Consider the following 72,089-nt stretch of genomic DNA (forward strand, 5'->3'; position numbering starts at 1 on the left):
AGCTGTTCAGCATTATTCCAGCAATGCAGTGCTGCTACTACTGCTGTTCTGATAAAACAGCAGAGCACTGTCTTTCTTCTAAAGAGCTATTTTATTTTGTATTGGAAACTTCAACCTTCTTAACCCTTTACAACCCACAAAAGAAATCAATAAGCATTGCCAAGCGACAAACAGCATACTGCTATCAATAAGGGAAGTATTCACATTCTGACTGTTGCAGCATCATATTTTCACCTTGTGGCAGAAATTGCAGCTATTATTTTTTCGTCATATTCCATGAGTGCACTGATTAATGGACATACCTACAGTGTATCAGCTTCCTGCGATGTGTACAGCCCACACTGCAGCACTCTAAATGCTGCCAGTTTAATTATAACCAAGCAGTATTAATACTAATAATAAACTTATCAAGGATTATTACTTTTTATGAAGAGGCAGTAAAAAGTTTCCATTTCAGGGCGTTGCTGCAGCAACTCCGGTGTGGATTCATGAGCACAGCCATACAGCCATGGGATTAGTGTTCATGTCTTTCCATTGTGCATAAATGTTAACTTTGGTGACATTATTACCAAATGCATCCAAACAGAACCAATATGCTGTTATTCTTTCCTTGGCTGTTGAAGGACACACAGCGGTAGTTGTCCATCAGAGAATGAAGAAACTGTAGGGGTAGCACGTCCGTCGACAGTCACCACTGTGGACTAGTGCCCCACTTTCTGTGCTGCTGCTTCATGATAACACGCATCTCCATATTGAAAATGTAACACAGAAGTTATACAAGATCAATTGGGAAGCACTTGAGCACCTGCCCTATAGTCCCAATCTCTCCCCATGCGATTATCATGCATTCGGTTCCTTAAAAAGGTCCTTGAAGAGTTGACAGTTGCTGTCAGACAAGGATGTACTGCAAGCAGTTACGTACTTGTTAGAGTTTTATTTCAAGAGGGCGTCTGCTATTAACAAACAAGGTCAGCTACTACCACCCTCAAATTCTTCAATGTAAGCATTCATAACAGAAGTTTTGTTTCCTGCTCTAAAAATTGTATTTCTTGCAAAACAAACTATAGATGAGGAAAATGAAATTTATTATAGATTTTGAGCTAATTTATATTTCACACACACACACACACACACACACACACACACACACACACACACACACACACACACACACACACAAACTAAATATCTCAAAAATGACATGTCATGAAAAAAAAAAGTTCTAGGTGAAATGTCAATATTAGTACAGGAGATAACAGCTTGTGCTACAACTCGCCACATTGCAACAATGCCTCCTGTGTGGGCGGGGTCAACTTCGTATTTTCAAAAGGGAACACCTCTGCTTTATTGCATGTTGGAGTTCTATGCCATAAAAAAATACACGCATGAATACTAGTGCAACACTAGAATGGTGGTTAATTTCCAAACTGCTCTCTTTCTAAGTAGAATTTTCTCTGATGACATCACTTGAATCGCTGAGTTGGAGAAAGTGTCTTGTCCAGACAAACAAGCATATAGTGGACCTGTTCTAGGGGGAAAAACACCCCCACACAGCAAGGTATTAGACAAGGTAAAGAAAGTTCTACAATACATACCGGAATAGCAGAAATCATTTCCTTGCAGTATCTGCCAGTGGCCAGCAAAGGATGGACAAGATAAAGCTATTTTGGGTACATTATGAATAAACCCTTAGCGGGCTCACAGGTGATCATTTTGTGTTCCAAAAATGAACAGCGTAGAGACAGAAGTGATGACACTTTCTGTAGAACCTGACAATCATTTTGCAAGACAATGCTCAAGCACGTACAGTGCAAGCTGTTACTGATTTGTTTGACTGACGGGGCTGCTAAGTTCTGTACCACCTACTGCACTCCCCTGACTAAAACCTCGTGAGTTCAACTCGATTTCTTAACTGAAGGAAACACTACATGGCATTCGCTTCAGAACTGCTACAAATTTGTCGGTCAATAGAACGCGCCGCTCGAACTGTTGATCCAACTGGCATTGCTAAGAGTATCCTATGACTTCTACATTGCTGGCAATGGGTTATTCTGGTACCGCGTGCCGCGGAGTTTGAATCTGCACCAGACGTCATGGACATCGAAGACCCATAGAGGTCGCTGCACCGTAAGTTGTGGCGGCACACGCCTCCTGGCCCACTTTTAGTGTGGGGGTGCCACCAGTGGAACACGTGGTCCCAGCGGCCAATAGCGGTGCCCCCGAGAGAGTACTTAAGCGCCGGCCACTCGCACATCAAGTCAGTCTTTTCTCGCTTATGTCGGTTTGCACCTCGCTTGCGCTAGACTGCTTTCTTCCTGGTACGTGTACGAGTTTGTTTCCTTGTGACTCTGTTGTTCGGTCTTGTCATATTCGGTCTGTCCTACGTTGGTCGTGTCCGTCCTTTTCCGTTGTGTTGTTGTTCGCGGGCCTCTCCGCGGGTCCTGCCGCCCTTCGTCAGTGCTACCCCACGACAGTCCTGGTCGCAGTTACAACAGTTATACACAATACTGGTGACTACTTTGAAGGTCAGTAAAACTTCAAAACATATATCTATTTTGTACGAGCTGTAAATAAATAATTTCCACTATTAAAGTTCCAACCCTCGTATTATACCAGTAGTACCATGGGTCATTTATGACCCATGCACAGTTCAACACAATCTGATATCAGTAACACCTGTTTTTAGATGAGAACTACTTTGTGGGCGTACCTCGACACTATTCATGAGAGGTTGGAGCATATTATGACACTTTAGGCTACAAAGACCGTGAAATATACAAAAAATTTGGTGGTCAGGCGACGCCTTATACCAGCGTGACTTTCGGTTTTCTGTAGATTGGCAACATGCAGACGTATGAAGTTACACTGGGAAGGCACAGAACAATCACACCTCTGAGGCACTGGTAATGGTTCTGTGACGCGACATCATATGTCAGGCGCGTCGCCCTTACAGAAGTTTCCTGTCTGTGTACCTTTGTCTTTGGTCAAGCCGAGTTGGCTGGGGCATTCATGGTGGCAAGAATGTGAGCTTGTGGTTTATTTTTGCAAGTTCGCATCATTGAAGCTACGATGGCAAGACGACGTGGTCTTATGTGCGCCGAGATCGTCTACTATCTGGAGAGGGTTTCACCAATGCAATTGAGTGACGAATCTGTTAGCAAGACATGTGCAGAGTGGAGGGGGAGGGGGGGTTGGGTTGTTTGGGGGAAGAGACCAAACTTCGAGGTCATCGAATTAGGGAAGGACGGGGAAGGAAGTCGGCCGTGCACTTTCAAAGGAACCATCCCGGCATTTGCCTGGAGCAATTTAGGGAAATGACGGAAAACCTAAATCAGGATGGCCGGGTGTGGGATTGAACCGTCGTCCTCCCCACTGCGAATCCAGTGTGCTAATACGCAGAGGAGGATAACGATTTTGTTCCAGTGGAAACTGCTGAGTCAAATGATTCAGTAGCATCAAATGAAAAGCAAACAGAATCTGAAACACCTGGCGATGATTTACCTCTTGCAAAACGTAAGCATGAGCCATTCTACCTCAGTTTTAGAACCAATAAGCACGCAGTCCAATGTATGGCCTTCTTTGTCCTATCCTTTAAGCATTGGATTTATGGATTTTACCTGTGGATGTCCATCCTGATGTGGAGCCAAATATGTGTGCAATGTAGGATGTAGCCTGCGACAAGGACAAAGACAGTGGGGTGGAAGAGTTATTGGTGAGTTGCCAGATGAAATCGGTAAGTCACTGATGAATAAATCTATGCAGTATCACTGATCATCTGACGTAAGCACATAAAGTCTGTTTTCGTCATGGTCGGTCTTCTTCTCTCTTACTAATTACAAAGAATTTTGACAGACAATTCAATCTGCAGGGGACAACGTTGTTCTGGACAACTCGCAAGATGGTGGCAGTGTGGCAGGCATTGAAGTTGACAGAATGGTGAGATCTGGACATAGTCGCAGTACACTGGGTGCCAGTTGTGGTTCAGCAACTTATCCCGGACAAGGAAGAGGAAGTGCTGTGCGGCACCCACGCTCTGGCAAGGAAGTGAAGAGTTCTGATGGCACCAAGTGGACATGGACTGGTTAGTTGGTTCAAAAGGGGGGAAGGGACCAAACTGCTTGGTCATCGATCCCTTGTTCCTGTTAAAACAGCAATAGGTACACCACAACACCGAAAGAAAGGAAAAACCACAAGAATGACAGAAAGACAGCAAACACTACAAGGAACAAAAGAGGACAAGAAAACCACAGAGAGACATAAGAAACAGGTAGAAGAGGTTAAAACAAGAAAGCAGATTACCATAGATGGCTGACCATGAGAATAAAAAGGACTCAGCAGGACAAAGAACATGTGCTAAAACTTAGAGAGACTGATAAAATGCATGCTCAAGGATAAAATGTAAAAGTAAATCAGCTAACGAGGCGTTATCAACTAAAATTAATGGCAACAAGTCTAGTAACTGAAGATTTCGTTGCAGGGCAGCCCAAATAGGACAGCGCAACAGAATATGGGCCACTATCAACCAGGTGCCGCAGCGACACAGAGATGGGTCTTCACGGCTCAGGAGGTAGCCATGGGTGACCCAAGTGTGGCCTATACGGAGCCGGCAGCGAACCAGTCTCCTTAATGACACAGTTTGTTGTGCATACTGTTATGCCACTCCTTCTCCCAAAGATGAAAAACCTTGCAGCATAAGGAACGCAAGTCAGTTACAGGAATGCCGATCTCCATAAGCGGTTTTCGTGTAGCCCGTTTGGCCAGCCTGTCAGCAAGTTCATTGCCTGGGATGCCGATATTTCCCAGGGTCCAGACAAACACCACTGACTGACTGGACCATTCAAGGGCATAGATGGACTCCTGGATCACCGCTATCAAAGAATGGCAAGGTTACCACTGGCTGATAGCTTGTAGGCTGCTCAAGGAGTCAGTATAGAGAAGAAACGTCTCGCCAGGGCATGAGCAGATGTGCTCAAGAGCACGAGATATGGCCGCCAGCTCTGCAGTGAAAACACTGCAGCCATCTGACAAGAAGTGCTGTTCAATATGTCCTCTGTGAACATAGGCAAAGCCATCGAGCCGTCGCTGTAAACCGGTTCAGAGCCCCGGGACATGTCAAGAATCGAAAGGAAGTGACAGCAGACAGCTGCGGGGCTAACTGAGTCCTTAGGGCCATGGGAAAGGTCCAGCTTCGGCCTAGGTTTCCACCATGGAGGTGTATGTGAATGGACCTCAAGCAGAGGTGGTAAGGGGAAGGACTCCATTTCAGACTGAAGGGATCTGATGCAAGCCGCAATCTTAAGCTCTGATCTGGGCCACTGATGCGCGAGATGAACCACTGTGGTTGAGAAAAAGAGATGGCTAATTTGGATGCTCAGGAGTATCTGGTGAGCAGTTGTGCACATCTGATCTGCCATGGAGGGACTACAGCTTCCACCAGTATGCTGGTCAACGGACTCATCCCAAAAGCTCCTGTCGCTAGTCGAACTGTGCAGTGGTGCACTGGGTTGAGTAAATGCAATGCTGAGGGTGCCGCCGAACCACACACCACACTCCCACAGTCAAGGTGGGATTGAACAAGGGCTCTGTAGAGTCGCAGCAGTGTAGAGCAACCACACTCCCACAGTCAAGGTGGGATTGAACAAGGGCTCTGTAGAGTTGCAGCAGTGTAGAGCAATCTGCACCCCAGTTGGTGTTGCTCAGGCAGAGGACGACATTGAGGTGCTGGCAGCACTTCTGCTTAAGCTGACGAAGATGAGGAAGCCAAGTTAATTGAGAGTCGAAAACCAGTCCTAAGAATCAATATGTCTCCACTACCATGAATGTATCATCATTAAGGTAAAGTTCTGGTTATGGATGAATGGTACAATGCCGACAGAAGTGCACGACACGTGACTTTGCGGCTGAAAGCTGGAGGCCATGGGCTACAGCCCATGACTGCGCATTGTGGATGACGTCCTGTACGCGCCACTCAGCAACACCAGTATTGGAGGAGCAGTACGAAATGCAGAAGTCATCTGCATACAGAGAAGGTGAGACTGATGGCCCTACAGCTGCTGCTAGACTGTTAATGGACACTAAAAATAAAGAGGCACTCAATACAGAGTCCTGCAGGACTCCATTCTCCTGGATATGGGGGGGAACTATGGGAAGCACCAACTTGGACACGGAAAGTATGGAGCAACAGGAAGTTTCGGATAAAAATTTGGAATGGGTCCTGGAGATCCCAATCATATAAAGTGGCAAGGATATGATGTCGCCAGGTTGTGTCAAATGCTTTCCATAAATCAAAAAAGACGGCAACCTTGAAAAGGCTGTTCGATGGCAAACTCGAGGGACACAAGATTATCAGTGGTAGAGCGACCCTGGCAGAAACCACCCTGGCATGGAGCCAGTAAGCCCTGTGACTCCAAGAGCAACACAACCGCCGACTTACCATACACTAACAGCTTACAAAGAATGTCGGTAAGGCTGATAGCTATCCACATCAAGCAGGTTTTTACAGAGTTTCAGCACTGGAATGATAGTGCTCTCCCACCACTGCGATGGAAGGCGCCATCACACCAGATCTGGTTGAAGATAACGAGGAGATGTCACTTTTAGTCTGACGAGAGATGTTTAATCACCTGACTGTGGATGCGATCTGGTCCAGGAGCTGTATCGGGGCAACATGCAAGGGTGCTGAGGAGCTCCCACTCTGTAAATGGAGAGTCATATGGTTCACTGTGATGTTCAGTGGACAAGAGTACTTTCCCTTCCATCCACCGTTTGAGGTTGTGAAAGATGGGGGAGGGGTAATTCTTCGACACAGAGGCTTGAGCATAGTACTCAGCTAAGTGCTTGGCAATGGCATTTGCGTCAGCACGTAACATGCCATTGATGTTAATGCCAGGGATACCTGACAGAGTTTGGTACCCAAGAACACGTTTGATCTTCGTCCAGACCTGGGAAGGTGCCGTATGGCACCCAATGGTCGAGATGTACCTCTCCCAACACTTCTGTTTCCATCTTTTTATAAGCTGGTGAACACAGGCACGGAGCCATTTAAAAGCTATTAGGTGCTCCAGTGCTTATGTTGCTGTAGAGCTCACCGATGCTCTTTAATTGCCTCAGCAATTTCCGGCAACCACCAAGGTACCGACTTTCGTTGGGGGTACCCTAAGGAACAAGGGATCGCGTTTTCCGCCACAGAAACGATCGTCCTTGTGACTCACTCAACCACCACATCAATGTTACTGTGTGGGGGAGATGCAAAGGTGACAGCAGAGGTGAAACCTTCTGTCTGCCTTGTTTAAAGCCCATCTGGGTAGGTGTCCATGGGCATGACGCCAGGGGAGTGACAGGAAGATGGGAAAGTGGTCACTACCACACAAGTCATCGTGGGCTCTCCATTGAACAGATGGGAGAAGCCTTGGACTACAGAGGGATAAAACAACGGCTGAGTACGTACCATGAGCCACACTGAAATGTGTGGGGGCCCCAGTATTTAAGAGGCATAGGTCGAGTTGAGACAGTAAATTTTTAACGTATCTCCCTCGGCCAGTGAGCATTGTGCCACCCCATAAGGGGTTATGAGTGTTTAGATCTCCCGAAAGTAGGAAAGGTTTAGGGAGTTGATGAATCAGTTCAGCCAATATTCAGGGGTATTGCACCATCTGGAGGAGACATATACACTGCAGACGGTTATTTCCTGTGTCATCCTTATCCTGACAGCCACAGCTTCAAGAGGAGTTTGAAGGAGCAAAGGTTCACTACATACCAAGTTCAGGACATAGACACAAACTCCACCTGATACTCTATTATAGTCTCTATGGTTCTTGTAATAACCCCTATAGCCACAGAGGGCATGGATCCGCATTGCTGGGAACCACATTTCCTGGAGGGCAATGCAGAAAGCAGGTGTAAAGCTTAACAGTTGCCGTAGCTCAGCCGGGTGGTGGAAAAGACTGCAGCAATTCCAATGGACGATGACGTTATCGTGAGGCTGGGAAGGCATGAAACGTGCAAGGAGGCAGGTTACTCCTCAGGATCACCTGCTGCCACTGATTGAGTATTGGTATCCATTCGTACTATGGATGAGGCATAAGTAAGATCCAGGTCCTCAGTGGACGCTAAGATCTCCACCTCATCCTCATATGCACAATTGGCACAGGGTGGTGGAGTTGGGGCCGCCAGAGTGTCCTGTTTCTTTGCAGTCTTCTTCTTAGATTGCTTGCCCTCTCACTTCTCTTTAGGAGCTTGCTGGGAGGACTTCTTCGAAGCAGCTTCAGGCATGGAGGAAGATCATGACGCTCTTTGTCCAGCAGCTTTTGGCTCCTTTAGCCACCGGCGGGTGTCCGCTGTGGCATTAGTAGAGACCTTGGAAGAGAGGGCCCCTTCCGCATGAGAGGAGCCAGAGGACACTGTTGCTTCTCTGGCTGGGGAGAGGGGACTGATGTCCCTGGCATTTGGGGGAGCATTGCTCCTGAATTAGGTGCTTTGGGAGCAAAGGGATAAGATTTATCCCCTACTGCCAAGGGGGTGGATGTATTCTGGAGGCCAAGAGGGCCCACTGTTTGTGGTACAGTGTGTGGAACTACTGGCATTTGTGATGGCGATACTGAAGTAGCTGCAGCTTGTGTGGACGTCAATGTCGTTCAAATTTACGCTTAGCCTCTTGGTAAGTCAACCGGTCCAGGATCTTTTACTCCACGATTTTCCACTCCTTTTGGAGTACTGTGCAGTCTGGCGAGTAGGGGGAGTGGTGCTCTACACAGTTGATGCAAGTGGGAGGAGGCGCACATAGAGTATCTGGATGCACTCGACATTTGCAGTCTCGACACGTGGTGCTCAAGTGCAGCGGGAAGACATGTGCCCGAATTTCCAGCACTTAAAGCACTGCATAGGGGGAGGGACGTATGGTTTGATGTCACAGTGGTAAACCATCACCTTGACCTTTTCAGGCAATGAATCACCCTCAAAGGCCAAGATAAAGGCACCAGTAGCAATCTTGTTTTCTTCAGGTCCCCTGTAAACGTGCCGGATGAAATGGACACCCAGCAATTCTAAATTGGCGTGGAGCTCGTTGTAAGATTGCAAGAGGTGGTCACGATGAAAAATAATCCCCTGGACCTTGTTGAAGCTTTTATAAGGAGTGACGGAAACAGTAATATCACCCAGCTGGACACAGGTGAGTAATGCCCGGGATTGGGCTGGGGGTGCTGTCTGAATCAAGACTGCATCGTTTCTCATCTTGGACAGTGCTGTCACTTCCACAAACTTATGCTCGAGATGTTCAACAAAAAATTGAGGCTGTCGATGAGCAGCTGTAACCTTGCAAGTGCAGGTGACCATTCATACAGTACAAACCTGATAAATATAGCATAAAATACTGCTTTTTGTGTGATGCTGACAAGTGCTACATCCTAAATAGATTCTCTTACTGTGGGAAACCTAAAACTTATGATCCAAGCAAGAGTCTTGGTCACCATGTCATTATGAAGCTGGAACAGCCATTCCTCAACTGTGGTCGTAACATAATGACTGACAACTTCTTCACTTCCGTGAAACTGGCGAATGAGCTGGAACAAAAAAGAACATGTTTAGTTGACACACTTCAGAGATCACTCAAAGAGGCCCCTCCTGTGGCACGAAGTGGAGAATGTATTGTATGCAACACACTAACACACTTGTATAAGTTAGGTGACGATCTTCTCACAGTATACCAAGGGAAAAAAAAGTCCTTATTCTGAGTACAATGCATGATGAATGTCAGGTCAATGACAATATGGAGAAGAAACTTCCAGAAACTATGAAGTTTTATAATGAAATCAAGGGTGGAGTCAATGTTGTTGACCAAATGGCAAGACATTACAGTGTCCGAGGTGGCATCCACTGACTGCCTGTACATGTCTTTTACAACATTCTTGACCTTGCAATGATAAATGCTTATACAATTTTCAAGTTGTGTACCTCTAAGAAGATTTCATGGTGGGAACTTATTCTCAAGAGTAGCAGTCGAGCTTGCTGCCCCCTACAAATTACAAAGTGGAGCCAGACTTCCCTCTCAAGCACTTGGCACAAGTGCTGGCCAATATAGAAATAGAAGACGTCAAATTCAGGTTTCCGGCAAGCAACAAAAGGTGAATAAAACATCAAACATGTGCTGTGTTTCAAGTGCAACAAGTACATGTGGAAAAGCTGCGAAGCCAAAACTCTTGTCCAATGTCTGAACTATGAGCCCATCCCAGCTTAGACAATACTGTCAACTATTTGTTCCTAAATATTTCCAAACATTTACAAGTATAGACTGAAATAGTTTGTTCTTAATGTTTTTGTCCCTTGATGTCAACAAGCAACAACACTTGTTGCATTTTAGACTCCTTTAAAATACTCCATACTTACTTTCTATGTCTGTAAAAGTAAAATTTCTCTGAATAATCATATAAACTGTGTGTTTTGGGTCTGTTTCAATTTTTTTATAAAAGTAAACATTGCAAAATTCTTTTATTTGTTTTAACAAACTTCTATGTAAAACAGTGGAATTCCTTCTGTAAAATTTAAAATTAAAATAAAATTTATTCACAAAAACTTGCTTTTGATGATGTATTATTTATTATAGAGAATAAATAATAAGTTTTTTGCACGTTAGAGTCTTCTTGAATGTAATGTCAACATGGCAAAGCCCAAAATACCATCCAAAAACCAATAAAATTGTGGTTTCTTACTGTGGGTAAAAAATGACCCACATGGTACTACTAGGGGTACGGAAAAGTCTGGTACTTCTAGAATTAAAACTTATTCCTAGATATTAAAGTTTATGACGATGCTCTATATGCAACAGTCTGCTACAACGTCTGGTCAATATCCCGAACTATTACTTCCTTCTCCCACCATCTCAGTAAGCCTTTTCTTCTTAATTCTGCTTAATTATTCTAGTCAAATTTTTTGTTCTTGCTCTTGAGCACATTAACACTCAATAGTTACATTACATTTAGAGAGACTGTTTAAATGCTCAGACAATCTTCACATAACTTCATTAGGAAGAAGGGAGACGCAATTGTACATTTACGGTTGTAGATGACCTTTTCAGCTTCTGATGCAAATGGGTGAAGTGGAGACCTCTCACTTACCTACATCTCTTACCTTTTTATTACATCCAATAGCTAAAACATTTTCAGCCTTGCTGTGTGTTTTATTCACTGAAGTGCACTCCGAATTTTGCTGTAAGACAAGATCTTCATACTCGGGCAACTGGCAAATGCAAACTGGTGGTGAGGGATAGGGATATATTGAAACAATACAGTGATTTCAATTATCAACTATGTCTTTTGTCTCAGATCTTCAGAAGATTTATTTCCTGCATCAAATGGCCACTACATTTGCCACAATACATTATGTTAGTATCTGAAGTGAGTAGTAAGGTGCTGGTTCTGTTTCTTACTCTCATTTTATTGACATGAGAGATGTGAAAACAGAGGCCATCCACTAATGATCTGGCATCCTATTGCAAGAAATATATCATTGTTCTCAGTCTTAACAGTAAAGGATGTAGGTTCTCAACTGCAATATCTGTCACTAACATGCTGAGGGCAAGTCACGGGAAGAGAATTTATCACAGAAAGACACCCATTAGCTTAATTACAGCAGTCAGGGCCACCAACAATAATGCATCCCATGCACTTAGTTCTCTTGTAGGGACTGCATTTGCTCAATCCCAAATCAAATACAACACTGAACACTTGTGTTTCATTCTCACCAGGTGGACTGATTTGAGTTTATTGTTTCACACTACATTATGATGGCTCTGACGACTGAAAGAAAATAACATCATCAGCCACAACAGCTGTGGTTGTTCTTGTGTTTCCCTCTCCATCTTTCACTTCTCCATATGTTAATCGGCCAGTGATGTACACCCTTTGTCCCTTTTTGAGGTAGTTGTAGACCACTTCTCTCAATGAGGGCTTGAAAACGCAGATTCTGTGCCAATCAGTTCGTTGCACAAACTCACCTGGAACAATAAATGAAATCAAATATTCGTAATGTTACAAGAGTTGTTATGTGTCATAAAAGCATTTTTGTAGTTGGATACAAATTACAAAAAATGCTTTTAGAACAACATAAAAAAATCAATTTTTGACAATATAACATAATTGAATAGATAAAAAAAAATCTACTCATCAAGTTGTGGCAGGGGGAACACATTTATAAAAAAAGGTTCTCCTGCTTCTGCTTGGTGAATAATTTTTTTATCTATCCAATTACATTATATTGTCAAAAATTGATTTTTTTAGGCTGTTCTCAAAGCATTTTTTGTAATTTTATTTCAACAAAGGCATTAGGGAACAGTGAAAACATCAGATTCCATAGGAAGGTGTGAAAGGCACAGATATGCCTCTCTTTAAGAACCTGCTACCTTATTCATTTTAATTACTTAGGAGAGCAACAAAAACATTAAATATGAATGGTCTTTCTGGGAATTTGATCCCAACTCTTACCAAATAAAAGTACACTAAATGACAGCATGACTTTACACAGTACACGCTGTCTGCTATTGACACTGAAGTCCTAGTGTAGTGCTATTTCATCATGTGGCTGTAGTGCACCAATAATGCAGAAAAAAATATACATCATGAAGAGCTTCTTATATTTCCCTGTTACGGAAGTTATTTACTAACTCACTCCACCCATCCATATTCCTGTCAGTGTTGCATTTGGTAACTCTCAGGCAGACTATTAGACAGAATAGTGGCAAGAGAAAATTTAGTACATGTTGTAATGGCAGCAGCACATTTACATGCACAGTGCTTGTCTCATTACTAGGGAGCATCCTGCTGAGGATTATTCAATGACAAGCACCCAAACTCCAGGCAGTACTTCATGGTGACAAGAAAAAAGTACATGTCAAAACAGTCAAACGAGGGGCTGAAGAATATTCATTAGAAATCATAAAAGGTTACTAACATACATCTGTAGCACATAACTACATTCTATTCCACTAAGTTCAAACTAATGGTAGACCTCCACACCAATGACATGTACAAGTCATTGACAATAAAGTTCTGCTGTTTTGTTATTCACATCAGTAAAAGTGCTACTACCTGCTCTCTCACAGTAAATCTGTCTGCTACACAATCACATGTAATTTAATTATGGAAGCAAGCCACGTAACTGTAAAGACAATGTACATGTTATGTCTCTCATATTAAGAGAACATCCTACTGGAATAGTTGTCGATACGGAAAAAGATTATTTGCAGTAAGAGAAAATTTGATAAACAGTTGTACAAATACTGAAAATTATTTTCCGTACAGACGCCATTCAAAATGTTCTATTATTATGTAATCATAGCTTGATACAATAAGGACTTGACCAAGTAAGTGCTATTCTTAATCCTTCTGAGAATCTCTGTCAACATTCTTGAAAACCCTTAGATAAGACTTAGCTAGTGACAAAATAATCTATTTAGTGCATTTTGCTAATCCTCTAAGATTCATTTGTACACAGATTTTTGAAAATATTTTGATCCACGAAGCAACAGTAAAAGCACAAACTTCACTGAATATACAGTGGTGTTGCCACATTCAAGTAACGATTGGAAAACCATCTTATTAGGTAGCATCATATTCATCAACAAAATGTGGAAAAATATGTTTGGTTTCTGGAATCAGATTCCTGGCAAATTACAAATGATGGCTGAATAAAGCAACACATCTAAAATTTGGTCCAGATTGTTAAGCTAATAATAATAATAATAATAATAATAATAATAGATGCTAATGCATAAGTGTGGTGCAACTACCATTATATGTATGTATTCAGCTATTCTTCCCCATAAGTAGGTGAGGATGAGTAATTTGTGTGCAGCAGTAACAGATCAATACTGGTGAGCATTATTAATTTTTTTTAATAAGTTTCTCTTTAATGCCCTTAGAAATTCATGATGTATAAAGTAACTACACCTGGAGAGCATAGTGCCAGCAATGGCCAACTGAGCACCAGCAAATACATGGCAGATCAGTGCCTGTTGCTAGAGCATAGCAAACCTTCCAAGAATTGTCATGCTGAGAGCCTAGGCAAAATTTGCCAATACCAGTGCTTTCTTATTATTTAGTGAACACTGTTACAGTCCAGAAAGTGACGTTAAGACTGTCACAGTGGCCATTTAGAACTGATCTCAGCAGATGTTTATACTCTGGTATATGAACAAAGTTTGTGTAAGTGTATCACTGCCACCTTTTTTTCCATTTTTAACTGTGGCAGTGAATGGACTGGAAGCACTTTTTGTTGGCGAAGAAAATAGTTTATGTTTGGTGTGCACAGAATTGATAAAAAATTTTGCATAATTGTGGGAACATATTAACCAGAGCCAGTGCTAGAAGTAGGACTTTTTTGTGTAGCCAAAATGTAATATGGAGTGCAGTAGCAAAGCAGTCCTCGAGATATTTGTTTTATTTCTGTTTGGAATTTCAACACAGCTAGTTCTTACAGCATGATCATACAGAATTGATCACAAATGAGCAGGAACACCAAGTAAAACATATTGGGTTGTACAACTTTGCCTAACACGAATTAAAAAGAAGCTGTTTATTGTCTTCAAAAGGAAGGATTACAACATCCTGTACTAAAACAGTTCACCACCATAGTTAAGGGATGAGCATACATGGCTGTCATATGGATGACCCAGGTTCGATTCCTCGAAATGACAACGATTTTTCGTTGGTGGGCGGACTGGTACAGGGTGCACTCAGCCTTCCAAAGCCAACTGAGAAGCTACTTGGGCAAACAGCAGTGGCTCCATGGTCTGAGAAGGATCAAAACGTCCGTGAGAGCAGTGTGCTGACCAAATGCTCCTCCTCACCACATTCGCATGATACCGCATGACAGAGGATGACATGGTGACCGGTAGACATTCCTTGAGCCTTCACAGCTTGGTAAGGTGCTTTTACTAAAATAGATCCCTTTAACTTTGTAGCTGTTAAAGTCACTGTTATTGGTAACTAACACCTAAACTAATAAACACAGGAAGCTGTCAAAGTAAGCAGTGACTTCTTTTAATTCTCACAGTTGCTAAATCACAACACTGTATTTAAAGTCAATGTTAGTATTTGAGAAAAAGACATGTTCAGCCGAAATAATACTAGTGAGTGGAGCTTATAGGTGCTCGACGCTGGAGTTACCAGCGCTTTTACACATATTAAACAAAACAAATGTGGATAAAATGATTAAAATTGTTGTCACACAGTGAGAAAGAAACCTATAAAATGACACTCATTCACTCACTCCCACCTGCTTGCACTGACCTACACAAACACTATCTCACAGGCCTTAATACAACAGAGAATGGTGAAAGGTGCTAAACATGAGATTACAACAGAAATAAAACTACAGAACAGCTAAAACAAAGGCACAGGGGAACTGTGACTGGCTAACCACTTACAAAAAAAAGCAAATGTGAGACAGTCACACTTTTAACACATTAAGAAAATCACACGACCTTAGAACTCTAACCACATTCCTTTCAATGTCACTTAAAATAGAGGGCAGAGCTGTCGGCAAATCTGGTCTGAAAATAAAACACAGTCTATTAAAATGTGACACACATTATTTGTACACAACAAGCACCACTAGATGCAGCCACTGGTCTTCCACTGATGTAAGACTCTGTACGTCAACAATGAGTACATCATCCAGGGGAATAGCACACTAACAATTGAGGGTTGCTACACACCTTCTTGGATGCTATATCTAACCTTTCATTGCCTGGTACCCAGCACAAAGACATCTCCTTCCCTAGTCACTGTAGTTGAAGGAGGGCATCCTGGATATTGTGGAATACTGTATCTGCTTGGTTGTGTTGTAAGTGAAGGGCACTCAGAGAATTGGAATAATAAAGGACTTTAGCACATAAGCATGCCCAGTCTGCTACAGTTCCTGCAAGATCACATTCAGTTCTGCATTGAAGACAACAAAGTCTTGAGGCAATCAAACCTTGAGGACACAATGAGCAAAAACAACAAAGCAACCACTGGAATCCCCGTTTTGCCCAAGCCATAAAGACAACTGAACAGTTGTGGTGTTCAGTTAAAATGGAAGAAAATAAAGCAATAAAAACATATGCAAGAGTGCAATCTCTCCTGTACTGCACTAAATCTAAAATTACCAATCATGGTGGCAGGTGGTTAAAACACTGGATTTGAGGTCATATGTTTTCCACACCAAGTGAATCCAGCACATGCTGCATGCAGATACCAAATGGCACTGCTGCTCATGGACAATTGGAGAAAGGTGTTCAAGAGGTGGATGAGCAACAGTATGCTGGTCAGGTGAATTTGGAGCTGCGAGGAACTTACACACCTGATGCACCATGAGGAGCTTCTGCTGGAAGGTGAGTGGCAGTTCCCAAGCCTCAGCACAGGGACTGGGTACGGGGCCGGTCCTACAGGTGCCTGTGGCCAGCCTAATCCCCTCCTGGTGGATAGCATCAATAACCTTCAGGTAAAAAGGTCTCACTGACCTGTACACTGTATATCCATAGTCTAGCTGTGAATGCACAAAAGCCCTATAAACTACAGCAGGTGCATCTTCTCTACTCCCCACGACCTGTAGCTAAGGCACTTTACGATACTCAATGCCTTCTGGGTTTCAGGTCTCTCAGATGTGTTAACCACGACAGTGTGGAGTAAAAAATGAGGCCCAGAAATCTTACAGTGTTTTTAAAATGCAGAATGAATCCAGCATATGCAAGTCATGTAAATTACAGATACGACGAGAACAATCAAAATGCGCACACGCAGCTATTGCTACAAATGCTAACAGTAATAAAATCAATGTAGCTTTTTACAAACTGCACTTCAGAAACTTTCAACATCCTTTAATAGCAATATAACCAGCACACTTCTTATTGTCTAACATTTTGAATGTTACAATTCCTGGGTAAGAATATCAAGCACACACAATTAGGAGCAGCTGAAAATTTTAACCATAACTTAAATAGACGAACTTACCCCAATCAATGAAACAAATCAAGTTATCAGATTATCCATTGTAATAATTTTATATCGCTTGCAATTTCACCTTAGTCATATATTTATGATTCATTGCATTACTCACCCGATTCATATTTGTAGTTAGTGTGTGTAGCAAGTGAAAATATGACAACTGGATGTTCTTCAGTACCCCTCCTTTGTGGCTCAGCTCCAACACGGCCTAGGAGTTTGACTTCATTTATTGCTGAAAAAGCAAAGATATGATATAGTATTTCTAGTGCCCTGAATTCATCTGAGCTACATACAAGGCATATGGCTCCTAACTCTAAAAATTGATGTAGTTTTAGTAGTTTGCAATATGCTAGATATACATGGCCAGTCACATTAATGTGACCAATGCCTATGTTTGACATCAAAGTGCAATAACCATTCACAGATGGCAGGTGGCAGCACTAGCAGTAAAGAGTATATAAAGCATGTTGGGAGGCGAAGAAAATAGTGCAGTCATTGTTATAACATGGAAATGGAACAATTTTGGGCCAGGAGTGGAAGCATTTCCAAAACTGCTATGTTTGTAAACTACTCATGTGCTTGGTATACTGTGGTTCAAGTATACCATGCATGGCAAAATGGCACTATCAAAAATCGGCGCTGAAACAACTGTGGTGCTGTAATAGAACATTATGACTATTAATCCACAGTCTCCCAAGATATGAGATTATGTAGAAATTATATTCTCTGTGTAACATTGGTGTTGTGTTTCTGTTTTTAAAAACAACTGTCAGGTCTAGCTCACTTCTTCCTGTACCATTTACTTTTTGGTGCCTTTTCTGTCTGCATGGAAAAGTAGAAGGTGATTTTGTTCTACAACTTACATTAATTGCATTTGATTCAAAGCTGTATTACCTAATGAATTTTGTCTTTACTAAAACAATGACACTATTCATCAGCTGCCATTGCTGCTGCCTTAAATGCAAATTGCACAATCAATAAAAGAACTTGCGTTTAATCAAAATTTGTTTCACAAAGTCCGATCCTTTTAAAAGGAGCATGAAATACTTATGTTTCCTTCCACACACACACACTTCATTAGTAATGGACCATCTATCACTGATTGTGTCAATTTTACTGCCACTCCCGTCTCTAAGATAATTCCACTCTCTCTTCTTGTTAATCACATCATCCCACCTAAACTTAATTATTCACCAAAGAGGAGGAGGAATAATAGTACAACACAGGCCAAAGATGACAGGTGTGAGTGACAGCTGCAGAGATGTGCATGGGCAAACAGACACGCAATTGTTGAGCAACTGACTGCACAGATTAACCTAGGGACTACCAACAGTGTCTCTCAATGACCGTTCAGCAAACATTGCTCTGTATGGGCTTCCACAGTGGGTGCCTGGCTCATGCACCCCTGCTGACTTCAGCAGTGAAGGCTGAAATCTGCAATGCCAACATTGCAACTGGACATCCACTGAGTGGCGACAAGCAACCTTCTTCAATGACTCACGTTTTATGCTCTATTGGACAGATGGCGATTGGACTGTACAACGTGAAATGTCTGAAAGCAAACACCACACAACTATCATTGGAGGAGTCCAGTCCAGAAGAGGGAGTGATATAGTCTGAAGAATGTTTTTTTGAAATTCCCTGGGTGATCTCCTCTTTCTGGAAGGCAGAATGAATAAACTCAAGTACCCATCTATCCTTGTGGATCATGTCCACCCCAAACATTGTTTACTTTTCTTCGGCACAATGGCATCTACCAGCAGGACAATGCAACATGAAGCACAGCTCACAGTGGACGCTTGTGGCTCATCGGGTACCAGGATGAGTATACAATATACCCCAGACCATCATACTCCCCAGATTTAAGCCCAACCGAGAATCTGTGGGACTACCTCAATGAGGCTGTTCGTGCCATGGATCCCCAACCGAGAAACCTAGCACAGGTGGCCACGGCACTGAAGTCAACATGATTCCACATCCCTGTTGGTATCTTCCAGAACTTCATATACCCTATTCCTGCATGTCTCACACTGCAAAATGTGGTTATTCAGACTTTTGACAAGTGGTTACATTGATGTTAGTGAACAATGTAGATCTGATTGCCATACTTTTGACTTTAAGGCAAGACCACATGCCTTACCTTGGACACACGAAGGATCACGTGTTTCCATTCTACACAGCTTTTACACAATTACAGTTACGATGTTGCAGCTTTCTCTCCCACAGTCACGTGATACCTTATGTGTGATTAATTTCCCCCACCCTTGTCAGGCATCTTACCAAGCTTTGAGAAAATATTTCCAAGTAAAAACATTATCTTATTTCTACAATTTAGCAAATGTCCCTCAATAACCCTTAGCCATTTTGAGCTTAAGAATTTCATAATCTTAAGACTTCTTACAATACAAGGAGATTGTGTTCCAGCTCTCTGCCCCTCTCCATTTACATGTTCACAATACTTTAAATTAGCACTGTAACTATGTGATGACAGTTCACATTAAAGGGAGTACCAAGCTTTTTCTGTGTGTCCCCTCAAGATTCAATTTATGAATGAATTCATCATATCTGATGCACCATCACATATTATTTTAATTATGGAACACCCAAGACATGAGGAGCCACGGGAATTCATGTAGCGGCTCAATATCAATGCCCACAGAGAAGTAAGTTAATAATATCCTGGGCCCCTTTTCTTCAACAAAAGTTGGGAAGAGGTGTTAGTCTGCGAGGGAACTGTAGTAAAAACTAGTATTAATTCCGTGAAGGAGGAGGGATGGAGGAAACTAAGCATTTCTTACAAAATAAAACTGAAAATGATTAAAAATGTGTTTATTAATTACCAAACATACTAATGCTATCACTTCAGAGTAAGTGCCAACTAGGGATAATGTACTGAACTGCCAAGAGTATAGTTCTTATGAGAATTCTGTACATTTTTTTGCTCTCAGGTAGGTTAGTAGTTTATGACACTGGCTGTAATAAGATCATGAATACGAAGTGCAATGCTAGAGAACCCATAGTCATCTGGCACTTTCAGTTACACACAGTGAAGAGAAAAAATTCTGGGTGTACTTGTTGCTAGTTAATACCCATTATACATTTTGACTTTCTTCAAACTGATGCAGGATTCATACATCTGACTGTGGGGTAATGCGGAACACAAGTTTGGTTTGTGAAGACTATTTTGTGTGCATGTGCGGGGGAGGGTGTGGGAGGGGAGGCTGTGAGTGAGGGCAGGTTATCCTCCCTGGGTACATCCTTGCCTGAAGGGGTACACTGTGACTCAACTGTCTCATCATGCACAGTGTCCACAACGTACAGGCAGACAGTAATGCAGTAACATGGGAGTGAATTGTTGGAGCTAAGAAACAATGAATTGCTGATGAGGAAATCAGTGGCTTGGTTGTTCTGTTCCCCAAAATGTGTGTGAGATACCCACATAAACATCCCCAATTAAACTGTTGAAGGCCGCTGTTGTTCCAAGTACTGCCACGGCTTCCCCAAGATGGGAGAAGACACCTATCAAATATTGTATGAAGGCGTAGCCTATAGCAAAACTGTTTCCAGCAGTATCACCTATCGAGAATCCTTGAAGTCAAAAAAGGAGGAGAAATAAGCTGTTGACCATTCTAGAAAATGACGCTGCCATTGGTGACACAGCATTAATCTGTTTGGTCTTTTGGTGCATTTTAGACAAGGATCAAAGCAGTCTTGGACCACATTTAATTTAATTATTTATTTATGAATCATCTTACAATGATACAGGATTTGTCATTGTAATACAATGAAAATAAATAGCTCAAACATACTAATATGGCAGTAAAGTGCTATGACATCCAGATTTAATAAAATGATAAGTATTATTCATCAGTTGACTTTGAGGATGGAGGGGGGGGGGAGGGGGGAGGGCAGGTGGAGGCAATTGAAACAGCATTACAATGTAAGATTACGGTATAGAGCCAAATTCTGCACCTCTGATAGTGGAAAATTCAGAGTTCATATGATGATAGGAGCATTAAACACTTGAGGGTTAGTTGAACTGAAGTCGTGACGGCCCCTCTACATAGCAGATCATCTGTGGAGGGAAGCTGCATCATTGTTGCCTTGATACTGCCTATGAAATACCAGTGAGTGCGCATGTTATTTCATTAAATGGTGTTGTGAGACTCCAGCATTAATATTACAGATACCAATGATTTAGAGCTTCTGCCATAAATAATCTTAATTGGGTTCCACATTTTCAGGAAACAGTTGGGCAGCTCCTCCACAGATGGTCTGCACTTTTTTGAGCTGATGCAGTGCTACTGCGCTTTTGTATAGATGTCACTTCAAAATAATCACTAGAGTGTTAGTAGCTACTGAGTTTCGATGGGACATCAAAGAATAATGAGTAGCCAACAGTGAAGACACTAGACAGGCAATAAAGAAAGATCAACTGTGAACTTTCAGCATTCCCTCCAAAGTATTTGAGGAAATTACAAAAATAAACCTAAATCACCACTGTCAGATGGAAATTTAAACCACACTCCTCTAAAGTGTGGGTCCAGTGTCTTAGCCACTGTGTCTCTCGCTTCACCTGGTACATAAGTCTCAGTGGTATGGTAAGGACAACCAACATATTACAGATGCTGTTTTTGTATTCAAACACAGCTCAACTTGATGGATGCTGTTTTTGTATTCAAACAGCTCAACTTTATGGATGCTGTTTTTGTATTCAAACAGCTCAACTTTATGGATGCTGTTTTTGTATTCAAACAGCTCAACTTTATGGATGCTGTTTTTGTATTCAAACAGCTCAACTTGATGGATGCTGTTTTTGTATTCAAACAGCTCAACTTGATGGCAGTTTACTGGTTGGTTGATTTGGGCAGAGGGGCCAAACGGCGAGGTCATCAAACCCAGCAGATTAGGGAAGGAAGTCTGTCGTGCCGTTTCAATGAAACCATCCCAACATTTGCTTGAAGCAATTTTGGGAAATCGCAGAAAACCTAAATCAGGATGGCCAGATTTTCATCCACTTCCTATCCAACAGTATCAACAAGGAGAAGAGTAGTGAAAAATATTAATCACGTAGAACCGTTATATGAGACTACCTTGGTGCTTAACATGTGCTGCTCTAAAATGCACATACTACCTGGCGAAGCAAACTGAAGACCCATCAGGCTGGCAGTACCATTGTGTTTACACCTGAGAAACTGGTTAAATAGGCAGTAATAGCATACACATCAGTATTGCTACAAATTGGGCACTGCCACACACTACACATCTACACGCTATGTCACGTCCCACATAGCACAAAGATTCAATGTAGATCAGAACTTAGGTTTGACAACACTCCTAGGACATTATCAATTTTCCAGCATTTATTCACTGTTGTTATATGCATGAATCCAATTTTAATCTAAATAGGCCGCTAGCTGCTTCAATTCTGGCACTTTTTTTTATGAAACAATATCACCTCGTTTATTTTTATTATTCTCCTTTTAGAAATCTCTGCTTGATAAAACATTTATGTATATCATCAACAGAATATGTACTGCATTAACTTCACTGTTTCTTCTCTGGGATAGACACTGCATTTCCACTCATCTCAGTATCATGACTGTTCTGCTGCAATTTGCACAGTGCAGACTTACTCAGTTTTAATATTCTGGTTACACATTCCATCAGCTTTTCCTATACAATTGTAATTTCTTTCTTCTCCTCACTATCAATACACTTAACGATGTTAACAGCAAGCACACACTGCTCCCAAAGACACTTTCCAAGCTTCCCCATGGCAGCAATGCACACCACTCTGGACTGGAATTTGGCTCACTTAGTCATGTGCTCAAGTCATTTCTACTACCTGCAGACCTATGGTTTGGTTTTTTGGGTAATACATTCTGCAATTGATGTGACCCACCAACTCAGTCATTTGGGCAGACTGCTAATGCGCTTCAAAGCATAGTAAGCAAGTTCTGAAGTCCAAAAAAATGACAAAAGGTCGGGTAGATTATTAATATATCCTTTGATTTGTTCATATGTCACTAAGTTCATTTAGTAGTTGGAAAAAGCTTCATATACTCCCCTTGGATGAGGCACCTAATACACAAGAACCTCAAGAAATTGTAGAAAATACACACAAGCGAGGATGGGTATATATGATTTACAAATACGGCTATCCCACAGTTACTCCTATTATCTCTGATGCCATCCTTTCAATGATGATTTACATGGGCCAACCACATGGTGTGGTACCACCCCATCTCCTTTGACCCATGATATAACTGTGTTACGTTGTGCGACATTATTGGCATCTTTGAAATGGATTGTTTTTGCAGAGAGCATGTTGGAGTAAGTGTTGGTGCACTCTAGCATGAAATGTTTATGTTTCTAAATTGTTTGTGAGTGATGTTAATGTGGCGTTATACTTAGTGCTGTGTGGTACTCGGTGTTTTGGGAATTTGTATTTTTTAGCTTGTCAATGACTTCTTTCAATGTTGTTAGTTATTGGTCAACGTGCTTCCCCCCCCCCCCTTCTTCTTCTTCTTCTTCTTCTTCTTCTTCAGTTTTGGAATTGTTGGTTTATTGTATTGTTAATGGTTAGAAATTTAATTTTGTTTGTATGTTGTTTTATGCTAGGTGTGGATCCTAAAACTAAAATTATTAGTTGTTCATTAGTTGCTGCTATGGGTGAGGACATCGCTGCTAGGATTAAATTTTTCTAGTTATATGGCCTCTTGGCAGCGTCTGTGAGGTGTCAGCAGTCCAAGGAATTTGTGAAATTAACCAAAGTCACTGTTTCTTAAACCAGGGACGAGTACACGTAGAGTACGGGATTCGCAGTATTTGGAGGGTATTAGGAAGGGTTTCTGGTTTGAGATCTCTATTATGGTTGTAAAAGACACTGTTTGGCTAACTTTTTATTGGTGTTATCATTTGTCAATTCAGTTTTGTTTCCCTGACATGTCTAGTTTAGATTGGTTTTCTTTTTGTCATGAGGTTTAGTGGGTTTCTGGGGCGTGCAGGGGTAGTTGTTGAAATTGACGAGTCTGCATTTGGGAAGTATGGAAGAGGCAGTGGTGCTTTGGATACCTGGGTGTGGGGGCTGTTGTTCCAGGTGCTGAGTTTTGATGTGGCTTTTTAAAGATTATGCAACAGGGGCTTACACCCATACTACAGAGGATGTATTGAGAGGCTGTGAAGTTTTTACAGGGAGAACAAAAGGGTGCTCTTCTACCCTACAGTCTCATCTTGATGGGTATTTTTAGAGGAAGAGTTGGCCTGACATTTATTGTCTCGTCCAAAGGTTGTTAGTTACATTTGTGGGCGGGGGAGAATTGTCTAACATCTTTCAGAGTATTGCGTTAGGGAAGGGTGCAGGAAATTAGGCTTGTGTTAGTGCGTTTTGTTTGTGTTGGATTTTATTTACTTTCCAAAGTTGTGAATGATATTCATATTTTTTTGTATAGGTATTGTGTTGGGGAAGGGAATTAGCTGGTTATTTTAGATTTTTAAGTGTATACACGTGTACATGCGTGTGCGCGTGTTTTTCTTTTACTTTTTGAATCAACCTATACAATCTGTCAGCTGACTTTGGCGATAAGAAAATTGTTATGGTTTTTTGTTCGATTGTACGAAATGTAATGTGTTTGTTAACATACATAATTTTCTTTGAGGTGTGCATATCTAAATTGATGTTGAAGCAGGTTTTTCATGATTTTATAGTTTGGCTTGGTAGCTGAAATTCATATTTAATAGTTTATAGTGTTGAGAATCATGAAGCATGTTGTGGTTATTTTCGTCTTGTTATGTTTCAAGAATAGTCAGTTCTGCTAGTTGTGGTTTCTTGGTATTGTGTGCTTTGTTTCGAGCTGTTTAGTTCAAGTGAAAGTACTGGTACTGGGTTTTTGGAGTTATGTGTGGATTTGTGGTTTCGTGGACTCTGAGCTATATATATTATAGAGGGAAACATTCCACGTGGGAAAAATATATCTAAAAACAAAGATGCTGTAACTTACCAAACGAAAGCGTTGGTATGTTGATAGGAGATGATAAAAAACACACACACACAAATTTCAAGCTCTCGCAACCCACAGTTGCTTCATCAGGAAAAAGGGAAGGAGAGGGAAAGACAAAAGGATGTGGGTTTTAAGGGAGAGGGTAAGGAGTCATCCCAATCCTGGGAGCGGAAAGACTTACCTTAGGGGGAAAAGGGACAGGTATACACTTGTGCGCGCGCGCCCGCCCACACACACACACACACACACACACACACACACACACACACACACACACACACACACACACATCCATCGCACATTTCTCAGGTTTTTTGTTAATTACAGTTTAGTCTATTGCTGAGGTCTTTTTTCGTAGATTTCTGCATTAGTATTTGTCTTGTTATTTCTTTATTATTAGGATTGTCATATTTTTAGTTTGTCCCCAAAACAAAGCCCCCTAATGCCTCTACTTATCCTATTAGTTTCACATTATCTCTACAATTAAATAGTTGTCATATTTTTCATGTGTCTTCTTGCATGTAATGTGTGATGTCACTGTCTACACTCTACACTTTAAACAGTGGTATCCAAAACCCAACAATCAAAAACACATTGAACAGTAGTGGTTGGGTTGGGTTGTTTGGGGATGGAGACCAGACAGCGAGGTCATAGGTCTCATCAGATTAGGGAAGGATGGGGAAGGATGTCGGCCGTGCCCTTTCAAAGGAACCATCCCGGCATTTGTCTGGAGCGATTTAGGGAAATCAAGGAAAGCCTAAATCAGGATGGCCGGACGCGGGATTGAAACAGTAGTGGTAAAGTGACCTCACAGAAAATGGTATTGCCCCACAGCCAACTACATAGCTTCCAGACAGACAGAAAATCAATAAACATAACTTCTTACACAAGAACTCAACAGGAAGGAACTTGAAACTAAAAGAACACTGACACAAGGATGAAAACATGTGCAAAGTGAAACACGGACAAAGTTTTGGGAAGATAAAAAGAAAAAGAAAGCCAGGTTCCATGTGCTTCTTAGAGGGCAAAATGCATATATAGCGGAATCTGCCATGTTGATAACATCATGGGTCAAAACTGACGTGTGGTACTGTAGTCTTTGGTAGGGTGGTCATTGGGATTCAAATGCATACACTAGACTCTTGCTAATCTGGCCAATCCTGGTACATATGGGTGCTGGATTAGCAGAAGTGCTGGATTATTGAGAGTCTGAAATCTATTTTATTCATTTATTTTGAAAACATAGGGGATATAGTACTGTACCTTATTAAACCGAAGGATACCATTTTAAAACAGAGGATATACTTTATTACATACAAAAATACATTAATTTCCAAAGAAAACTTAGTCCTTGACTGTATACTGTACATAATTATACAGTTGTATTACTCACTATGAAACATGTCCCTAATTTTTAACTGTCACAATGATGATACGCGATGGTGGCATGCTCTATCATGCAACTGCTTTACAACCATTACAAAGGTACTGCATGTATCTGGTTGTCGCATAATGTATTCCAGGAGGAACTCGGTAGCTTCAGCACCAGCAGTGTGAGAAATCTGCTTGCTCTCTCCTCCTGTGTCCTCTTCTCCATCACTTTCATCATTACTTTCTTGCACACTTTTGATTATTTCTTTATCTGTCAAAGTTTGGTCCGTGTTACAGTTTTCCTCATTCAGCCACTTAGTATCATATCATCATCAATTTCTTCTCCTCCTGGAAGGTTGTGGAACATTTCAGTGTACAAAGTAATTGATAATTCTGAACTGACTGGCTAATCGCTGTCACTCACTACTGGATCCAACTCGGCATTAATGGATGGCCACAGTTTTCTACAGCTCTTTATTATGGTAGCACTCTCCACTTAATCCCATGCTTCAGCTGCTTGGAAAACAATATCATGTATGTTAATTGCTTTCCACACCTTCAGCATAGTCTCGATAGTCATTTTCACTTTCGTTCAGCAAGGAGACGAGAAGTAAATGTTGATAATGACATTTAATTGATTCTCAAATTCCCTGGTCCGTGGGCTGAATTAGGGCTATCACACTGGGTGGGAAAAAGAGTGCTTGTATACCATCAGACTCTAGAGAAACATCTGAAGGATGACTGGGAGCATTGTCAATTATAAGGATAGCTTTCAGTGGAAGCTTTTTCTTCTTTAGCTCTTTTCTCACCGCTGGTACAAACATTTCATGGAACCACCGAGAGAATATCTGTCTGTCCATCCACACTTTCTTCTGCGCGCAATACTGTAATGGTAGAGTACAGTCAGTGTGTTGAAAACAACATGGATGTTGGGATTTTCCAATAACCATAAGCAGTAGTTTATGACTCCCATTTGCATTACAACATGCCATTAATGTTATGTGCTGTTTCTGTTGCTTGTAACCACAAGCTTCCTTCTCTTTCTTGGCAGCCAATGTTTTTGAAGTAAGCGTCTTGTAAAAGAGTCCTGTTTCATCAGCATTATACAAGGCATCAGCAGTTAAATCTTCTTCCTCTATTACCTTCCGTATCTTGCTTACAAATACATCAGCTTCCCTATTGTTAGCTGAGTGACTTTCTCTAGTGATTGTCAGCTGGCGAATGACATGTCGTTTTTTCCAGTTTGATAGCCAACTTTCGCTTGCTGCAAACAAGTTATTACCGCCAAGTTGTTTGTTAAATGCAGCTGCTTTTTCGTTTATAATCAGGCCACTCTCAGGAATTCCTTTACTGCGTTGTTGTATGAACCATCTATAAACAGCTATGTCCAATTCTTCATTCTCACTCTTTCGCATAACCTTCCGTTTTCCCAACTCACTATCCATTCGTGTTGAGTACTGTCGAATATCATCATCTTCCTTTTTGATGTCATAAATTGCTTGAGGTATAGTGTAACATGTTTCCTTTTAGAAGACATGATTCCAAACTGTAAAGAAAGCTACAATTTCAAATACACTATATGAAGCATTGTTTACTTAAGCGTTGTTACGCACAATAGTTCATTGTTCATGTATTTTTGGATGTGCACTGGATTACTGAGAGCTGTATTAGCGAGAGTCTAGTGTAGTTGCATTTTCAACAGCTAACAGATTCAGTTGTGCACACATTTAAGTATGTTTACCTGTACACGGGCACCTTAAATGGAAGTTTCTTATACTTTATGTACAGTTTTTTCCACTGCGTGTTTGCCTTTTGTAGGTGCGGTGGAGAAATACAGCTCACGATGCAGGCTTTAAGAAATCTGTTGGCATGGAGAGATGATGGACTGCTTTATATGGTGCAATTTTGTAAGTGAACTTGCCTGCCTCTCTGTCAAGGTGTATTTTCAACAGTTTACGCAAACAACATTAACAGAAAGGTGATGATTGAGGGGATTTGGAGATTGCAGTTGGTCGTCAAACTTCACTCCACAATATTTCAACTGGACACCTTCAGACGAGCCATCGAAGATTGACAAAGATGTTCTCCACACCGCCTTATATAGTGTGCTGATAGTATTGCCACACATGCATCAGTCATGGTGGCAGAAGGCCCACACCGCCCGGCGGCAGCGCCCTCCCTGGTGGAACTGCAAGGATCAGCTGTCTTTGGCATTGCCACTTGAGCAGTCATCCAAGTATTCTGGCGTCTTTGGAGAAGACAGGGTTCCATGCATTATCCAACTGGTAGCCACTGTCACGATTCATTAGATTTTCTGCGATGCATATTTCAATGGACTCTTTTATAACTGAGTCCCAAAAAGATATTACTGTGGCCAAAACTAGTGTCTTGTCATACTCCATTGAATGTTCCTTGGAGATACAATGTTCACAATTGCAGACTTGCTGGGTTGCAGAAGACGAGTGCAACCTTTACATTCAGTGTGACATTCTTCCACTGTGCATATTGTTTGTCCTATATAGGACATACCACACTGGTAAGGTATTTTGTAAATTCTTACCTTCCACAATAACAAGTTATCCATCACTTATCCCTGCAGGTCCAAAATCTTAGCCGGCCGGTGTGGCCGTGCGGTTAAAGGCGCTTCAGTCTGGAACTGCGTGACCGCTACGGTCGCAGGTTCGAATCCTGCTTTGGGCATGGATGTGTGTGACGTCCTTAGGTTAGTTAGGTTTAAGTAGTTCTAAGTTCTAGGGGACTGATGACCACAGAAGTTAAGTCCCATAGTGCTCAGAGCCAGCCAAAATCTTAGATTGGTGTGTGGAAAAGTACTTTCACTTGGAAATTACTACAGATCCTTGCTATTTTGAAGGAAATAGTTCCAACAAAGGAAAGAAAAGCTAGGGACTTTGCTGGTGTGAGGACTGTATTCTCTGAATGTCTCCCCCCTCAGTGTATGAGCTTTGTTTAAACACCTAAACTATTTTTACTCCTTTACAAAATAATGTGGCACTGAAACTTCCTGGCAGATAACAACTGCATACCGGACCGGGACTTGAACCTATAATCTTCCTTTCCCAGGTAAGTGCTCTACAGCTGAGCTACTCAAGTATGACTCACACCCTGTCCTCACAGCTTTACTTACCTCATCTACTACCTTCCAAACTTTCCTGAGGTCCCCCTCAAAACTTGCAGGACTAGCACTCCTGTAAGAAAGAATATTGTGGAGACATGGCTTATCCACAGCTTGGGAGACAGTTTCCGAACGAATTTTTCACGCTGCGGTGGAGTGTACACTGATATGAAACTTCCTGGAAGATTAAAACTATAAGCTGGGCTGGAACTGAAACATGTGATCTTTGCCTTATCTGGGTAAGTGCTCTTCTGGCTAAGCTACCCAAGCATGACTCATAATCCATCCTCGCAGCCTTACTCCCACCAGCACTTCATCTCTCTTCTTCCAGGAGTGCCAGTCCTGCAAGTTTTACAAGAGACCTTCAGTCAAGTTTGGGAGGTAGGAGATAAGGGACTGGCGGAAGCGGAGCTGTGAGGACAGGTAATGAATCGTACCTTGATAGGTCAGTCAGTAGAGCCCAGGTTTGGGCCTCGATCCAGTGCACAGTTTTAATCTGCCAGAAAGTTTCATATCAGCTCACACTCTGCTGCAAAGTGAAAAATTCATTCTGAAAATGTGACACTTTCACACTAAATTAGGTGTTTGGAAGAACATTTCATGCAAACTTCTGGGGAATAATATTTTATCCTCATTTACTAACATGGCAAGACTACAATGTTGCATTTGGGAAGACATCCACAATTTGATAGGACTGGATCTAATGAAGACTAACATTCCCTTAATTTATTCTGGAAATACTGCTGTGTTTAAAAATCAATGAAAAAGCTGTTGTTCGCTACACACACACATTCCTCCCATCAGTGAACAAACCCTTCTTAAACTGTCAGTTCCAGAAAACAATATCTTTGCCTGCAAAACTTACACCATGTTTTACAACTCTGCCATAATCTGACATCAGTATAAGTGTTTCATTTGAAAACAAGATCATTTATTGGAAAGCAACACATGGTGCTTGGTACTGCTTCAGTTGGAAACAATGCATACTACACTGCTGAATGAAGAGTATTCTCATTTTTACTTCCCAACACCATGGGATTTATGAAACAACACAAATTCACCCAGCAGAAGATCTCATTAGTAGATATAAATCATTTAGGAGTAAAGAAGACCACTACTGGTGCACATATTGTGACCAAAATCAGACAAAACTGGGAAAGACTCGAGAACCCATGGAGACTGGCCATAACATCAATAATCAGCCACCAAAGAGTAACAGGTAGACAACAAGAGAGAAAGTCAGACAATGGAGATGGCACAGCAGAATAACAAGTCCAGTGAGTAAACCAAGGTCAAAAACCAAGACAATGATGCGTAGTGAAAGCAATACTGCACAGAAATCAGAGTTGACTGTCAAGTTCCTGCTCCGCTGGCTTTAAAGGGAAGCTGTGACCGTCAACAGGCTTTCACATCATGTGTGTCTCTGTGGCGGGTGCTCATGGTGGAAACAGCAGCACCTGCAGATGCAGCTTAGCGGCTGTCATTGATTCCAAATCATCCAACAACCTTCAAATATGCCGTGTCAGGATACCAGATCCCCCTGAAAAGGGCTTGTAGAGCAGGAAACACCCTAGCTGAGGCTGGGGAGGGCAAACAGGTGGCACAGGGCGAGGTCCAGGAAAATACTGGGGGACCCCCCAACATGCTGAGAGACTGGCTGACTGGCCCAGAGCGTCAACAGTGAGCCACCAGGAAGCAACAGGTGGACAACAAAAGAGAAAGACAGACAACGAACATTGCATGACATAATAACAAGTCCAGCAGGCAAATCCAAGTCAAATATTAAGGCATAGTGAATTCAGAACAAAGACAAAGATGTGTAGTGAGATCAATATTGCAGTGCAGAGAAATCATAACTGACTGCTGAGCCACTGCTCTGCTGGCTTTTAAAGGGAAGATGCAAACATCAATAGGTCGGCACAGTGGCCACACTCTGCAGTGGTACTAGCAGTGCCAGCAGCCACAGCGGTGTGGCTAGCACCTGTCATTGATTTCCATACTAATCTGCAAGCCTTCAAACACACTGGGCTGGGATACCAGCCTTATGCATGGTGCTGGATGGATGCTCATCATCAGGATTGCAGTTTAGGAGGTGGCTTGGGATGGGGTAGGGATTTAGATATTTTGGTTTCCAATTCCGTGCATCCTGTATTCTATTACTTTCAGCCACTAGACTCCAACAGCATAAATGAATTTGAAATTTGTCAAGCCCAGGAAGTGTTCTTATAGATTTCAACAATTTTCAACAAGATCCTTCAGTAACACCAAACACCTGATCCCTGCAAAGATTAGATTTATACTTACTGCCATTTGCTGTGATTGTCTACCATGGTGTAGTGTTCATGACTGCTGACCAGCAACATTTCAGTCACCAGTCTGGTTCATATCTACAACAGTTATTTATCATTTAACATTTGTGATTCTGGGAATTAACGTACTTACGGAGTATTGTACTTTCTAGAACACACTATGTATGTATAAACAGGAGAACTTTGGCACAGAGAGGCAGTTCAACTTCATGTGTACCTGCCTCTGCACTCCATAAATGTTCTTTCAGTGAGAACTGTTAGTTGCTGTTGATGACCCTTCTCTCGTAATTGGTACCAGATTGTTGATTGTAAATGACAGTTTATTAGAGATGCATTAACGTGACTTCAATAAGGCTTGCAAAAGTCATCATCTCTATTGGCAGAACCCTAGTACAAACAACACCTCCCTAATATGGTCTGTATAGTTGAAGTACCAATGAATACAAAGTCACTGGTTGGCCAGAAGCACAGAATCTACAATTTTTTTGAGACATTGGCTAGCGTGTGCATATCAGTGTGTGTGTGTGTGTGTGTGGGTGTGGGTGTGTGTGTGTGTGTGTGTGTGTGGGGGGGGGGGGGGGGTGCACACACACGCGTGCACAGACATTGGTTGGTTGATTTGGGGGAGGGGACTAAGCAGCAAATCATTGGTCCCATCTGATTAGGGCAGTATGTGGAAGGAAGTTGGCCATGGCCTTTCAAAGGAACCATCCTGGAAATTGCCTAAAGCGATTTAGGGAAATCACAGAAAACCTAAATCAGGATGGCTGGATGCAGATTTGAACCGATGTCCTGGCGAATGCGAGTCAAGTGTGCTAACCACTGTGCCCCCTCACTCACGGTGGACCTGTGCTCAAGCACATGCAGGCGCGCGCACACGCCCCCCCCCCCCCCCCCCCCCCCCACACACACACACACACACACACACACACACACACACACACACACACACACACACACACACAGAGAGAGAGAGAGAGAGAGAGAGAGAGAGAGAGAGAGAGAGAGATATGTCTATGTTCCTACACTACAGACAAATGGCATGCTCACAAACCCATAAAGACCTTCAGGATTAGAAAAAAAAGTAGTCACTACACGTTTTCCTTTTTTTTTTATAACTACAAAGAAATTGAGCCTTAAGGCTTTATAGAGGCAATTCTTTGGTTGCCTTGGGCAACACTGCTGAAACAGATCTTTTTTAACACATGAGAAAGTGAGTAACATTTTCTTTCTTTGTAAAACTTTATACTGGTACATTTTTTTGAAATATAATCTGCTTATCATGACACTGGTTTGGGGTCGGATGATCAAAAATATTGTAATATGCATATGAAATGTGTCTAGGCTTTGAGGCATACTTGTTTTATACAGTTAGGCTACTTCAGTACTGATAGAAAAGAAATATGGGGGCAATCTGCAGTGTAATAAACTCTGAAGAAAAATTTCAAAATGCAAGAATCTCTAGTAAAGCATTCATTTCAATAACTGGTTTCGGTAAGACTATGTTATGACCTTTGGATCTACAACGGATGGAACCAAATTGGCAGTGTAATAGGTTTACCATGTTGAGTACAATAATGTACAAAGTTAAATGTCCATAAACTTAGAAAGTAACAGCTCAGCAAATTCACATTATCTCCTCTGCCTGTGCTATGTACCGTGTCACATCAAGAATAAGCACGTGAAGATCAAGAAAGATCGTTGGATATCAACATGTCAAATTTAAAGTAAATAAAGAATAGTGTACTGTGACAAGAAGGTGAGCATTGGTTGAAAGGTAAAGTGTACAAGTCGGTGGTAAGGCCTGCTATGACATACGGGGCAGACACATGGCCAATCCCAGCAGCCCAGGAAAGGAAGATGGGAAGTGGCAGAAACGAGGATGCTAAGGTGGATGTGTGGGGTAACAATGAAGGACAGGATTAGAAATGAATTTGTTAGAGGAGCTGTAAAAGTGGGACCCATGGGGAAAAAGATACAAGAGAGCAGACTAAGGTGGTATGGACACTAACATAGAAAAGGGGAGAGTATATCGGAAACAGAGTTGAAGATATAAAGATTGAAGAGCGTGAAGGAGAGGAAGATCGAAGATGAGGTGGAAGGATAAGATATCCGGGGACCTAAGGGAGAAAGGATGGAAGAAGGAAGAGGCAATGGATAGAATACTATGGAGGAGAAGGATCCAGAAGAGCAACGCCGACCCTACGTGATGCGGGACAAGGCGACGATAAAGAAGAAAGAATAGTGTACTGCATATAAGTGCTCATGCTCACATAATAAAAGAAACCAAGCATTGAACTATTTCTTGAATCCAGAAATCCTGTAACATTCCGAAACATTGACTTGTGGGAAATTTTAGGTGGCAATTATAATCTTATTAGTGCCAATGGTAAAGTTAGTTAGTTGGTTGCGTGTTCCATTGATCAATCGCACGGTATGGTAACCGTTATGATGTGGAACGTGTCAATATATATAATTTTTCCCACGTGGAATGTTTCCTTCTATTATATATATATAAAACAGAAAGAAACATTCCACATGGGAAAAATATATATTAAAAAAGATGCTGTGACTTACCAAATGGGAAACCGCTGATTAATATTTCTATTATTTACCCAATTCCCTTAAATGGCACAAAATGCATATAGGCCTACTATATTTATAGATTTATTTATTCCTAGTCAAGAATTCATCTATGGTATAGAAGGAGTTGTCAAGGAGATGTGATTTCCAATTTATTTTTGAAGCTATTACTGCTGTCTGTCAGACATTTTATTTCATCTGGTAGTTTGTCGAAAAATTTTTATAGCAGGATATTTTACCCCTTTCTGTCCCAAAGGTAGGTTGAGTAAAGGATAGTGAAAGTCTTTCTTTTTTCTGGTATTATAATCATGAATGTCACTATTGTTTCTAAACTGAACCATGTTGTTGAGAATAAATTTCATTAGTGAGTAAATGTACTGTGAGGCTGTTGTAAGAATTCCCAATCTTTTAAAAAGATGCCTACAAGATGTGCGACTATGAACCCCACACATTATTCTAACTACCTTCTTTTGAGTAGTGAATACTTTTTGCCTAAATGTTGAGTTATCCCAAATTATTATTCCATATGACATCAGAGAGTGAAAGTATGCAAAGTATGTTCGTGTTCTAATTTCTATATCCTCAAAATTGGCAATTATTCTGATTGCAAAAGTTGCTAAACCTTGTCGCTTTACAAGATCCAATATATGAATTGTCCAATTAAGATTCTCATCTATATGTACACCCAAAAACTTAGTATGCTCTACCCTGTCTACTGACTTCTGTTGATGTGTTATATTTATTGAAGGAACTGTACTTTTTGCAGCAGAAAATTGGATGTACTGCTTTTTTTCAAAATTTAGAGCAAGCCCATTTGCAGAAAAACAACTAATGACTTTCCCAAAGACCTTATTTGTATCATTTTCAATTGGAGTTCCTTTTACTGGATTAATAATGATGCTTGTATCATCAGCAAACAGTGTCAGTTCAGCTTCCTGTTTCAGATAGTAAGGGAGGCCGTTCACTTGTATCAAGAACAGTAGGGGACCCATGATTGACCCTGTGGAACACTTAATTAATTTCATCCCAGTTAGATGAAGTGGCAAAGTTATTTAAATCATTTGACCCATATAAGGAAACTTTTTGCTTCCTTTTCTGTAGGTATGACTTAAACCACTCATATGCTATTCCATTTATATCATAGAATTGTAATATCTATAACATAATGTCATGGCTCACGCAATCAAATGCTTTGGACAAGTCACAGAAAATTCCTATTGGTGACATTTTACTATTTAAAGACTATTATGTGGACAGTGAAATAGTATATTGCTGTCTCAGTGGAACAGTATTTTTGAAATATGAACAGTGACTTACTAAGTATCCCATTACTGTTGAGATGCCTAAGCACTCGAGTACATTACTTTCTCGAAGATTTCTGAAAATGCTGTAAGCAAGGATACTGCCCGATAATTATTGACATCTGTGGTGTCCCCCCTTTTGTAGAGAGGCCTAACAATGGCATATTTTACCCTGTCTGGGAAAATACCTTGAGTTAGTGATGCATTACATATGTGACTCAGAACATCAGCTGTAATTGTTCCACATTGTTTTAATGTCTTATTAGAGATGTCATCTACTCCAACAGAACATTTATTTTTCAAAGATTTAATAATTTTACTTATTTCACAAGAGGTTGTCCAATGAAAGTTAATCTGACTAAAATTTTTCAAAACAGGCTCTTCCATGTACCGCCTGGCTTTTTCTTTTGAACTGTTCTCACAAATTTTTTCTCCTACACGTAAGAAATGGTTGTTAAATACAATAGCTACTTTTGTACTGTTGGTTAGGATGGTCTCATTCTCTTTAATAGTAAAACTACCTACCCCAGTCGTTACTTTTCCTGTCTCCCTCCTAACAAAATTCCATACTGATTGTGTTTTTATTGGCGGAGTTGTTAATTTCTTCTCAAACATACACATTTATTGACTTCCTTACAACTTTTCTCAGTATGTTAGAATAATTTTTATAGTGTAAAACTACTTCTGGATCTTTACTAGTTCTTGCTGTCTCATACAGCTTTTGTTTCCTTTCTGAACACACTTTAATACCTGGTAGTAATCCTAGGTTTATTTAGGAAATAATGTTCAAAAAGGGATATAAACATCCTTTCGTCTTTCCCTCTCCTTCCCTCTTTCCTGATGAGGCAACAGTTTGTTGCGAAAGCTTGAATTTTGTGGTATGTTTGTGTTTGTTTGTGTGTCTGTCGACCTGCCAGCACTTTCATTTGGTAAGTCACATCATCTTTGTTTTTAGATATATATTTCCTACGTGGAATGTTTCCCTCTATTATATATATATATATATATATATATATATATATATGCATGCTTGTGTCTGTATGTGTGGATGGATATGTGTGTGTGTGTGTGTGTGTGTGTGTGTGTGTGTGTGTGTGTGTACCTGTCCTTTTTCCCCCTAAGGTAAGTCTTTCCGCTCCCGGGATTGGAATGACTCCTTACCCTCTCCCTTAAAACCCACTTCCTTTCGTCTTTCCCTCTCCTTCCCTCTTTCCTGATGAGGCAACAGTTTGTTGCGAAAGCTTGAATTTTGTGTGTATGTTTGTGTTTGTTTGTGTGTCTATCGACCTGCCAGCGCTTTCGTTCGGTAAGTCACCTCATCTTTGTTTATATATATATACATATATATATATATATATATATACATACGACACAAGCAGACATATGTCTGCTTGTGTCTGTATGTGTGGATGGATATGTGCGTGTGTGCGAGTGTATACCTGTCCTTTTTTCCCCCTAAGGTAAGTCTTTCCGCTCCTGGGATTGGAATGACTCCTTACCCTCTCCCTTAAAACCCACTTCCTTTCGTCTTCCCCTCTCCTTCCCTCTTTCCTGATGAGGCAACAGTTTGTTGCGAAAGCTTGAATTTTGTGTGTATGTTTGTGTTTGTTTGTGTGTCTATCGACCTGCCAGCGCTTTTGTTCGGTAAGTCACCTCATCTTTGTTTTTATATATAATTTTTCCCACGTGGAATGTTTCCTTCCATTATATATATATATATATATATATATATATATATATATGATTCAATTTTTTAATTCTCCAAACTTCTCTCATTCTTTCCCCATGAATTCTCTTTCTTTCCTCTGTCCATTTTGTCCCCTGTCTCTTTCAAACTTCATTCTTGGGTTGTACTTTCCAACTATTGATTTTTTGCCTGTATACATTTCTGTTTATAACTTCTGAAGAATTTATTTGTGCATTTGCTAGATCTGTTTTGGTTTCTTGTATCCAGGGTATGGTTTTCAATTTTTCAATGTATATTAAAATTTTGTGGGAGAGTCTGGGTGTTGGGAGTCTGTGGATATGACCGTAAAATTTTAGTCTTCTTTTCCGGATGTCTGCAGCGAGGTTAGATAATTTTTCTGTAGTTTTCCGAGACTGTAACCTGTATCCATCTTCCGTTCTTTTTGGGCCATGAATCTTTCTGATAATTTTGTGTTCCTCTTTCAGGATGCCTTCCAGGTCGCCTTTTCTATGGAGTGTGAGTGTTTCGCTGGCATATAGTGCTTCGGGCTTAATTACTGTATTGTAGTGTCGTATTTTTGAGTGAATGGAGAGACACTTTTTATTGTAGATGTTGTGGGTTTTCCAGTATGCTCTTTTCAGTTTTTGCAGTCGAACTTTTTGTGCAGTTTTCTCTCCCCCTGTGGGTTCTAGGACCTCGCCTAAGTATTTAAAGAATGGAACTCTCTCAATTTGTCCATATTTTGTAGTCAGTTTTTGAGTTTCAAATTTTGAGCAGATGAATTTGGTTTTTTGGAAGGAAATTTGTAGCCCAACTTTTTCGGCGCATTCTTTGAGAATGTCTATCTGTTTAATTGCTGTGGTCTCGTTTTCTGCTAGAATGACCACGTCATCTGCAAATGCCAAGCATGAAATTTTAATACCATCTTTAGATCTTCCTAGTTGTATAGGCTTCCAGTAATTTTGATTCTTCAGTTCTTTTTCCCATTCTCGGATGACTTTGTCTAAGACAAGGTTGAAGAGGAATGGAGACAAGCCGTCACCTTGTCTGACGCCGGTTTTGATCAGGAAGGGCTCTGATATTTCACCCAGGAATTTTATCTTAGAAGTTGTGTTTGTGAGCGTTTCTTTGATAAGGTTTAGGGTTTTTGGATCGAGTCCTAGCTCCTCAAGGATAATAAAGCGAGATTGCCTATCGATTGAATCATAAGCCTTTGCGAAATCAACAAAGGAACAAATGATCGGACTGTTTCTGACTGCTTTGTATTTTAGTGTTGTCTTCAAATTGAAAATTTGTTCTGCACAGGATCGGTGAGGGCGAAAGCCAGCTTGGTATTCACCAATACTGTGTTCGAGTTGTTCTTGTGTTCGTTGAAGAAGACAAGCTGAGAGGATTTTATAAGTGACTTGGAGAAGGGAGATTCCTCGATAGTTGTTTATATCTGCCATGTCTCCCTTTTTATGCAGTGGATGAATTAGGGCGCATTTCCAATCTTCTGGTAGTTTTTCTGTCTGCCAAATGTCTGTGATAATTTGAGTGAGTTCTTTGAGGGAATTTGGTCCAAGATTTTTAAGTAGTTCTGCAGTGATATTATCTTCTCCGGATGCCTTGTTGTTTTTCAGTCTATGAATATGTCTTTGGATCTCCTCTAGTGTAGGTGGTGGGGATTCTGGATTTGTGTAGATAGCAGTTTCTTGAGGGAATCTTGAAGAAGGTTCAGGGCAATTGAGGAGTCCGGAAAAGTATCTTGCGAGCTCCTCACAATTTTCCCGATTTGTGAGCGCTAGTTTTCCATCTGGTTTTCTGAAACATAGATTTCGTGAGCCGTATCCATTGATTCTCCCAGCAAAGGTCTTATAGAAGTCTCGTACATTATAGTTACGGAAATTTTCTTCAATAGACTCACACTGTTCCTTGAGGTACTTCCTCTTGACTTGTCTGATTGTTTTTGCCACTTGTCTTCTGGTGTTGTGGAAGTGATCTAGATTTTCTGGGGATTTTTTACTGTTATACTTCAGAAAGGCTTTCTTTCTTTCTTCCAGCGCTTTTTCACATCCAGAGTCCCACCAGGGGTGTTTTGTGTTCTTTTTCAATGGGATCAGTTCTTTTGCCTTCTTTGTAATTTTTGTTCGAAATTTTTCCCAAGAGTCAGCTGGTTCCTTTTCCCACTCCTCCTTCAGATTGGTTTCTTTGATTGTTCGTGTGTCAAATTTCATCATGTGTGTTTTCTTCGGATAGAATTTTTTTGGGGTGAATTTGACTTTAATGCGTGTTAAGTAGTGGTCTGAGTCAATGTTCACCCCTCTGCGGACTTGGACATCATGGATCTCTTTCTGTACGAAATAGGAGATGGCAATGTGGTCAATCTGATATTCGCCGATCTCTTGTATGGGGGGCCTCCAGGTCTTTTGTTTTCTAGGTTTTTCTCTCAAAGATGTAGACATTATTTTTAGATTATTTTGTTGGCATAGTTCAATAAATCTCAGTCCGTTTCTGTTGGTGAATCTGTGTGCTGGATATTTTCCTACAGTTTTTTGGTGTTCTTTCTCTCTGCCAATTTGTGCATTGAAATCTCCCATTAAGACTTTGATATCATCCCGGGGAATTTTGGCCATGACATCTTCAAGTTTAGTCCAGAATTTTTCAGTTTGTAGTTGGCGTTTTTTGTTGTCTATGTTTGTGGGTGCATGAACATTTATCAATGTGTATTTCTTGTTGGCGCACTGGATACGCATGGTCATGAGGCGATTATTTATGGAAGAGACCTCTCTAATTGAGCCTAATATATTTCTGTGCACCGCAAATGCCATGCCCAGGAGTGGCGTACCATTGGCAATTCGTTTGTCAGTCTTGCTCTTGAAGATGCGATAGTTTCCATAGTCTATTGTATTTTCATCCGTGAATCTAGTTTCTTGTAACGCTAAGATCTTAATTTTTTTGTTGGTCTAGCTCTGTTACTAAGTTGTGTAATTTTCCAGGTTGAATTAGGGTCTGAATGTTAAAGGTACCAATGTACATGGGAACCTTGGGACGAAGTTTGCTTGAGAACTCTGATCGTGATGGCCCGGGTTCCCCAGAATCCGAAAACCCAGTTGTCGTCTGTCGACGAGTGGATTGGTTACCACCTGGGGTAATTCTGTCATTACTCTCACGAATCATGATAGCTTGTAAGTTTTGGTCCAGTGTTTCCACCGGGTGTTTAGAACCAGGGATTGTCAGTTCCTGGAGCATATAATACAGCCGCACCTACTAGATGGACAGACGCTGACCTCGCTGCCGCTCGACTCGAGTACAGACGCATTGAGGATTTGGAATGTGAGATTTTTTTTCAAGGTTTTCTCCTATAGATCCGCCGTGTTCTGCGTTAACAGGGTCACCTCGTGTAGGATGTGGCTCTTCACCACGCACGGACGGTCTTGGACGTAGCTTCCTCAGAGGCAAAGGTCTTGCATACCTCCTCAGCTCATCCCTGGGGTGGTGAGTGTGTATATATATATATATATATATATATATATATATATATATATACACACACACACACACACACACACACACACACACACACACACACACACATTCCACGTGGGAAAAATATATCTAAAAACAAAGATGATGTGACTTACCAAACGAAAGCGCTGGCACGTCGATAGACACACAAACAAACACACAACCAACGGTTGCTTCATCAGGAAAGAGAGGGAAAGACGAAAGGATGTGGGGTCATTCCATGTCAAGTCACCCAGGCCTTGACACCAACCATGTCAGATTTTGATGAAACTTGGTACAATTACTTCTTTTATCATCCTGAAAGCACTTGTAAAATTTTTTTGCTCTTTCTCTGATAGTTTTTTTTAATAAATTTTTAAAGTTTTTAGATTTGGCGTTGTTTCAGCAGTCGGAAATCTTAACTTAAACGTGTCCTCACAACTAAAAAAATTTGTATATGAAAGGATACTCAAGATATCAGTATGAAATTTTGGAATAAGTTTGTGTATTATATCTAAATGTTAAAAAAAATTGCCAGAAAGATATATTAAAACCTTTCAAATGAATAAAAATTTACAAGTTTTTTTTTTTTTAGCTAACGGATGTTCAGTTTTACAAAAACTGCAATATCTAGAGTCTCAGACCTGATAGAAAGCTCAAATTTGTTTTAAAATACTCTTAATTGTATAGGCTATTAGATAAAAGAAAAATTATGTTGGCTTTTTAACCTGTTTAATAGTTATCTAATTTTTAAAATAATATTAATTATATTTTAAAAATAAAAAGTACCAAGTGACTTAGACACCGAAAATAAGTTTTTGTCTTCTTCAAGTAACAATGTACGCTTGGATTTTGTTTTGTTACTCCTGTGTTTTGAAGTAAAAAATTATTACAGTGTTAAATAGTGCTTGGATAATATTTTATTAAGTTTATTCGAACTTTCAGTAAGTACTGTTACTTAGTTTACAGAGATTCTTTTCCAATATCCTATAAAAGTAACCAGAACAGTAATCAGACCAAAAGTGAAATCAGTATGTCAAATATTCAAACCTGTAGCGTAGGGTTATTTAAAAAATCTGACTGTTTCCAAACAACCTACACACCTTCAAAAAAGTTACAGCCGGTATCTGAATTGAGCGAGGAAGAAAAAGATTTGATCCACTTACGATCTGGAATTAATCTGTGTGAATTTAAGAATATATGTTCATACCACAGCTACTACTTTTTAAACGTTTTTGAAAAGTATCAAACAACATGTGTAGACCCACTAAAAAAACACAAAAAGCCCATCAAAAAATCATTGAGAAGTGTAGGCTTGGATCTTTCTAAACAATTACTGACAAAAAATATTAGCATAAAACCTGGACAAAAGTTTTGCTCAACATGCCGTAACTTTTGTGAAGAAAAATAAAGAGTTGAAGTCAATGAAAGTGAAACAGATGATGAAGTCATGGTTGAATTAGAATCACAGGAATCCAGAAATGAATCCCTCGTACAAACAAACATTGCTCTTGATAATTTAGGTTTAATACCGATAGAGCTTCATGGCTTGTCAGAACAAAGTAAAGGGTCTTATTTTAAAAGGAAGGTTAGCAGTATTGAAAAGACTGCAAAAAAGGCGGTATCAAAAGCATTAAAATATGATGCACCAAGTTCTGATGATGACGAAGAAGATACAAGTGTGGTTGAGAAAGCAAAGGATTTTGATGTAATGATTTCTCTTATGAAAGAGAAGATTTCATCTGTTGGGAGGTCTAGAAAAATCCAGATTCTGACCTTGGCTCCAGATTCTCGGAGTCAAAATAAAGTGATGAAAGAATTTAATGTAAGTGAGTACATGGTGCGACAAGCTAGAAAGCTAAAATTTGAAAATGGTATTTTGGAAACTCCTGGTCCAAAAAAAGGTAAAACTCTTTCTGAAAATACAGTAAGACTTGTAACAGATTTTTATTAAAAGGATGAAAGTTCCAGAGTGCTACCTGGAACAAAAGACAAAGTAAGTGTTCAAAAAAATGTGTACATGCAAAAAAGACTCATTTTGTGTAACTTGAGAGAACTCTATTATTCTTTCTAATGGGAGAATCCCGAGGTAGAAGTAGGATTTTCAAAATTTTGTTTCTTGAGGCCTAAATGGTGTATCCTTGCTGGTGCTGCAGGCACACACACTGTATGTGTATGCAGTATCCACCAGAATGTTAAACTATTACTGGATGCTGTGAAAATTGAAGAATCTTATAAAGACCTAATTAAGATGCTTGTGTGCAACACGGAAAACCAAAACTGCATGCTATGTCATTGCGACAGCTGTACTGCAAATACTGCACTAACTGAGTACTTATCTGAAAAACTAAGTGAAGATTATGATTTAGAAGAAGAAATTGTAATCAGTCAGTGGGTTAACACAGACAGGGCAGAAATGATCAAACAGTCTATCAGTGTTGAAGACTACATTTCTTTATTGGTTAGGTCATTGGAAAAGCTCACCCCGCACTCGTTTATAGCAAAATCCCAATCAGCAGCCTTTAAAAGATTGAAAGAAGACCCACCACCCAAAACAGCAATTATTGTGATGGGTTTCAGTGAAAATTATTCCTTTGTTATACAAAATGAGATCCAAAGCTACCACTGGAATAGAGGTGGTTGTACTCTACATCCAGTTGGAGTTTTTCTAAGAAATGAGGAAAACAATGTTTTTGTTTCCAACCAATGTTTTATTAGTCATGATCAAGAACGCGATACTGGTTTTGTTAACTTTGTACAAAAAGAAATTACAAAGTGGCTCTCATCACATCATACTGACATTGACTCAGTTCACTACTTTACAGATGGTTGTGGTGGGCAGTACAAAAATAGAAACAGTTTTAAAAATTTGACTGAACACTTGAGAGACTTTAATTTGAAGGCCCAACACTCTTTTTTTGCAACAAGTCATGGGAAGTCAATTTGTGATGGCCTAGGAGGAACTATTAAAAGAATTTTAAGGAAAGCTAGTCTACAGCTTTCAGACAAAGAACAAATAATGAGAGTAATCGATGTGTGTTCATTTTCACTTTATTGACAAAAAAGAAGCCGATTTGCTACGGTTAAAACTAGAAAACCGCTTTTCAGCAACCCGAACCATTCCTGGAACAACAAGTTTTCATAACTTCAAACCACTTCCAACAAAAAACCTTGAAATTAGGACTGCAGATAGTGTAAAACCCTCCTTACTCTTTCCTTTCCATTCATCTTCTGATTGGGTTCGTGTTGAACCATCCATAAATAGCTATGTGGCTGTAAATTATGATGGTAACTGGTACTTTGGACTGGTAAAAACAATATTCAATGATGAAGAAGATGCAGAAATTCTATTTCTACATCTTTCAGGATCAGCTGCATCATTTTATTGGCCTGAAAGAGAAGATTCTTGCATAGTGCCTTTGGAGCACATAGTCTGTGTAGTAGACACACCTCAATCAAGCGGCACTGGAAGAATGTATTACTTCAATAAAGACTGTATCAAAAGAACTGAAAGCTCTTGGATGAAGTGGAAAAACAAGTTGAATCAGCATTAATGTTTATTAAAAAGACAAAATTACTAAAAAAATTCAATGTTTCAAGCAATCAGTTGGGTTATACATATGTGTCTTAAGTACACTATCTTTGTACATAATTCTAATGTAATCTACTATAATTAATAAACATGTTAAAAGGCCATCATTATTTTTGTTTTATCAAGTAGCCTATATGTTTAAGAGTAAATTAAAACAAATTTGAGCATTCTATCAGGTCTGAGACTCTAGATATTGCAATTCTTATAAAACAAAACACCCGTTAAAAAAAGAAAAGAAAAAAATACATAGGGTGAAGGCTCTAGTTTTGGCCACTACCCCACTTATGGCCACCTTGATGTCAAAGGTTAATTTTTAAGCTTCTCTGGAATACCAGCCAGTTCTACTATAGATTATTATAAACTTTGTGAAAGGCTCTCTTCATTTGTCTACATAATCATTCTTTTGTCTGTTTTTGTTTGGAGACACCATTTTGTGAAATGATCAGTGTTGCAGAAGCTGGGTTTTGCAGAAGTTTTCTTTAAGCAACACATGATCTGTTTTTTTGTATTTTACATGTTTAAATAAAACATCAGAAGAAACTTAATCTGTTCAGAGGTAAGATAAGACATTATATTTTCATTTCCTTAAAGTTTTATATCGCTCAGCCTAAAAACATGTTATCAAAAGTATGTGGCCATTAACAGATCCATATTTATCCCTGGTTCTGTGTTATGGCCATTTATGTGGCCATAAGTGGAGACATATATGTATCCTGTTTTGGCCACTTCTAAAAACTGATACAAAAACATCAATATTAATGTTCTGTCCTACATTACACTAGGCTAATTTTATTTAAATAGGCTTATTAAAATATTTTTGGTATTTTTAAATCAATGTATACCTCATTGTTAGTATTGTCTTGGCATATCATACTAATTTACCTATGCTTGTAAGATACAAAATATGCAATAGGCACTATTCAAATATGCAACATTCTTTAACTAAATCTTTGTGCATTATTTATAGAAAAAATGAGTCAACCAAAGAATAAGAAGTTTCAGTATTCTCCCAGCAATGTTAAAGATGCTCTAAAGGCTATTGATGAGGGAATGAAGGTTGCTACTGCAAACAAGTTGTACAAAGTTCCAAGGACAACATTAAGAAACAAAATTTCTGGTGTATCTCCAAAAGAATCTACAGGGCACTGTGGTCCACTTTCTGTCTTAGGAGAACAAACTGAAAAAAAATTGGTGGACTGGGTTTTGGACTGTTCTAGCATGGGATTTCCAGTTACTAAAGAAAATCTCTGTGCATCTGTGCACAAACTTATTGAGAATGCAGATATGGAAAGTTGTAAGGCTACATTTGCTAACAATCGACCTGGAAAAAAGTGGTATTATGGATTTCTTAAGAGGCACAAGGTTCTGTCACAAAACATGCAGAATATGTCAATAGGTCTAGAGGTTCTGTTACAGAAGAGAAAATAAGAAACTGGTTTCAGAAGTATCCATCACTTTAAATGATATGGATGTGTTAAATGACCCAAATAGAATTTTTAATATGGATGAAACTTCTTTTTTTCTGGCTCCTAAAGGAGAATTAATCATAGGTCCTCGTGGCCATCATGTTTATGAAGAGTCGTGTAACTCTGACAAAGATAACGTTACTACAATGTTTGCAGTGAATGCTGCTGGAAAAATTGCTCCTCCCTTAACACTGTTCAAATATGCAAGGATTCCAGCATCATTGGTGAAAGCAGCTCCTCCAAACTGGGGCATTGGAAAAACAGAAAATAGGTGGATGACAGGTGAAAGTTTTTTTGAGTATATAACAAATGTATTTGATCCGTTCTTGAAAGAAGCTGAAATTCCCCGGCCTGTAGTAATATTTTTAGATGGGCACTGCTCTCATTTGACACTTCATTTGAGCAGATATTGTAGGGAAAATCAGATCATTCTAGTTGCTCTCCATCCCAATTCTACACACATCTTGCAACCATTAGATGTAGCTGTCTTTGGACCTGTGAAAAAAATGTGGAAGAAGATTGTTTAGAAATGGCATTTTGAAAATAATGGCACTGAAATTTCAAAATCTGATGTACCTTCTGTTCTGTCACAAATTATTACAGAACCTAAAATGGTGGCAAATATTCGTGCTGGTTTCAGGGCCACAGGTCTGTTTCCATTTAATGTGAACAATGTAGATTACTGCAAGATAGTTGTTCGTAGTATACCAGCCTCAACCACAGTTCAGACAAATGAGGAACTTCCGAGACATTTCTCATACATAGAAAAGCAAATTGATCCTGTCCTTCTAGATGAGTTCAGAGCAACCAAGAGAAGCAATCATGAGTGGGAAGGAAATCAAGAAGCATTATTACTTTTCAAGTTCTGGAGAAAAATAGCTGATTAGGTTGAAATGCATGGTGCTAGTGGTAACACTGATGACATTCTGACAGATAGCATAGCGCCTCCCTCTGAAGATAATCAAACAGAGAATGTTTCACAAAACGCAGACAGATTTAATCAAAATGTTGATAATATTGACATATTTTCAACACGCAATTCAGATATTCCTTCAACACCCACCAACAGTCTTATTCCTGCAGATATATCAACAACCCCCAACAGTATTTCACTTAATTCAGGTACTCCAATATCCAACCATAGTCCATCTTCAGTGTGTATCCAAGTGACACCACCAAAATCATTAGCAACAGTTTTTGAAAGTGTTATCACTTGGCCAGAACCTAAACAACGAGGCACAAAGAGAAAGAAAGAACATACACCCACTGTTGTGACTAGTGACAAGTGGGTAGAATATCATGAACTGAAGGAAAAAGAGAAGCAGGAGAAGGAGCAGGAAAAAAGGAAGAGAGAAGCTATGAAGGAATTAAAGTCCACTTGTTTTCCCCCTTTTTACTCACGTAAAAAGGGGGAAAACAAGAAACAGACAAGAGTTAAGTGATAGGCCAACAAGGTCTTCCGAGGAACGAGAATGGACGGACAATGGAAGCAGTTTCGATGACTATGTAGAAGGAGATGAAGATGAAATACCAGAAAATGTGAAACTATCTTCGAGTGAGAATTTGAAAGTAGGGGACTTTATTTTGGTAAAATTTAGTTTAACAGGAAATAGAAGAACAAGACCTGCAATTTTTAAGTATGTATCCGTAATTTTGAAAGTGCTTTCTGACTCTGAATATGAAATTCAGTGCCTAAAAGTTCTAATGTTCAGAAAACTTGTTTCGAATACATTGAAAATGATGTTTCGACTATAACGGGTGAAGATATTTTAGGGAAACTGCCAGATCCAGTCTTGATGCAAGAAGGACGTTCATTAAAAACAAAGTACCCTGGTTCCATTGATACTCGTGAGAAATAAACTTGTGTGGAAATTGATTTAAGTAATTACTGGGACAATTCTTTGCCTAACGAATTTTTTTTTCTGTTCATTCAGTTTCTGTACCTTTTACCTATTTGATGTATGTTTGTTGTCTGTTGTCTTATATACTTGTATAAAGCACAAATTACTTTCTGGCACATGGATTGACAATTATTTTAGCCATAGTTTTATTATAATATGAAGTGGCCATAAGTGGGGAAACAACTGGCCATAGGTAGGGTTAACATGGCCAAAACTGGGGAAATGCGCCATTTATTTTTCAATATTTTTTTCTGCTTTTGTTAAATAACTTAGAATATTTGTTTCTACATGGTTGTAATGTGTAGACTTTGAAGCAATAGATACGATTTTTTTAAGTAATTTGTATACTTTCTTCTTATACTAAAAATGTGGTGTATCTCGAATTGCCCTTAATGTGGCCATAACTGGGGCCTCGACCCTATATATATTTTTTTCATGGAAAATATCAATATATTTTAATAGTACCATTTTTATCTTCAAATATGTATAATAAATAAACTTGCTGCAAAAATTCATGATTTTATCTAGAAGAGTTTTTAAGATAAGCAATTTTAAAGTTTTGAATACAAATTAAATTTACCATTTCGGAAGGTTCGGAAAACGCAAAACATAAAAACTTAAAAAAACTATTAAAAAAACTATAAGAGATTCAGCAAAAAAATTTTGCAGGTGTTGTCAGGATAGTATTAGAACCATTTGAGCCAAATTTCATGAAAATCTAAGGAGGTGGGTGTAAAATTTATTTTTTATTGGGTGATTTGATGTGGAATGACCCTGTGGGTTTTAAGGGAGAGGGTAAGGAGTCATTCCAATCCCGGGAGCGGAAAGACTTACCTTAAGGGGAAAAAAGGACAGGTATATATAAGCTATTTACTGTCTTCAATCCACAAATTAAAAAAACTGTCTCAACTGGAGTAACGAATGTAATTATGTTTAGAGGGGAAAAAGTACCTGCAACTGTTCGCAAGTGTAGCTGATAAGTGAACATTTAATTCCCTCAGTTTCGATGTGTCACTTCATATGTCTTCTCCATTTGTCTATGAAGCTCGCCAAACTTAATTATATGATCAGTTAACTGATGTAACTGTTAACCATGAATTCATTACGAAATCAGAATTTGTTCTGCTTGTCAACTGTCTTCAGGAGAAGTGAAATGGATCCAGTGCCTATCCTTAGGAATACCCGCGAAGAATACGCAGGCCTACAAGTTCTTGCTGTAGATCAAATACGCTACCTGCTCGACCACATACAGTGCATGAAACAAAAGAGGCACAGTAGTTCTTATACTCACTTTTCTCGATGTTCGATGTTTCAAGTTTCTCGGCGAACTGTCTGTTACATCGTAAAACCGAGGAGTACAGCTGCTGACTCAGGAGCCCTGAAAACTGCCATGCGGCCGCATAATTCGTCAGACGACTGCTAAAATAAACAGCGCTGTAGATGCTGATGGCGTAAAAATTACCTTTCTGCAAAACATGATAAACTCGCTTCCAACAAATAAATTATTATTTTCGTCTCCTTCTACTCTCCCTCCCAATATTTTGAAAACATACCCACGTCCCAAAGTTAACATCTGCAAAGTGCTTTCAGTTCAAGATTTATTTTTTCGATCGAACAAGTATAATCGACATGGCCGAATTTAAGAACAAAATTTAAAATGGGAGTACACAATTGTATCAATCAGTCCTTGTTCAGTATTTTAGAAAGATACCAAGTACGATATTTCAACTAGGCACCTGCCAGAAATTGATGTGAACTCTTGAAAACTGTCTCAACGGCACCTGAAGATGTCTGGCAAGCGCGTAGGTGCGACTGGCTCTAATCCCAAACCAAGAGGGAAAATTTCCAAGATTTGTAAAACTGAACACAATCACGCCCTTTGATCCACGGGCTATGACACAATTCGGTTTGCTAGGTATCAAGCGTTCATTTGCGAATGATATGTTAACATTACATAAAAAGAAGCTTTCCATCTTGTGGAGTTCCAGCATGTACAGCTTACTTAGCCATGTCGTCTACTTTCTAATTTACATTAAATCCACAATGAGCTTTAGTACATATAAATATAATTCGCTTTTGTATCCTTAGCCATTCATAATACATAGGTCAAACTTTCAGTATATGTTGTCAATGTTATCCGAGAATTTAATCCGTGATAGAGCTTGTAGCGGATCCTTGTAGTCTGACAGAATTACAAAGGATGAGTACTTCAGACTCATGCTACTCTATATCGCTTTTAAGACTGTGTTAGTTTCAGCCATATAATTCGACATGTTTGTGGGTAAGTGAAATTTTTGTGAAACTGAAGATTCAATATTGAACATCCTATTTTATTTTCGTCGTCAGTCTTTAAGCCGTCTGTATACATGTGAATTGCTTGTTTTTATGTTCTTTCACTTTTGTTTCCCATGTTTTGTTTATACCTAGAAAGCCAGCCTTTCCATATGTCGTGTGGAATGGGATGTAATCTCTGAGAATGAAGTAGTCATATGAGAAAACAAGCTACTGTGTGTGTGTGGATGTGTGTGTTTGTGTGTCTTAGCAATTTCGCAGTTCAGAACTGCAAGTTCATTGTATGCTAAAATAAAATTATTTGTTGTTTTGCCCCAATTATTTGGAGGTTTGTGGCAATATCAGAGTATTTGATGTATTGGGCGACGTTTACAGTATAGTTTCTCCACTAGGAACCGCCCCTTAAGAATTTTATTCCTTATATGAAGGTCTGTCTCACGTTCTCCAATCAATAGTGCAGTGGCTGGAATACTTTCCACTGCTCCCACTTAACTGCGTATGCGGCAGAATCGGAACATCGCTACTTTCTCTAATAGCTACTTTTTAAACATTTGCAGAGTACGCATATGTAATACAATCTGGATTGAATGATAGAATGATACAGAAGTAGCAACATAGATAGATGTGCCCCCCCCCCTTCCCCTCCCATAAATCATGTAGTAGACAGAAATGTAATAATATCAAGAATCTGCTCACTAACTTCAAATCTGATGCTGATATGCACCGCCCAGATTGTTTATTGTCCAGCACTATTAATGGGAAATGAATATGTGTCTTCACATTTATAACATTACATGCATGTAGCACAATATTTTAGATAATACTTTGGTATGTCACCATTCTAAATAAATATTACTACTGAAGATTTCACTAGCGCCATCATCATATCACTGCCGAAAAGCCTGTGGCTCAAGTTAGTTATTGATGAGGTGAGTTTGTTTAGCATCCTGTAATATTTTGTGGGTAGTGGAAAAGACGTATGCAGTCAGCAAACCGAATAATACCAACTGACTAAGTTACAACTCTTCCCATATTGTATTTGTAGACTCCAATAGGAGAGGGCTGAAAGCAGTTCGATAGGCTATGCTATTGTGCAGTATATGGTGACACTTGAAGTCATTTTCCACTCTGATATATATGGTTTGCTCACTGATTAGAGTTGTCATACATTTCACAAATTAATATGGTGCTCCTAACTGTTGTAACCCACCTAGTAGGACGCTTGTCTGTACATTATAGTAGATCGTCAAGATATCCTAGAACAGGGCAGCTGTTCATTTACGATTGCTGAAGCCAGGTGCTATGGAAGAGACTAACATAGACATGTTGTCCATACAAATTGTAGTTCTCTGAAATCCAAATTGAGAGTGAGCTAGTAGGGATAAGCATCCTAGCCATCATTCCAAGAACCTTCTAATCAATTTTTTTTCAGTTTTTACTGATGCAAGATGATAATGCCATTGGTTTGTGGGCTGTAACTAAAGATGGAACTTTAATCTGAGTCTTCCAGCCTTAGACCTGTTCTTGTCGCATATATATTAGCTTTATATTTGGAGAAGCTGTTCTAAAGCGTTCCAAGGCGTCATTTATATCATTTAGAAGGGATCTGATCCAGTTCTGGCATGGATTTGGACAGTCTTTGATGACTGATATCAACTGGCCTATGTCAAATGATGCAGTTAAAATATGTTGGGTGTACTTTCCTTTGCATGAAGAGTGTAGACCCTTGCTGAAGCAACAAGGTCGCTGAATTCTTCTATCCATTCTCATGATTGCAAGAGACTGGATGTAGGGGCGATGTTTCTGAATCTGTTGATCTTGAACGATATCTCCAATAGTGGTATTAGACAGGATGTTGTAATATTTAATCCAGCTGTTCCTCTTGGTTGTCTTAAGTACCTTCTTCGTTCTAGCTGCAATTTGATTATAAATCAAGAAGGTGTTCGTTTTAAGCTGCTGAACGTGCCTCATTTTGTTAATGCTCTTCTTCTGTCCTGTAGTGATTTGTTGCATTCTTCATTCCGCCACGGATTACCAAGTCTTCTTGCTTTTGGTATTAGGACACATCCAACATAAGCGACAGAAGTGCCGAACAGCACACAACAGCTACAGATGACAAACCACAACCACAGGTTGTTGTTGTTGTTGTGGTTTTCAGTCCAGAGACTGGTTTGATGCAGCATCCCATGCAACTCTATCCTGTGCAAGCTTCTTCATCTCCCAGTAACTACTGCAACCTACATCCTTCTAAATCTGCTTAGTGTATTCATCTCTTGGTCTCCCTCTACGATTTTTACCCTCCATGCTACCCCCAATACTAAATTGGTGATCCCTTGATGCCTCAGAACATGTCCTATCAACCGATCCCTTCTTCTAGTCAAGTTGTGCCACAAACTGCTCTTCTCCCCATTCTATTCAATACCTCCTCATTAGTTATGTGATGTACCCATCTAATCCTCAGCATTCTTCTGTAGCACCACATTTCGAAAGCTTCTATTCTCTTCTTGTTCAAACTATTTATCGTCCATGTTTCACTTCCATATATGGCTACATTCCATACAAATACTTTCAGAAACGACTTCCTGACACTTAAATCTATACTCGATGTTAACAAATTTCTATTCTTCAGAAACGATTTCCTTGCCATTGCCAGTCTACATTTTATATCCTCTCTACTTCGACCATCATCAGTCATTTTGCTCCCCAAATAGCAAAACTCATTTACTACTTTAAGCACCTCATTTCCTAATCTAATTCCCGCAGCATCACCCAACTTAATTCGACTACATTCCATTATCCTCATTTTGCTTTTGTTGATGTTCATCTTATATCCTCCTTTCAAGACGCTATCCATTCCATTCAGCTCCTCTTCCAGGTCCTGACAGAATTACAATGTCATTGGCGAACCTCAAAGTTTTTATTTCTTCTCCATGGATTTCTGTACAAATTGTAAATAGCCTTTCGCTCCCTGTATTTTACCCCTACTACCTTCAGAATTTGAAAGAGAGTATTCCAGTCAACATTGTCAAAAGCTTTCTCTAAGTCTACAAATGCTAGAAACTTAAGTTTGCCTTTCCATAATCTATCTTCTAAGATGAGTCATAGGGTCAGTATTACCTCACGTGTTTCAATATTTCTATGGAATCCAAACTGATTCTCCCTGACGTCGGCTTCTACCAGTTTTTCCATTCGTCTGTAAAGAAATCGCGTTAGTATTTTACAGCCATGACTTAATAAACTGATAGTTCGGTAATTTTCACAGCTGTCAACACCTGCTTTCTTTGGTATCGGAATTATTATATTCTTCTTGAAGTCTGAGGGTACTTCGCCTGTATCATACATTTTTCTCACCAGATGGTAGAGTTTTGTCATGACTGGCTCTCCCAAGGCTGTTACTAGTTCTATTGGAATGTTGTCTACTCCTGGGGCCTTGTTTCGACTCAGGTCTTTCAGTGCTATGTCCAACCCTTCACACAGTGCCATATCTCCCATTTCATCTTCTACATCCTCTTCCATTTCCATAATATTGTCCTCAAGTACATCGCCCTTGTGTAGACCCTCTATGTACTCATTCCACCTATTCGCTTTCCCTTCTTTGCTTAGAACTGGGTTTCCATCTGAGCTCTTGATATTCATACAAGTGGTTCTCTTTTCTCCAAAGGTCTCTCTAATTTTCCTGTATGCAGTATCTATCTTACCCCTAGTGGAATAAGCCTCTACATCTTTACATTTGTCCTCTAGCCATCCCTGCTTAGCCATTTTGCACTTCCTGTCGATCTCATTTTTGAGACGTCTGTATTCCTTTTTGCCTGCTTCATTTACTGCATTTTTATATTGTCTCTTTTCATCAATTAAATTCAATATTTCTTCTGTTACCCAAGGATTTCTATTAGCCCTCGTCTTTTTACCTACTTGATCCTCTGCTGGCTTCACTATTTCATCCCTCAAAGCTACCCATTCTTATTCTACTGTATTTCTTTCCCCCATTCCTGTCAATTGTTCCCTTATGCTCTCCCTGAAACTCTGTACAACCTCTGGTTCTTTCAGTTTATCCAGGTCCCATCTCCTTAATTTCCCACCTTTTTGCAGTATCTTCAATTTTAATCTACAATTCATAACCAATAGATTGTGGTCAGAGTCCACATCTGCCTCTGGAAATGACTTACAATTTAAAACCTGGTTCCTAAATCTCTGTCTTACCATTATATAATCTATCTGATACCTTCTAGTATCTTCAGGCTTTTTCCATGTATACAACCTTCTTTCACGATTCTTGAACCAAGTGCTAGCTATGATTATGTTATGCTCTGTGCAAAATACCACTATGTGGCTTCCTGTTTCCTTTCCTTCCCTCAATCCATATTCACCTATTATGTTTCCTTCTCTCCCTTTTCCTACTACAGTATCGAATTCCAGTCGCCCAAGACTATTAAATTTTCGTCTCCCTTCACTACCTGAATAATCTCTTTTATGTCATCATACATTTCATCAATTTCTTTGTCATCTGCAGAGCTAGTTGGCATATAAGCTTGTACTACTGTAGTAGGCATGGGCTTTGTGTCTATCTTGGCCACAATAATGCATTCACTATGCTGTTTGTAGTAGCTTACCCGTACTCCTATTTTTTTATTCATTATTAAACCTACTCCTGCATTACCCCTATTTAATTTTGTATTTATAACCCTGTATTCACCTGACCAAAACTCTTGCTCCTCCTGCCACCGAACTTCACTAATTCCCACAGGTACAGTTACTGAAGTGTGCAAGGAGAGCGATGTGTGGGGTGCTGCTTGTCCTCCACTACAACTTGCGATGTTTGATATCTTGTTGTGCACCATGTGTGAAATTGAGAGGGACAGCTACAAGTCTTCTTTGCAAAGCTCTGGAGCTAATGCACCAGCTACTATGAAATATTTATTATCCGATTTTAAGAAAACTATTTCATATCTTCACTTGATAAACGAATAAATTTCTTTTCGTTATTCATCATCGTTACTGTGCAGCATGAATCTAAGTAAATGACTGAACGAAATTTTTGAGAGCTTGCACAGTTAAAAACACACTGTATAGACTTTCCTCATAGTTCATTTTAGGTCATACATATCCGCATGTGAAATGTAGCTGAGTTATCGGAATTTTATTTAAAGTTGAGAACAGAATGATATCTCTCCTACTTCTCACGATTTTGGACAGTATATGTGGTGGATGGGTCGCGCACAGAGCACTTAATCGCACCCCTATGCATCATGCATCATATGGTAGTAAAAATCGTCATATTTCATAAACAGTTGAAGATAACGAAACGAGTTTTCTTGCAAATGACTGCACAAAAAGACGACATATTTTGCAGTGTGATTGTCACTCAAAACGTTTTAGTTAGCTGTTTGGAAGTCTGGTTTTGAAATAAATATTCAATTGCTTGAAAGTAACCAGGGTAATTAAGGAAAACTCCAGGGATAATTGAAATATTTCATGAACAGCGGCTGCTAGCTATGTAAATGATGTTTCAAAAAGTTCATCTCTTCAAGCTTTAACTATTTTGTGCATAAAATTACATTGGTATGATATTTAACTGTCAAAAATGCTTTCTTCGAATTAAGAATTAAATTTAGGGCATTTTTGGGAACAGGAGTCGCTAGGAAGACGAATGAAGTGTCAATAAGATCATGCTTTTTGAATATAACTTCAAAATAGAAAAATTGTGAAAGAAATTGATCAAAAAATTTGTGAAATGATTTGTCTAAAAGAAATAAAATACATTAGAGAAATATTAGACATGCCTCTGAATGATTCTCAAAATCACTTGTAGCTAATGAGGTGCATCAAATATGTCTCTAATATACTCATAATTTTAGAAAAATCTTTTCACAAACGATTGAACTTTTTTAAAAATTTGTATTTATGTTTTTGTGCTTACTATTTTGATTAATTGAAGCTTTTGGTATTAATATTGACTTGTGATGAATTACATTTCAATAGTTAGTTATCAGTAAAATTTCACAGTTGTTCATTATGATTTGTTAGGAATTAAACGTGAGTGATTACTGGAATTGGTGTGTATACACTTGAAGATCACTTGGGCAAGACATTAAAAAATCTACTTTGAGATGCAATGTAAACAATACAGATAAAACTTGATACACAGAACATGGGACCGATTGTAGTTGAGTTAGTTAAAATATAAATACATTAGTAAAAACCTTTGCTAAAGATGTAAACATTCTTTATTTTTAAAAATGGAAGCACTTTCTTTTTAGTAATAAATAGTTTTTACTGCTTTAGCAGCACCTTCCTTTGTAGAAATAAATAATTTTTGCAACTGCAGCGGATTTTATCATTGATAATGAATATCAACAGTTGTGGGTGTCCCATCAAGAAAAACGTGTGTGAAGAATAAAAAGTAGCTGGGGACAAACCTGGGACCCACAACAATTCAGATTACAAGCGAAATACGCTCCCATGACCCCAAGAACATCTTGTCATAATAACCTGCTATTTTTCATATTTACATGAATTCATCATTCTTACACTCTTACTGATTGTTGAAAGTTCTTGATCACATACGAAACACTTGTCTTTGATTCATTGATGAGGTAGTTGGATGTATCCCTGCTCAACAGCTTACATTTGGAGAATTAGTTTGGTAGTCTTTATAGTTGACGACATAAATTATGAAATTTTCCATGAGGTTCCTCCTTTTGTAAATTTCATGCACAGCGCTCTTTTATCGCCTTATTATCCCAAGCAAAGCTAATTTTGCAGCTTTACTCTCCAGTGACAACGTTTATTTATGGTGCCGTTTTATAGAAATAATTGGTCAGCCCCAGTAACCATCTAGTAGCAAGAGTTTGTCACTCACATACAGAACACCAGTAATATCACCGAACTCTGCTGGTTGTAGTTGGAAGGGTATCCGGATGTCACGCACTGTTACTCACTTTTGTGCAATGGCCACAATGGTTTTGTTGAACATCTACAGCTACATGACTACTCTGTAATTCACACTTAAGTGTCTGACAGAGAGTTCATTGCACCCCTCTTTTCTACCATTTCCCTACCATTCTACTCTCAAACAGCACCAGGTAAAAACACATACCTAAATCTTTCTGTGGATGCACTGATTTCTCTTATTTGTTTCGTCGATCATTTCTCCCTATGTAGTTTATATTAGGTCGTCAACAAAATATTTTCACGTTCAGAGGAGGAAGTTAGTAATTGAAATTTCGTGAAAAGGCCTCGCCACAATGAAAAACGCCTTTGTTTTAATGGTTGTCACTCTCATTGCATGTCATGTCCTTGGCAATTTCTCCCCTATTTCGTGATAGTACAAAACGATCTGCCCTTCTTTGAACTTTTTCTGTCTTCCATCAATCCTATCCAGTAAAAATCCCATACCACATGGTAGTACTCCAGAAGAGGATGGACAAGTGTAAGCAGTCTCTTTAGTAGATCTGTTGCACATTTTATGTGTTCTGCCAATAAAACCACTCCATCCATATTACCTGAAAATTTGTAAAAACAAGATGAAACGTGGTAGCCCAAGCAAGCTGCAAAACCTATTGCATTTGCATGGGATCGAAAATCGACTGCAGAATTGGAAAACCGGGAACCAGAAACGGATTTTCAGAATCCATTTTGAAATGCTTGTATGACCACCCAGATGCGTCATTGGGAAATCGGTTTACGAAATCCGGTTTTGGGAGCCCCACGTAAACGAAATGATTATCTGAGTGGTCTTTTCAATTTAAGTTGCTTGTAACAGTAATCTGTAGATATTAAGTTGAACTGAAAAACAGTAGATTTCTGTGATTTATCGTGTAATTGAAATTTAACGGATTCCTCTTAGTACACATGTGGATGATTTCACACTTTACATTACTTGGAGTCAGTTGTCTGCAGCACACAGATGTTCTGTCTAAATCATTTTGTAGTTCATATTGATCCTCTGATAATTTTACTAGCTGGCAAATGACATCAGCTTCTACAAAAAATCTATGAGTTGTTGATAATGCAATGTACCTAAGCTTCAAGAGACACAACCCAGATTAGCCAAATGTAGAGCAAGTGATAACGTCATTGAAAAATCCAATAATAAATACGAGGCTGTATGGAGGGTAATTAAAACAGAATTATTTACAGCTAGATTTTGTGAAGAAGTTATAAATAATGTTAATGTCACTGCTGATGAATTTAACCTCTTTTTTGTCAATGTTGGAAATCCTAATTCCTCACCTTCTCATAAGAAGTGTTTTAAATGTGCAATAAAACCTAATTCACAATTGGCCAATATAAGCCAGTTTTTACAAAATTTTCCTGGCACTGTGCCGATTTGTGATGAGAAAATAGTGGAAGTGTGATGTAACTAAATCAGTAGCAAAATTAAGTGGCTCCAAATCAAATGTTTATAGTCTCTTAAATTTTGTGATTAAAAGTAATGGAATTGATATCATGCTCTTCTGTGCACAATTATAAACTGGATGTTTGTTAGTGGTACTTTTGCAGAATGTCTAAAGATGACAGTAGTCATTCCATTGCACAATAGGGTGATAAATCCTACACTAATACACTGACAAAAAATTGCAACGCCAAAAAGTAATTGATGCAGAGTAATGAAATAACGGAAATAAACTTGTCTAGATAACATATTGCAAGATCACGGTTAATGTAAGCACGAGATAAGCCATTGCGAATGTGAAATGCTGGTATCTTAGTAGCCAGTGCAACCGCCAAACTGTTGGATGCAAGCAGACAAATGTGCGTGCATTGTGTTGTACAGGTGCCAAATGTCAATTTGTGGGATAGTATTATATACCTGTTGCACTTGGCTGGTTAACACGCAGGCAGTTAAAGCTGTTTGTGGAAGAGACTGGAGTTGTCGTCCAGTGATGTCCCATACCTGCTTGATTGGAGACAGATCTGGTGATCGAGCAGGCAAATGCACCATCTCAATCCTCTGTAGAGCATGCTGGGTTACGACAGTGGTATATGGGAGAGCATTGGACTGTGGGAAAGTACCTACTGGAATGCCATTCATGAGTGGCGGCACAAAGCTCGGATCACCAGACTGACTTACAAATCTGCAGTCAGAGTGTGTGGTATAACAACGAGAGTGCTCCTGCTGCCATATGAAATCAGACCCTAGAACATAACTCCAGTTGTAGGTCCAGTGTGTCTAGCACACAGACAGGTAGGGAACTGGGCTCCTTCTAACCAACACACAACATCACTGGAAACAAGGCACAACCCACTTTCATCAGAAAACATAATACACCTCCACGCTGCCCTCCAATGACCTCTCGCTTTACGCCACAGAATTCACAAATGGCAGAGGTTCAGAGTCACTGGAATGCACGCTATCGGGCGTCTGGCTAGGAGCTGTCCTTGAAGTAACCGATTTGTAACACTTCATTGTGTCACTGTGGTGCCAGCTGCTGTTAAAATTGCTGCTGCAGATGCAGAGTGATGTGCCAGAGTCGTACGCTGAATATGATGGTCTTTCCTCTCGGTAGTGCCATGTGGCTGTATCGAGCCTGGTCTTCTTGCGACTATACATTCTCGTGACCGCCATTGCTAGCAACCATGTACAGTGGCTACATTCCTGTCAAGTCTTCCTGCAGCTCCGTGGAAGGAACATCCAGCTTCTTGTAGCCCTATTACACGACCTCGTTCAAATTCTGTGACATGTTGATAATGGCGTCTTTGTCGCCTTAAAGGCATTCTCAACTAACATCAACTTACCATGTCCATTCTCAAAGGTAACTAACACTCACGACCGTTACAGCGTGATTTTAAAGGAAACCTAATTTGCATCCTTATAGTTACACTACTAGCTCCACGCTTGTGCAACTGGCGTAAAATTTGAATACATCGTCTTTCAGATAAAGAAACATGCATAACAACTTTCGTTGATCTTGCACAACTCCTCCTTGATGCTGTGATTATTTTTGACCAGTGTAGCTATCGTTCACCTTCTCTGGCACTTATTTTCTCAAAAATAATTAAATATTGCTTACAAAAGCAAATTTATCAGCATTTGTTAAATATAGACCAAGTCTCATATTGTTTTAGCCCCAGTTATCAACAATTAAAGCTGTTGAAAATACTTTTCTAATACGCAGTCCTCTTTTGAATCCTAATTATCTGCTAAAGTTAAAGCAGTGAACTTCAGGAAGGTATTTGATGCTGTAAAGCACACAATATTACTGGAGAAACTATAGTGTTATGGCGTTAGGAACCTGGAATTCTTTCTCTTTAATTCCTATCTCAGTAACAGGAAACAAATTGTGAGCCAAAATGGTCAAGAGACACTGTTTCTGAATGTTATTACAGGTGTTCCACATGGATCGGTGCTTGGACCACTACTGTTTACAATATTTATAAATGGCCTACCCAGTAGAATGCCATGCAAATCTGTGCTTTACGTAAATGATAGAAGTTTCATCATTTCTCAGAAGGACATAAATAAACTAGGGGGCCAAGTAACGATTTCCTCAGATTATTCAGTACATGATTTCAAGCCAATAAGTTAATTAACTATGAAAATACTGTAAAGATTTTTTTCAGTTTATCCTTTGTTGATGTTGAGTCCACTTCTACCAAACTCCTTGGAATATGTCTAGATAAAAAAATTAACTTCAGAGAGTCACATAGATTATATATATCGAAAGCTATATCTGTTTACTGTAAAAAATCATGCACATTTCTTCTGAAAAACTGCTGATCTGCCTCTGTCATACCTTTTTTCATTGTCATCTAAGCTATGGCATTCTTCTATGTTGTAATTCTCCAGGCACCAGGAAAATTTTTGTTTGGCAGAAGAAAGCATCTCTTGGATTGGTAAATATAATATATCATTTAAGGCTGGTTGCAAAGAATTATGGATAATGACATTCCCATCTCTCTTTATATTCAGCTCCCTTTTGTACATAAATGAGAACCTTAACAGTTACAACCTTAGGCAGTCTGTTCATAATCATAATATTCAGCCGGCATTAAAGATAGAGATATCTACAACTCGACATAAAAGAGCAAAAGCCAGTTACGAATACATAGCAATAAAGCTTTTCAAAACATTACCTGTGTAGTCACATGCTGATTCTCGTAATAGCTTTGAAAATAAGACCCAAAAATGGCTAAAAGAGAAGATTTTTGCTCTCTTAAAGTATCTGAAATCTCTTCAAAAGTAGATCTGATTTACTAAATAACTCACAATACTGTGTCTCTGTACCTTTTGCTATGCTTCTTTGCTCCCATTCGTATTTTGTCTTGTGTGTATAATGAAAGTGCAGGTATCAAAATAATGTTCAGCTCATAATTTATTATTGACAACAGTGGGAAATTTTTGTATGTGCCCTCTATTCCTTCTTTGTCTGAAACTTACTAAGTAACTTAATTTTCAGTTACATATTTAACTGTTAACCATATGGAGACATCTTTATGTACTAGCTGTGTTGATTTGTCATGTACATTGTTTTATCACATGTCTTTTAAGTATGTGTAACATCATAATGCATGTAAGTATGTTTCTCAGCATATCATACTTTATAAAAACTCTTGTACATTTCCCTAGACGAAATCGAGTGAATGCAAATGCTTGAAGCTGGATGAATAAATAATTAAAAGAGAGCTGTCCGCATTGCCTCCCAAATCATTTATATAGATTAGAAACAACAGCGATCCTGTAATACTTCCTTGAGGAACGCCCAGATATCACTTATATTTTACTTGATGACATCCCATCAGTTATTATGAACTGTATCCTTTCTGACAGAAAACCACAAATTCAGTCACACAAATGAGACAGTACTCACAGGCATTCTATCTGATTAGAAGTCGCTTGTGTCTTGTGAGGAACTATGCCAAAGGCCTTCTGGAAATCTAGAAATATGAAATCAATTTGACATCTTCTGTCAACAGCAGCTATTATAATATGTTTGTCAATAAAGAACTAGTTGTGTTTCACAAGAATGATATTTTCTGAATCTATGCTGACTTTGTGTCAATAGATCGTTTTCTTTGAAGTAAATCATAATGTTTGAACACAGTGTATGTTCCAGACACCTACAGCAAATTGATGTAACTGATATGGCCCTATAATTCAGTCGAATACTCCTCTTTCTTTTCTTAAATACTGGTGTGACCTGTGCTCCCAACCAGTCTTTAGTATGAATTTTTCATTGAGTAAGTGGTTTTATACGATTGCTGGGTATGTATCAACATACTCTGAAAGGAACCTAATTGGCATAAAGTCTTAACTGAAAGTTAAGCCTTTTTTAAGCAAATGAAGCCAGTTCACTACACTGTGAATATTGGCTCCTGAGTTACTCATGTTGGACGTTGTTTTTGATTCAAATTCTAGAATATTTACTTCACCTTTTTTGTGACATAATTTCTGAAAACCGAATTTAGCAACACAGCTTTAGTGATACTGTCACTGTAATATTACCATTGATATCACCCAGCGAAGGAAATGATTAGGCCTTGCACTGGTATATTTTAGATACAACCAGAATTTCCTTGTATGTTCTACTAGATTTCGAGACACAGTTTTGTTGTGAAAACTGTTAAAAGCATCATACATTGAAGCCTGCACTAAATTTCGAGCTTCTGCAAAGCTTCACTAATCTTGGAGATACTGTATTCTTTTAAATTTGGCATGCTTTTTTCATTGTTTCTGCATCAGAGTTCTAACATGTTTTGTGTACCATAGAGGATCAGCTCTGTCTCTATTAATTTATTTGATATAAATCTCCCAGTTGACATTGATACAATACCTTTATTTAAGCCATATCTGGTCATTACGGAAGAAACGGAGACTATCTCTTAGGAATACATTAAGTGAATATTTATGCACTTTTTAAAATAGATATATTTTGTATATAATTGATGGATTTCGGTATTGTGGTATTCAGTCTCTCTAGAACCACCTTCTGGTCAGTAATATCTGTATCGTTGATGCTTCATATTTGAACAAGATTATTTGTTGCTAAGATCTGAGATATGTTTTTGCAGTGCAAAAAAATTTTCAGAGAAAGAATTTAGTATAATTTAGAATGAACTTTAAACGTATAAGAATGAGTGCTGATATGTCCTTGAGTTTATAAAGTAAAATGCTGGTTTGGATTTGAAAAAAAAATTATTTACTCAAGATATTACCCCTTGAGCTCAACACATTTGTGGCATCTTTCTTCCCGCTTCTTTAAACCACACAAAAAAATTGATTGTGCTGTAGACCAATCATCTGCAGCCTTTACAGCTTTCTAAATGTTCAGAAATCGTTTTCCCTTTAGATGTTTCCTGAGATTTGGTACCTGGTAATAATATGAGGGTCGAAGGCAGTCGAATAGGGTGGATATTTGAGGATTTCAAATCGAAGATTTGCCAGTTTTTGCTCCCCTAGTGGGGAGGGGCAGTACCTTCCAGAAACAAAATTCCTTTTCTCAACTTTCCTCGAATTCAGTTGTTGCCTCAGTTGATCAAGAAGTTCAGAATAGTTTTTGCCACGACAGTTATACCATGTTGTAAGTAGTCAATAACTAAGATTCCATCTTTATCCTAAAAGATTTTTGCAAAGAAATTGTCTGGTGATTTTTGTGTTTTGAACTTTTTTCGATGAAAAGAACCACTGTGTTTCCATTCTTTGGACAGTTCTTTGGTCTCTGGATCACAAATGTTGTACATGTTTATCCATTTCGATGAGTTGATCCAAAAATCCAATATGATCCAAGTGAAAGTTAACAAAAATGGGCTGCAAAGCAAGCCCTCCTTCACACGTCAAAAATCTCATGAATAATATGACCAACATGTTCTCCATATACACACAGGGTTTCTGCAGCCATTTTAGCAGTTATCATGAAATTAACATCATCCATGGTATCTTGTGCTGTGACTTGAGTTGGTATTCCAGGACGCTCTTCATCTTCTGCGCTGAAATGCTCTGTTTTAAACGCAGCAACCCAATTCTTGATACTGAAATAGGAAGGGCAGTTACCACCCAATGTACCAGACATGTCATCATAAATTTGTTTGGCCATGTTCCCTTTTTAAAAAAGATAGTTAATCATAGCACAACTCTCTTCCATTGTGGATTCTCTGTTTTGTTGTGCCATGTGCCATGTGACCTTCAAGCACGCATAGAAAAATAAAAACCAATGTTGCCACTAAGCAATTACTATACATATAATGTAAAAAACAAACCATCAGAATTAATCTACATCAATTTGAACCAGTAAAAGGCAAGGTCTTGTCAGCAGCACCTCCCTCCCTCCCTCGGTATTTTCGCCAACATATTTAGGGTAGACTGAAGTGACTACCAACGTTAACTGTACGAGTGAGGTACCTGTCTGAGATAATACTGTTACACCACAGAAGAGAAAAGGGGAAGAAATTAAGTGTTTCTTAAGTTCACACCAGCACAGCCAGAGGCGACACCAGGCAGAGGTGGTGACATAGCTATGCAGCAGAAAGAACAACAAACACTGTAAGTCAGTCACATACACAAGCACATATTGCTATGTTGGCACTAATCGGCAGGCTCAAGTTACACGATCATCAAAATGTCGGTCATAAAAGGGAGACAGAGATATATTCGTTAGTGCTTGTTATGTGAAGCAACAAGCCTTAGATGAGATGTAATAACACCTTTCAGAGACTTGACAATGGAGCTAAGAGCCTGTAAAAATTGTTAAGCAAACATAGTGAAATGAAGACTCCTGACCACTAGTAAAGAAGCAGGCCACATTCAGTCATAACGAACAGAGCCTAATATCGTTACCTTGCACTCGTCTCCATAAATACTGTAGTTCACCATCTCTAAATTCAGTTGATCATTAGGATTGAGTTCTTCCATTCTGAAATCAATTGGTTGTTAGGATTCATGGCGTTCATACCGAAGCATTCGATTAAATAAATATTGCAGTACAGTCAAATCCATGTATTAGATGTTCCAGTACTTCTCATGAACATGCTGCTAGCCATTCCCGAGATGAAAACAGTCAAGTAACCATGACATGCTGCCCATGGGACTTTGGACTGGTTGCCACCTACCACATGGCTGATGGGAAACTGAGGGCCTTCATTATCAGTACATCTCACAGTGCTTATTGCACAAATATCACTGCTGGCTATGAGGGCCATCTGGTGCCTCTGTTGCCAGTAATTGCTATAGGCATTTATGAGTTTTAAGGGCCTACCTGTCTGGTGTGGCCAATACCAGCCGACTACCTGACTTCTCACACTGAGATACATCTTGATGGTTCATCACAGGTCACTGTCTTCTTCCAGAGTGGGATCAAGTACGATCTAACACAATATTATACAAATAGTCACATTACAGCTTCGCCTGCAGACTGTCAGACAGCAGCCCATAAGACTTTGGTTGAACTGCTTGCGTAGCAGACGTGGCAACCAGCCAGCTGCACTGGCAACAGAAATCAGCGGATTTCCAATGAGTCACTGGCATCAGGCATCAGCCGAGGCTGATGAGAAGGCATAGAACTGTAAAGCTGAACGAATAAATGTTAACTTGTTAATAATGTATTATCAGCTTCGAAAGACGTTCTATAAGTTCCACCAAACCAGCCTCCCGACAATGAGATGTCTCTGCTCGTCACGCCTACAATTTGGCGCCAGAAGTGATTGTTTGGTGACAACAATACAACATTGACGTCCTGGAGTGATTGACGAACCGAGAGAGAACATTGGAGCAGGAACAACAACCACCTAATGTCTCGAACATGGCTACACCCCTAAGATAAAGCCGTAACTCGCTGAGCCCAAAGAACATTTCCTACTGGTCTTTTTATTTTATTGCTTTGTTATGCCCAGGATTGGACATAGAGATTGGCATAAAAGGAGAATTTATTTGGCGCCCTCGAGATGTAAGGGCTGTAATTTTAACTGGTCATAGTTTACCATGTAGTAGAATGGTACCAGTAATTTGCACCACTCGGAGGAGTTATGCTAATTCAGCACACAATTGAACTGAGTGTTACTGGGCAATGAGCAGACATAAAGATTATCTGTATTATTATTTGTATGAGTTTTGGATGCGACTATGTCTGTAGAGTTTTGTTATCGCTTTTGAAAGAGGATGTGTTTTGTTCGAATTAGTGCTGTAAGTGTAAAACTGGTAATAAAGTGTGCAAAAATGGTAGAAACACAAGCAGCGAATACGGTTGATACTATAGCCACTCAGATAGAGCAAGTATCGAAACTGTCAGAGGATATTCCTCAGAAAAAGTAGTATAACGACGAATTAAGGAAGCAAATAGAAACTTTGCAGGCTGTGCAACAGTCACAATAAGATTCAGATAAGGTTAAGGCAGTAATGAGTGTACACTTCTCCTCCACAGATCCTTCATCAGCTAACCTAATAACATCCTCCCCCAGTAAAACAACAAAGGACTTGACAGTATTTATAAATGATGTTTTAGGCACAGCCAAATTGACTATCTGGTCAGATGAAACAAATCTGCAGATGGCCAATCTGTGTCTAATGGCGACGCTATATCACTACAGAGACGGTTTCTGCTTCATGAGCATAGTAAAGGGCAGGAAACAAAAAATTCTAGTAGACACTGGTGCACCTGTATCGGTCGTTAGTCTGGACCTCATGGGCAGGAGGACAGTAGACACTCCAAGGTACAGATTATGTGGAATGGAAACACGAATTCCTAAGGTGTCACTAACAGAACTGTGAACATCTTCATTAAAGATAGTTTTGCATGACAAAATACTGGCAGGTAAAGGGAAATTGATTTGCTTAACTGTGGATGTTGACGTACCACAAAGAGTATTATATGTGGCTGAGCCACTGCAGAGCAATGAGTCATTAGATGAAAGGCGTTGTTTTCAGTGCGGAAGTGTAATGCTTGTAAGTAACATAAATGGAGAGTTCCTGGTTCCCCTGAGACTGGATAATTTTGGCATGGATGAAGTGAGTCTCCCAAAGTGATTTATAGTAGCAACTTTAGAGATACTGCATGAGGATGATATTGATAGATCAATAGGTGATCGCAGCCTGAAGTAAACTGTCAGTGCATCTGCACTTGAATGACCGTGAATGGCAAGCCATAGAAACATTATTGGTGAAATACTCAGGCTTGTTTGACTCAGATGGTTCATTGCCAGCAACACCTGTAACACAACACTGCATCCAACAGGTGATAGGATACAAATCTGCAAGAAGCCATACAGGACAGCAAAGGACTTACAACTATTAGTAGGTGAATTTGTAGATCACCAACTAACTGAAGGCATTATTGAACGTAGAGATATACCCTGGTCAGCCAATATTTAAATTGTATCAAAAAAGTCATCCAGTGGAACCAAGATGAACAGATTCTGATATGACTATTTCCTAAACAGATGCACTGTAATCTAAATCCTGAACATCATGGAAAGTTTGGACAACTTGAGACACTACAATTACTTTTTGACAAGGGGTCTTGCAATTGGTTACCACCAACTTGAAGTATTTCCAGAAGACAGGCCTAGAACGGCATTTGCAGCACATTTGGGGTCTTCTCAATAGCACAGGATGGCATCTGGATTAAAAAATGCTCCTGCTGCGTTCCAACTAGTGTTAGCCAGAGTAATTCATGGGGTTGAAACTGAAGATATGTATGGTGTACCTTGACAATATAGAGTTTTTTCAAGAAAGGTGGAAGAGCATGTTAAATGCTTGGATGAAATGTTCAGTAGACTGAGAACAGCATGTCTTACACTTAGCATAGAGGAGTGTTATTTTGCTCAAAAAGAAGTTAATTTCCACAGACATACTATCAGTCAAGTGAAGGTTGGGACAGATTCTCATATCATGTCAGCCATGTATGATTTAGCAACACCAGAGACAAAAAATAACTGCTGCAATCCTTTTTTGGGTTATGTAACTGTCACTGTGAATTTTTAAAGAGATTTGCCAAAATTGCCAAAACATTAACTCAGTTACTTTGGAAGAGAGTTAAGTTTCAGTGGATAGTAGAATGTTAGGAAGCATTTTAGACTGAAGAAAATACAAATACCAGATCCTGTGCTAGTTTTCCCTGATTTTGAGATATATGGTCCTGCTGTGCTAGTAACAGTGTGTTAGGTTGTGTTCTGAGTCAGAATTACAATGGGGAGGAAAACCTGGAAGCATACACATATAGCCAGTTAAACAAGGCTGAGCGAAACTACTCAATAATCGAAAAAGAGATGTTGACATAATACAAGGGGGACCCAAAAAAACCAGATTTTTTTGTATAAAAAATTTATTCATGAATGTTTGTCAAAATTCCTTCAATCACTTTCAAAGTACTCTCCATTACATGGGATACACTTGTCAAGTCCTCTTGCCCACTGTTTGAAGAATGTCTGTAACTCTTCAGCTTTGGTATCGTTTTGCGAAGTTGTTTTTACCACCTTTACATCATCCTAACGCTTCCCTTTTAACGTTTTTTTCCGTTGTGGGAGTAGTGAAAAGTCATATGGGGTTAGATCTGGCGAATAGGAAGGGTGGAAATCGATAGAGCATCACAGATATTCCATATAGTGGGTCACTCATAAGGCTGTGTGTGTGGGGGGGGGGGGGCGTTACCTCTGCATATCCCCTTGAAGACATCTTCAAGTTTTCAAATAAAACTGCTAGTTAAACAGTCTGACCAAGAGGTACAAATTTCCAATGCACAACTCTATGTATATATAAAAAAGACAATGATCATTGTCTTGACATTCGACCTCACTTGCATTGCTTTCTTTGGTCTGGGAGAGTTGGGAGTCCTCCACTGGCTTCACACTTGTTTGGGCTGGGTCATACCCATAACACCAACTCTCATAATCTGTAACACTTTTGTTCAATAAGTTTGGATCACTTTCAGTCTCTGGTATACATTCATGCACATTGCTTTGTGCTCCTTTGTGGGACGAGCTTCAGCTTATGCACATCTCTGTTGAAATTTGGTCGACCGTAGAATGACGATCCAGGTTCTGTAGATGCTGCTATGGAATACCTCAGACCAGACATTTCAACTAACTTCCATAATATGAATTTGATCTCACTATCCCAGCAGAAAAAATGTCCATCATAAAATCTTTAAAATAAAAAATACCTAGTGGGTATGATAAAATATCAACAAAGTTGATTAAAGAATGTGAATCACAGCTATGTAACATATTAAGCTATCTGTGTAACAAGTCGTTTATCAGTGGAATATTTCCTGAATGGTTGAAATATGCTGAAGTTAAGCCACTGTTTAAGAAGAGAGACAAAAAAATAGCATCAAAATTCCGTCCAATTTCACTTTTGCTAGCATTCTCAAAAATTTTAGAAAAGGTAATGTACAATCAGCTTTATAACTACCTTATCTCAAATAACATACTGTCAAAGTCGCAGTTTGGATTTCTAAAGGGTTCTGATATCACTGATATCACTAACAGTGATAATGTGCTTGATTCATTAGACAAAAAATTGCAGGCAACTGGTATATTTTGTAATCTGTCAAAGGCATTTGACTGTGTAAATCACAATATCCTTTTAAGTTAATTAGAATATTATGGTGTAACAAGAAATATTGCAAAATGGTTCAAATCTCTGGCAGGAAACAAAGGGTGTTATTAGGAAAGAGACATGTATTAAGCTATCAGGCATCATCCAACTGGGAACTAATTACATGTGGGGTCCCACAAGGTTCCATTTTAGGGCCCTTACCTTTCCTTGTGCATATCAATGACCTTTCATCAGCAACATTATCAGATGGCAAGTTCGTTTTGTTGCCGATGATATAAACATTGTAATAAATAGCAAATAAAGTGTAGTCTTAGAAAGATCGGCTAGTAAGATTTTTGTGGACATTAATCACTGGTTCCTAGCCAATTCTTTGTCACTAAACTTTGAAAAAACACACTACACATCAGTTCAGAACTTGTAAGGGGTGTCCCACGAGTATATGCCTAACATACGATGACAATCAGATAGAAGAAGTGGACAGTGTTAAATTCTTGGGATTACAGCTTGATAATAAATTCAACTAGGAGGAGCACACCTCAGAACTGCTGAAGCATCTTAAAAACTCTCTATTTGCAATGCGAATTGTGTCAGACATAGGGCATATAAAAATGAAAAAGCTGTCATACCATGCGTACTTTCATTGCATAATGTCATAAGGGATTTTTTTTTTGAGGTAATTCATCCAGCCAAGCTGAAGTTTTCTGGACACAAAAACGTGCAGTAAGAGTTATATGTGGTGTGAACTCAAGAACATCCTGCAGAAGCCTGTTTAGGGAACTAGGAATACTAACTGCTGCTTCCCAGTGTATTTATTTCTTAATGAAATTTGTCATTAAAAATATATCACTTTTTCAAATCAACAGCTCAATCCATGGAATCAGTACTAGAAATAAAATTAATCTTCACAAGGATTTAAAGTCACTTACTCTTGTACAAAAAAGTGTGCCTTATTCAGGATACACATTTTCAATAACTTGCCAGCAGCCATAAAAAGCTTAACAACCAATGAAATTCAGTTTAAGAGAAACCTAAAGGATTTATTGGGGGCCAACTCCTTCTACTCCATTGATGAATTGCTCAGTAGAACCACCTGATTTGTGTATATGTGTTCATTGTAAATAAGTGTACATATATATGTGTGCTTATGTGTGTGTGTGTGTGTGTGTGTGTGTGTGTGTGTGTGTGAAACTAATTTCTACATCATTCCACTTGGGACCTATGGAAGGTACATTAGCTTATTTTAGTTGTAAATATTTGTCATATATTATTGTTTTTTTCTGACATGTTCCACATCCTGGAGAACCTCCTCACTATGGATCAATTGGAAGGAAAGTAAATCTAATCTAATCTAATCCTCGTTTTAGTTTTGGCAGATTTTTGCAATGTTTTCCTCTTTTTGCCATATTGCAGTCCATCCAGAGCGAGGTTGGTCTTCAACACTCATCTTACCACGTTGAAAGCGTCCAAAAAAGTCAAAAACTTGTGTGCAGCTCATTGCATGCTCCTGGAAAGCCTCATGAAGCATTTGATGAGTGTCTGTTGCCGATTTTTAAGCAGAAAACAAAATTTCACACACACTCTTTGCTCTTTTAAAATTGCCATAGCGACTTTGCATGCAGAAGACAGCAACAGTCAGAGAAACACAACACTATGTTCACATGTTTAAAAAGATGGGCACACAAATTGAGTGAACTGTGACACACAAGGGCTTACTGTGCAGGTCCACAAAGTGTAGTCCAATACACATCGTGAATATGCAATAATCGGAACTGAAGTTGTACAACAGGCCATGACCACATGTTATCAGGTCATGGGGGTAGGGGGACAACTGATGAACGAGTTGCAGAAAGGTTTTGGTGGAAAACACTGTGTAGTGATATAGCATGACATATCAAAAACTGCACCACGTGTCTGCAAAGAGCAGATGAAAGTCATCAAAAATACAGTCACAGAAGTTGGAAGCTGAAAAGGGGTTTATAATGCTAAGACTTGTTGCATTTTAACCTATAACCATAAAATTCGATACTTGAGATATCGCTGTATTCAAACTATGTTAAATATCCCTGACAAACTGTTAAACGAGAAAGAAGTAGCAAGTATTATTGCAAGAAACTAAAAGTGTAGTAAAGAATAATTTTCATCGCTATAATGACTGCAATATTCAGTGGTTATTAGAAAATGTATAAAACTTTTTAAACAAGCTAATAAGAAAGGCGAGGATACACTTTGAGTTTTCAAGTTAGCATTGTGTGTATGATCTTGGCGCTGAGTGGTGTGGAAGGGATGGAATGGAAAAAAAAGACAACAGTCAAGGGTTATGTAGCCTGGTGTATATAATTAACTGTGTCATGTCTGGTTATGTTAATATGCTTTTAGAGTTGAAAGTGGGCATATTCAAATGAAAGGTGGTGTGACAGTGGCATTTGTGTCATAAATTCATCTCCAGAATTTTTGGACTTGAAAAACAAGACTATCCAACATTAATCTATGAAGCATTTCAAGA

The 72,089-nt window shown here is 39.3% G+C and overlaps 1 protein-coding gene across 1 annotated transcript; it reads right to left on the bottom strand.

Moving 5' to 3' along the window:
* Positions 1 to 11,304: 11,304 nt before the first annotated feature.
* Positions 11,305 to 49,423, bottom strand: LOC124805045 (single-stranded DNA-binding protein, mitochondrial). Its single transcript, XM_047265466.1, has 4 exons — positions 49,271 to 49,423; positions 49,100 to 49,193; positions 17,089 to 17,208; positions 11,305 to 11,986 (listed from the first exon to the last, which is right to left on the bottom strand). Exons 1-4 carry the CDS (start codon positions 49,379 to 49,381, stop codon positions 11,772 to 11,774), a joined length of 540 nt encoding a protein of 179 aa, XP_047121422.1. The 5' UTR covers positions 49,382 to 49,423; the 3' UTR covers positions 11,305 to 11,771.
* Between the last annotated feature and the right edge of the window lie 22,666 nt (positions 49,424 to 72,089).

The sequence above is a fragment of the Schistocerca piceifrons genome, chromosome 7, assembly GCF_021461385.2.
Source record: "Schistocerca piceifrons isolate TAMUIC-IGC-003096 chromosome 7, iqSchPice1.1, whole genome shotgun sequence".
Lineage (NCBI taxonomy): Eukaryota > Metazoa > Arthropoda > Insecta > Orthoptera > Acrididae > Schistocerca > Schistocerca piceifrons.

Excerpts from the sequence above, each read along its gene's own strand:
- LOC124805045 (XM_047265466.1), bottom strand. The coding sequence starts at position 49,381 with ATGTTAACTTTGGGACGTGGGTATGTTTTCAAAATATTGGGAGGGAGA. Across the intron at positions 49,194-49,270 it reads TTATCATGTTTTGCAGAAAG|TTTTCAGGGCTCCTGAGTCA; the intron begins GTAATTTTTACG and ends GCCGCATGGCAG. Across the intron at positions 11,987-17,088 it reads TAACTACAAATATGAATCGG|GTGAGTTTGTGCAACGAACT; the intron begins GTGAGTAATGCA and ends TTATTGTTCCAG.